We start from the raw sequence: 70553 nt of genomic DNA on the forward strand, positions 1-70553 counted from the left end.
TGGCAGACCAGTGGCACTGCAAATTCAAACATGAGAACTAATCAATAGCATCAGCATTAAACTGTACTAAAGGGCCCTGGCTGTAAATGGCAAAGGAAGACATTATTGTGCACATGAAAAACATGCAAAGCAACAGTTACATTTATTTTGTAAATAAATTACCTATCTAAATGTAATGTAACTATAGTTATACTCCCCAACTCTCTGGACCTCATATAGCAAAATTTCTGACTATAACACAATATATAGTGAAATGGTAACTTCTGAAACAATTTGGAGGGATGGCTAAAAATAATTAGAGAACCAGAAAAGAGCAACACAATAAACAGAAGTGAGCATAAATATGGGGGCATGAAATATAACTGACATGCAACAAAAGGTGATCACACCTTTTTAGTCATTGTGGCATGCCATTATCTTGTGAGATAATAAATTCACAGTTTTCTTTGCCTAATTAACTTTCAAAACAAACAAATGTTTGAACCCGCTGGTCGGTGACATCAGCCTACTACAACCAATCCAGGAGCTTCTGCAGATACTTTTTTTGGTAATCCTCTTTCCTAATAGGAGCTGACTGATCAGCACCACACTGTGCGTTCTATGCTAAGAATAGTTACGTTGACACAAGCCACATTAACCAGGCTTACAGTGACCGAGGAACCCTTGTTCAGATTTTCTGCTCACTATTTTCTTTGTAGAAGTAGTAATATGTGGTGTTTTTTGAGGTAGACCTATTTGGGATACACTTTTACGCGCTAAACTTGAGAGTGGATATCAATATAGAGGGTTGAGGGTTTAGTGTTTGGCTTTTCATTCTCCCCTTAACTTTTCTTCACGGTCAACGCCGCCGTTATGTTCTCAATCTTGTACGGATTTTTATGTTTTTGTTTGCTGGGCTGTGGGCCACTAGCGAGCGGCCAGCCGGACGATGGAAAGCGTTATATCTGCCGGGCAATACCCCTCAGCGGCGATGCCAGTTGCCCTGTGACATTATTACCGGAGCTCAACGCTGGGAGCCAGGAAGAGGAGCTCAGAAATACTGTCATGCAGCTACGAGAGACAATTTTACAGCAGAAAGAAAATATTTCCAAACAGCAGGGCACCATCAACGAGCTAACCACCAAGCTTTCCCTCTGCGCCTCAGCCACCGACGATAAGAAGTATGACAAGGGTTCCTGGGGTAAAGAAAAGCAAAATACCATGGGGGATGTTCCCAGAGATCCAAATGACAGCATCGACAGTCTTGGAAAAACCATGCAAGGGCTCAAGGACCGGTTGGAGAACCTTGAGGTAAATCAGCACCAATTGCGCAAAGCCATGTGCCATGCATAAAAGCAGTTTTATTCTCAGTAGAGATATACAGGATTACAACACATTGTCAACTCAATGGTTAGCAGCAGACTACCTCTAAGAATCACTAGAGTATGTTTCATGGAGATCAAACAGTGGTGTATGTGGCATAGAGATTATATACGTGACATGTGTATTATGCTGGTCCAACCAACTACTTTAAACCGCATGAACAATGTGTTCCTCACTATCTTAAAATGACAATATGCAAAGTGTCAGTGACTGATTGTTTATTTCTAGCCTCTCCTGCATTGTAATTGCATGAGAGGCAACATGCTTGGGCTTGTTTATTGCCATAGCTAATTCTGAAAATAAGATCATCAAATAACAGGATAACAGAACTGACCAAAAACCTCAACAGTAAACCGACAACTCAAATTTCTCCCAAAGAAATTCCTATCCTGAAACAATATTAAACAGGCAGTGATACAGAAGCAGTGATGCAGCATCACAGTTCTCAAGGGGATCATTGTCCCTGATTATCTCTGTGCACTCCTTGCTCACGCTGTCCTGTCCATCCTCCCTTAGCAACAGCAGACACGGGCCAACATTTCTGGAGCCGCGTTCCCTACTGAGCTCCGCAACCTGCTGCAGCGCCGGCTTGGGGAGCTGGAGAAACAGCTCCTGAAGAAAGTCAGCAACCTGGAGGAGGAGAAGACCATGCTGTCCAATGCCACAGCCGCCTACAGGCTGAAGACTGAGAGCACGCTGAACGCCCTGGTGGAGAGGATCAGTGAGCTGGAGAAAGGTAAAGCAGCCTGAGGGAAACACTGTGTCACTCAGCAGCTGCAACACTGTCAAATTCACACCATCATAACTGAGAGAGAGGATTAGGTCAACTCACCTTGAATTGGAGAAATGTATGAGGTTAGATTTCAACCAGCACATGTGGAGAGGAAAATGGTAGCCTATATGGTGTTGCACAGAAAGAAAACACACAAGTAAAAAGCATGCAACCTACTATGTACTACACTAATGGAGAGGGGCAGAAGAAGGCTCTCAGGGGAATAAAAGAATGAATCAGTGACGGTGAAATAGGGGCGACAGACATGAATGTCTTTTACAATGAAGCGAGCTTTGTTGAAGTCAAACATAAAGGGAGGTGATGCTATTATTTCCGTGCTTTCATCTCCAGACAGTGATTAGCTTGTTTATAGGACACCTCTCACCTCTCGTGCCCTGTCCCTTTGTCTTCTCCCTCCCCCCACCCCCCTCTCGCTCTCTCCACCTGTCTCATTACAGGGGGAGGAGACTTCAAGTCCCCAGAGCAGTTCAAGCTTTCCCTCCCCCAACGGACCAACTACCTGTACGGCCGTTTCACCAAGACACTGCCAGAGATGTACGCCTTCACACTCTGCATGTGGATCAAGTCCAGCGCCAGTCCTGGCATAGGGACGCCCTTCTCTTATGGTGTACCAGGCCAAGCGAATGAGATTGTGCTGATCGAATGGGGCAATAACCCAATAGAGCTGCTCATCAACGACAAGGCAAGTATTTTATGGTTTCTGAAATCTACTAAACGTTTATGGTTATATCATAATATGACAACAAAATGAAATTACCAAAATGTTGATCTACCTACCCTCATGTCAGTGGAAGCTCCAACTAAATATATTCCTTCTGTATGGGTCCAAAAGCCAAGTTAACATTTCGTAAACTGTCTTTTACTACAGCTTGCAAAGTTTTCATTCAACAACCGTACTACACACATGCATTTATGAAATCAAACCATAACTAAGAACATTGCATTTTGACAACAGGTAGCCCAGCTGCCTTTGGAGGTACGTGATGGAAGGTGGCACCACATCTGCATCTCATGGACGACACGGGACGGCCAATGGGAGGCCTACCAAGATGGAGAGAAGCTGGGAACTGGCGACAGCCTGGCAGCTTGGCATCCCATCAAACCCGGCGGAGTCATCATCCTGGGACAGGAGCAGGTAAGGAAGTGAAGTACTCCTTTGTGTTTGGCACATTCCTATATCTGTAGATTTAGTCATTAATGTAGCTCTTTTGTCATGATGAAAGAAAACAGCCACTTACATGGAAACATATTCCAATGGCTTTGTGTTCACACTATCACAAGGCCAACACTTGAAAGTGTAATGTCGAGTAGTTCTACTAATAAGTAGTGTTATTTATGGAGCATCTTTACAGACTGCAGATGGAAGAATATCAATCAGACCTGAAGCAGCAGTAATAACATGGTGGCAGGTTATCATGACAAAACAGTTAAGACAAGAGTAAATCTGCCACCGTCCACAGTCTTCATCCAGACCAACCCGTGTATTATTAAAAAAGCCAGAACGGAGGAATAAGTCAGTCTGTTTTGTGGAAATCAAGTCAGCAGTGTTTGAAGACTGTTATTTTCTATTTTCTAGCTACTGACATGACTGACAGCAAAGTATGAAAATCAGCATTCAGCAAATTCAAATACAATTTAAGAGCTTATAAATTGTGTTTTTAGCCATGCTAGTGGCATGGCTCTAGGAATGGCAATGTCAGCCTGTGGGTTGACATTTGTGGTTTTAAGTTAAATGCCTAAACAACTATTGTATGGATGAACTTTGGTCCAGACATTCATGTCCCCCTCAGGATGAACTGTAATCACTTTGGTGATCCTCTGCTGTAGCTCTCATCATTTGGTCAACATTTGTTCTTCACCAAATTCCTGAAAACTGAGACAGTCACATCAGCCTCAGCTGTATTTGGGTTTCAAATGTTAGCATGCTACACACTAAACTAAGATGGGGAACATGGGAAACGTGACGCCAGCATCAGCATATCCTTGTCTGCATGTTGAGATGCTAGCATGGCTGAACACACTTAGTCGTGTTAGCAAAGTAAAAGCTAAATTGGGGGCAAGGTTTAATGACTAGTTCATCTATACTCCCACAGACTGTTTCCTCCAACTCAGAAAGATAATTACCTTTCATTATATTGTGGTCGATGCTGTTTGAATTTACATCCTGCTGTTTATGGCCCTTACAGGACGTGATGGGCGGCCGCTTTGATGCCGGACAGGCTTTCGTGGGCGAGCTGAGTCAGGTGAACATTTGGGACCGCATTCTGAAGCCGGTCGAGGTCCAGTCTATGGCTAACTGCAGTTCTTATATCCCCGGGAATGTGATCTCCTGGCTAGCAAGCAATGTTGAAGTGTTCGGGAGGGGAGCATTCAAGCGGCCCTTGGAGATGTGTCAGGAGCGACTGCCCAACGCTTAAACCTCGTCTGTCTGCCTCTCTTTAGATTAGCTGGTGTTTCCATCCATTCAGCATTTTTTTATTGTCTGCTCTTACCATTGGGCAGTTTATGGACTTTAATTTTATACATTGGTGTGTAACAATTGTGTTTTATCTGCTATGCACAGAAAGATATTTCAGATGTGTGACCCAGGTGGGATCTCTCAAAATTGAATGTGTGCACTCACGTGATAGATCTGTACCTGTGACCCACAATAGTTAAATTTGTTATGTGCAGGCCGAACACTATCATTGACTGGTGGATGTTTCATTTCTCGTGGCAATCAGAGAGCCACGTACCAACATTTCTGTCTTTCCCATTATTAAGGTACTTCAGTCTGTCACACCCACCTCCATGGTAAAAGGTCCCCTCAGACATTGATGCTAAGACATAGAATACCCCATTCCCACACACTCTTCCCTCCACACTCAAAAACTTTGAAAAAATGAAATAATTAGGAAAAATCCACTCAAGCCACAGGCACACACGTGTACTGCTACTACTGCAAACACACTGAGGTGCAGACATAGCTGACAGTTTGGCACTGACATGTGAGTTGGTGTTGCGTGCTGTGTGGGAGTGAGTAGCAGGAAAGATTAAAGGTCTGGCTACTGTTATGTCTGTTCCGTAACCAGGGAATGGGCTTAGAGCCAACATCAGTCAAACCTCTGATCTTCAAATGCTGGGTCATTTTTAAGAGGAATGTAACTGGAGAAGTGACACTTTATCTGTTACGTGGTATTTTCTGGTAGTGAGAGCATGGACTTATACTTCTGTTGATTTAGTTTTCCAGCTTACGCAGTAGTTAGTGAAAACGGCACCCTGTTGGAAAGCTTTATTCTTGGCATGAATAACTGATACCAGTGATACTAGTGACTCTATCACAGTGCTTTTTTTCCATGCCTTTTTCACTTGAACAAAACCTGTTTAGATGGTGAATCATATTGAAAATATATTCATAGCTTCAGTGTTGTGAAATATTTTTACTTGTGATTTGTAATATTGTTGCAGTGTATTGTCTAACCGAGCATTCAACAGAAGGTTAAAACTATCAGAACTTTCAAGAATATATTTTGAATGTTTTTGTTAGTTTGTTGTTCTATACGCAGTGTAATTTCCCATTATTTAGTGTCTCTGTCCAGAAAAGTTTAATATTTTTCATGTAAGCTCATGTTTAAGGCATTGTGCATCTTGTCTTGTGGCCTTCTTATGGAGACTTAAGTGCCAATAAATGTTTCCTAAGTGTATCCTAAATTATTTACTTTGCCAACAAATGAAAATGTGAAAATAAAGGAAAATCACTGCAATATGAATTTACAAATGTCTGTGTTTTGTCTGTCAGCCATTATATTACAGGTTTCCTGCTAATCAGTATATATTTCACATAATCCATTTTACATATGTTTTGTATTTAAGAGCCCTGTGAAACACATTCGAGCCATCAGATTAGTGAACCTATGGAAGTCTTTGTTTAAGCATATGGCAGATCTACAATCTTTTAAAATCGCCTTGTCTCTTGTTAGCGGTATCTGTCTAGCTGCAAGGTGAAATGGGTGACAGGAGCATTTAATTAAACAGGCTGAGATGGCTTAGGTCAAGCATCAACAGGTGTCCTGGGTGGCATTAGCAACACTTAACAGATGAGAAAGGCCCAAAGGTCGGATGTGGCGTCATAAGCACACTCCCTCAAACAAAGGAGCTCCTTCTATGTAGGGATAAAAATACATGTTTTTCATCATGTTTTACATCAAGTATATGCTTCAATAAACTCCAGACTAATGAAAGGTTCGCCAGCTCTTTAAACACAAGATGAGCTGCTGAACCTGAGATAAACTGAACAATCAATTAAAGAAAATGTGCAAGAAAGATTTTATAGACCGTTTCTATGAATATGAAACGCACCTATTTGATATTTTGACTAATAAAAGCTAAAGAAATGGTGACACTGGCCTAAAAAAACATTATGCTGTATGGGTTTCTGAGACAGGAATTGGATATTGTTGTTGCAGCCTTCACATTATGATCTTTGGTGAAGTCATCTGATTAATTTGTATAATTCACACAGGCTGTTTTTCAGGTGGCCTTGTCTCAGAATTTATGCCGCTTGAATGTTCATATCAATGTGAGGCCCTTCTTTGTTCCTTTTTTACACAACATGTAATTTTTCGGTCACACAGGATGCTCTTTATGTTATAGCCTTTTATCTGGGCTGAAAAGGGGAAAAAAGCAACAACATAAAAGTCTCCATCCGGCTATTCAGAGCTGAATTAAATCAATAATGGTCATGGAAATGGAAAAGAAGATGTCCAAGGCTGGTTTATTTCTGTTCATACTTTATTAGCTTGTGTTTTAGGTCTGATTTTAGAAAGCTGGATAAAAAGATAAAACCCAGGTTGGTTGGTAAATAGTTGGTTGGTTAGTTGATCTATCAAAAATGACACATGAAACATAAAGAAGAGTTATAATGAAGACTAACAAGCAAATTACCTTGAACCTAAAACAGCACGCAAACACAAAAACTGTATGACAGAGTCAGTGTTTACAACAGTAGGGTGCAATTTTCTTCATTTTGAAAAGGTGTGTTTGGCGAAGGGGTGGTTCTAGGGGTGGCAATATCGGTCCAACTCCACTTTGGTCAATAATAACTTACTCGTAATGTGGAAGGGGTTGCTCATAGAGAATTACCACCAAACTCTGCAGCTCCTCTCAGCTCCACATTTTAACATTTACTGCCCTTTTTATTTAATTAATTTGGTTTTCTGCCCAGCAACTTTACTGTTTTGGTCCACGTCCACACACTATATGTTTGGCCGTTTCAGGTAGCTATTTTCTGCAAAAGAGCCCTAAAACTCATTGTACACTACCTGCTCTGCACCAAACAGCAGACAGACAAGAAAGTTTGCAACTTTTTCAAGGTTGAGCTTCTGAAGGAAGTATTCTTTTTAGCACCTGCAGCACCCCACAGTGCCTCAGACAGCTGGCATTCATCAGGAGACACACAATTAATAATGTTGTGACACCTCTAACAGAGGACAAGCTGTCATTAAACACCATAAATGGCATAAAGATAATCTGCAGTTGGAAAAGATTCAAGGGCCACCATGAGTTTTATAAATACCTACAAACTCACTCTTTACTGTACTTTGTGTTTAGTGCCAATTAGCAAATGTTAGCATGCTACTGTGCTGATTAGCAAATGTTACCATGCTTCTGTGGTAAATTAACACAGTCAATGTGGTAAAAATTACACTTGCTAAATATTCAGCATGTTAGCATTGTGATATTAGCATTTATCTCTCACTGCTGTGCCCAAATACAGCTTCACAGAGCTGCTTACATGGCTGTAGGCTCTCACATCATGTACCAAATCCATAATACATAGTGATTCTAAGCAGGACCAGTATGTGGTGGGTTCACCCTGGAAAAGTGGCAAATTAAAGTCTCTTCAAAGCAGAAAATGTGCGTATGAAATACCTTCGATTTGTCTGTTAATGTACACTATTCTCCCACAACACAATGCACAAAGGAAAGGGAGGAGAGTCCCACAGCTGCAAATAATTAAATAAATAAATAGTGGGTGAAACAGCTCCAAAGAAATCTTGGAAAACAAAAAAATAAGTATTACATTTTAGTAAAAACATTTTGCTCTGTCTTTGTGGAATTTAATTGGCGGTACCTTTTCAAATTAGCAGGTTGATTAACATCTGACATTGCTCATATTGTATGATTTGTAACATTTATATCATCATCGGTTGGTAAAATAATTGTAAACTATGTTGATATATTTGTATACTAATTGCTTAAATTAAATTTAGCACTGCAAGAAAAAGGTTTATTTAAATGACGTGTTTTATTCTTTTTTTGGGGGGAAATCAGAGCAAAGCAAGGTTCACATTTGTCAATCAATGTGATAAAAACACAAATAAATGAGTAGTCTCATCCCATTCACAGCATGCTCAATAGAACTCTCATTGTTTAAACATGACCTGCCCTTGTATTAATTTATTATGAGTTCATCTGAATGTCAGCCTGAGCTCTGTGACCCATTAAGTGATCATCATTATCTAGTTGATGGAAAATCCAGAAGGCACTTGACTTACTAGCTTACTGAACATTAGTGACTAAAGCGTTAATTAACACAGCTAAGACCATAGTCCTAAATAAATACAGGCACTGCTGCTTTTTCAACTTGATCATTCACAGATTTAGCTACATACATAGGGGTATGCAAGATGACATTGTTATTACTTCTATAACACCATAATTGTGCTTTTTCTTCTGCCTAGCTGTACATGTAGCCACAGTATGCTGGAACACAGATGCTTAAGAGAAGTACTGAGTCTCATACTGCAAAAGGAGAGGCTCTTTCTCTCCTCTCTCCATGTTGGTGAAGTTAAAAAGAATCATGCCTTGACCTTCAGGGTCTTGGTTCTTCAGGAATACAGTGTTACTGGAAGCAGCAATCTGCACAAACCACATATGTAAGTACAAAGGTCAGAAATTTCTTTCTTTCAAGTGGCTTTCAGATTGAATATGTTTCAAAAACTATGAAGGATGAGTGTCAGTCCAGTGACACCTTATGTTGGCATTTCTGGGAGTTTCTGACACACACTTGTTTGTTTGGTGTAATTTATTTTTGGGCACAGACAGCCTCCTTGTGGTCACCAAATGCATTTAAATGCACTTAAGGGGGGTTTGAATTATATTCTATAGAGCTAATGAAAAAAAACATACATCTGTGATTATTTACTGCTAAACATGATAAGGCACGTCACTTTTGCAATCACTTCACCAAAACTTTTCCCAACTGCACATGGCCTGGATTGAACCCAGTTTGGAATAGTTTCCCACCACATTCATTTTCTGTTTCATGTCTTTCATTAAGCTCTTAGTCACCACTTCTTACCCCTACAAACCGTTGATAATAAAGTTATACTGAAACATAAAGAATATTTTTCATTTGCAAAAGAAAGTTTTGCAAATTATGTAAGTAGTCACTGTAAGGTGTTGCAACACGTTCAGTTCTGTAGCCTACCTGTGATCTGTTGTGATGGCGAGGGCGGCAGGCGAAGACTATGATGAATGTGAAGGTTGCTACGAGAACGGCTGCACATGACAGGATGAAGAACATGTGGGTGTTATCTGCAATTAACACAGGAAAAAGTACGTCACTTGTGAGTGTGGTCCTTTTAGAATCAAAGTGAAACAATATTTTAACAATATCTCATTTCATATAGTTCCTTTTGTTTCTTAATTTGATGTATTTTAATTTGAAACTGAATATTTCAACAACTATTTAGTGAATTGAATGTTCTGAGTTAAGGAGACAATCATGTTCACTAGTTAAATGCCCAGATTATTCATACTGATATCAGAATGTATAAGATAATAACACTTTGTTTTGTTGTCTTACATGTAAGGTATAACATGTGTCATATAAATAACCATGTTAAAGTCTTATTTAGTATCTGGGTTACATGAAGAAATAAACAGTCTTTGATCTGTGATTTGATCCAGCTGCTGCTCCGCATATAAGCCACACAGTAGAAGCTCTGTTGAAAGAATCTGAAGCTGAAATTCAGATCATAGTTGGGAGGTAAGAGCAGAACAGTGTAGCATTACAAATTTCTAGTATGTAACTAAACCACACTGTGACACTGTCTATTGAAATACCCTTAATAGCAATAGAGGATAAAGCTTTACCATAGTTTACCTGCTAGTAAGAATCTGACACTAAAAGCTGGTTATAATGAGTTTTAGTTGCATCACAGCAACAGCGACTCAGTTGAGCAGCACAGCAGTCATGTGCTGAGCAGTCAGTCCACTTTTTCATTTTCACTGCTCCCTCTGTGTCTGTGGAACTAACGCAACTAAAGGGCGCATGCTACATTTTATCTGAAAACACCTCATGACACGACACAGCTTCTCTTAGTTTCAAGAATCTTTTTGATTGTCGACAACTTGAAAATACAAAATAATTTGTAATGTTGCACTAAATCATACATGTGAATCAAGAGAGTTATGTTTCATTTTAATTTATTCAGATTTCACCAAAACTGAGTCTACAGATTAAAATATGTGGAGGGCCAAGAGAGCCTTGTAAATGACCATAAAGTTGCTACTGTTTTCATATTTAGTTGGAGAGTAAAAAAAGAGATAATCACAGAGTTAACAAATGAATGATTACATCTATTATATAGATATATATATATATAAAACCTATTTAAGCATTATTTGGTAAGGGTTCATTGGATGATAACAAAATAGATTAAGATTTTACAAATAAACCAACAAATTGCTCAATTGAAAAGGCACACAAAAGTTAAATAATCAATAGACTTAAAACAAATTGACATACAATTTGGATCTCAATTGGTTTCCTAATTACTTCTCCATTTGTGTCCTTTAATGACTTTTGATTTTTTTTGATAAATCACCAATTTATGAGTCACATTTAAAGCTTTTGCAAGGTTCTCTAGGACATCCAAATAGGCTGTGTAAAAAGACATTGCATTGCAGGCCCCCTCTCCAGACAGGCCTTTAGGTTGTCCTACAGCAGTGTTGGAAGCAGCAGACAGATCACCTCCCCTGTTCAGTAAGACTTTGACTCTCTCTTTTCATTGAAACCATCCATTATCTTGGTACATTTTGATCCTCAAAACACTGAATACACTGCTGAATGCTCAACTCCTCTGTGTTAGTTATTGGGAGGGAGTTTGGTTTCAACAGAGTAAAGCTTTCACAGCAAATGCCCAGTACTCACCACTACTCAGTAGACATGATGAAGCCTCTCGGATGGGAGGTGAAACATCTTAAACTATTTGTAAACAAATACAGTCCAGCATAGTAAAGTGGATGAATGAGAAGTCTACACAAACAGCCTCGGAAGCCCCGCAAAACTGGAGTTACAAGGTTTTCACAACACTAATACGCTATTAAGCACCACTCAGTCAGCAATCCTCTACCTGTTTCTTTTCTTGCCCACCTCTGTGTGTGTGTGTGTGTGTGTGTCTGTGTGGCCACTCACTGCTTCTCTTGACGTAGAGGCTGAAGGAGCTCTGCAGCTTGCTGATGTCATTGCGAACGCTGATGTCCAAGCAGTGGACGCCAGCTGAGGTGAAGGTGAGGTTCAGTTGCAGAGTGTTTTCTTGCAGCATGGTCAGTGTGCAGCCCCCTGTCATGTCCTGCACACAGTTGGGCAGGAAACGCCAGCACACCCACATGGGAGGACTAAAGACACACACACACGTTTTACCTGCTTTGGTCAAACACATTTAATAAAAGTCTTAAACATGAAAGATAACATTATTTTGCATACTGATAATTTATCATTTTTAACTTGCATTGATCAAATATGTCACGTTTAATTGGGAATAAAAAAAATAAAAAAACAAAATGCAGCTTACCTTCCATCGACGTGAAAAGCCAAAGTGGTGTTCTGAGACACCTCATAATCTGACGGCCCCTTCAGCTCGATGTTTTTAATGGCATCTACAAATGAATTTCAGTTGATAGTCATTTCATCACTTTCTATGATTAGTTTAGGCACAAGTTCACTTGGAAAAATATAGCATGTACTTTTACAGAAAAACCATTTTGAGAGTTAATTTAGTACTGAGAATCTAATAAAAGTTACGTGAGTTCATTTCACAAATCAAATGTAATATTTTAATATTTTATTTTAGATTTTCTTTGTTCCTTGTTCCATTGACATTTTGTAAAACTGCATTTGGAAACTCTGACATTACCTTACTTCATCATCTGATAATTTTTATGTGTTTCAAGAAAATAAAGATATAAGAATATATACACACATTTTTGTGTAGCTGTGGATATATTATAAAATAACAATAGTTTTCATGTAACTGCAGCTAGTTGCTCTTGTATTAATGTCAAACCACAAACCTAGCACTTTGACATCCATGGAGTAGACGTCAGTGAGTAGAGGTGTATATTTGGTCACATTCACTCCCACTTTCAGTCGCAGTGTGTAGTTCCCTGATTCTGAGTAATGATAGCGGACAACCGGCTCAGTCCCTTGGATCACCTCTCTGCATCAGAAATCAAAAGAAGTGTGAAAGATGAAGAAAATTACCCCAAACCTTCATTTATGTTGAAAAAAAATGGAAAAATCCTCGTACCCGTTCCCTAAGTCCCAAGTATAAGTGAACTTTGCCTGGCTGAAATTCTTTTGTGGGTCGAAGAGTTCAAACATGGTCTCAGTGGGAACATCTGAAGCCAGTTCTCCTGTGTCCCTCACATAGGTGGCATTTCCCTCCATCTGATAGAAAACCAACTTCCCAGCAATATTTTCTGTTTAAAACAAAGGATATACTTTGTTACAATGTCTGTGAGAAAAGTATAAATGAGAAATGCTGGATGACCTACCCAAATCTGTCAAAGGGTCTGTGGTCTCTGCTACACCCAGGGCGACCAGAAGTAGGGGCATCAAGATCCTAATCACATTTCTGTAAGTGTACATCCCACAGTTTAAAAGAGGAATAAAGAAATCTTAAATGTCTTAAATATAATAGATGTTAGATTTACCTGTCCATATCTGCTGGTCTTCTCACAGGAGCTGATGGGAGGACCTCAAATAGAAATAAAGTTAGAGTGATTGGACATGGGGAGGAAAGGAGGTGATGCGGCTCCTTCTGACTGGCTGTTAGATTCAGAGCGTGCTTATTAGAGCTGTAAAGGCTTGAAATTGTCACCTTGCGTTTCAATCATGTGGCTCTGGAACAACAACCAGCTTGGCCTGGGTCACATTCCTGTCTGTGACGTGGGACATCTAACACGTGGCAAGTTTTTTCAGTGCTTTTTCTCTGAAAACAGAAATAACAATGACAGTGGAGGTATATTGATATTGATGAGACTTTGCTACAGGAGATATCCACATGGTGGTGCTAACAACTCAAGAATTACCCAAAAAGCGGGTTATTCAAAGTTACTGGTAACTAGTCTAGGACTATTCTTTAATATGTTCAGATTAAGTTGTCAAAAGTTGCAATGGCAGGCTGCAAAGATAAACATGCATGATAGAAATAATATTTACATTTCCTGTTGGCATTTGTTCAGATCTGATTGTAAAAGTCAGCATAATCTCGCCCTTATTCTCTCTTACATTCACAGTAAAAGAAAATTAAAAAATAAACATGAATAAAGACTGTGTAAATATTCACATTATGGATCACAGAGGGCAGGGACATTACATTGCAAAGTGGGCAACTGCTCCAGGATCCTAGACAAGCAGTGGCCCCCGAATGTTTGTGAATGTGCACCACTAAATGACACTATCAACTGAACTGACAAGAATCACACATTATCGTTTATCTTTGAGGCCTTATTAGGGCCCTCTGTGGAGATACACCCAACTGACGTGCCTGATCGGGAATGCTGCTGCTACTTACCTTAGTAACCGGATCGGCATGACATGACTGATCCACATTAAATGTTAGTTTCTTTGTTAGTTTCATGATAAAATTCATTGATTCCTGCTATCATTCAGTCATGGTGGGCTGCTGACTCATTTTTTTTTGTGTCACAGCAAAGTCTGGCCTCTTAACAGTGATTCCACTTCCACACACAGAGAAACTAATTTTGAACTGCGAAAAAGGAGAGCTGGTATCTGATTGGTTCTCTGTGATGGTGTTTAACATGAGATGAGGTATCAGAATCAGAAGGTATCAGTTAAGTGTAGTAACTACTAGTTGCCTTGCAGGGCCCCCAACCCGGGTTAATCCATCCATTAGGCTACACAATATAAATGATGAAACTCGTTAACTAGGCAATTTGAATACGAGTGAAAAAAACTTTACATTGAGAAGTAGCCTAGCAGCTTTACCCCAATCGTGATATGTTACCTTTAAGTCCAAAAACTGGCTGGTGCTGCTGATAATGCTCCAATAGCTTTTTATTTGATGGGCTGTATCGACCCCATCAGCCCACAGACAATAATGGTTTACAAGAAAAGCCAGTCCATTTTGCCAAAATTCACTTTTCCTTCCCTTTTCCAGTTTTTAATACCATGCGACTTTTTGCTTAGCCACGTAACATTTTAATATCAGTTAGTATAAAAACAACCTTTCACATGAGAAAACAGGTGGCCCATTCAGGTGTGTAGGCCTCAGGTAATGTACAATTTTTAAGTTTCTTGCACTTTACTTGATAGTTTCCATATTATGATGCTCTGTATTCTGCTGAGCGAAATATTTCACTATACAGTGTTTGACAGCCACAGTTAATCCTACTTTACAGATGAAGCCTTTACACAGGCTACAAAACAAATTAGGGGTTAAATTGATATTGTGCAATGTTCTTGAATAAACAATTAAACAACAGTACTTTAAGTGATTAGAACTGGCTCCATTTCGACAAGCTACATATTTTAAATTGCGTTATAATGAATAATCGTATATGCCAGAATATAAAAAGGTGATGGGGAGCATTCTGCATAATGACTATTTTTACCTTTGAATAAGGCCTACTGCGTTTTTTAAGTACTTATAGCTTTACTTTCAATGCAAGACTTAAATATACTTCTGAATGTACAGTATTACCGTACAAACATTTGGACAATGACGCCCTCTCTAGGCCAATCGGAGCATTTTTATCTTTTACCTTTTTAATTTATTTATTTATTTATTTTACAGTTGTCTCTTAACACCAGGATAGTGGCAAAGTGCGTCATGACTTTTAGTGGGGGGGGGGGGGGGGTTATAACACACACATGTAGAGTCACTATATCTCATAACTTTTTACTGCACCGCAGCAGAACTTCAATTCTGAACACCTCTCGTGACGTCACGGCGCCCTCCCTCGCGCTTCCTCGCCCTCCCCATCAGCCCTAAACGCACAGGGACGTCACTCGGTGTCCCAGTCAGTCAGTGAGGGAGTCCGCCGCAGGCTGCTGAGCATCTCCCTGCCCACATGCACGGAGCGAGAGTGCAGACAAGCAGCAGGAAAAGCTGTGGGATTTATTATTCGGCGTGGGTGAACACCTGGATTACGAAACCTCGTTTTTATTTTTCTTATTAGTTTTTTATTTTATTGACTTCTGGGCTTGAGGAACAACCTGCCATCATGTTTCGGGGGCCAGATGATGTGAGCAAGCTCACTGAAAGTACATACAAGGTAAGTGAAAGCAAATAAGAAAATAATTGATGGCAATACAATAGTTGGAGAGAGTTGTGGTGTCGCTGTGATTTGCTTTATTCATTGGGACTTTATCACGCTTTATGGGAGCCTTTATATTAAAAGGACCCATTATTTTCCTCTCACTCTGTTAAAAAACACCCATAAACTTTGTTGTTTACATGGGAAGCAACTTATTTCTGTACTCTAATAACAGCTTGTAAAGTCCAACACAAAGTCAACTGAGGGACACACCCTGTTATCAAATTATTAGAAGATGCATAAATCACAGCCAACCTCGATGCAGTACGATACCTCTCCTACTTCTGACATGTGATGAGAGAGAAGAACATTTCCCCCGTAAATCTAGCTACTTGCTATAGCTTGTCAATTGATTTAAAGTGATTTATACTAATGCCCTCACATTCATAAGAAGGTGAGTGTGTGTTTGGGTGTGGAAGCCTGTTTTTCTGTCTCTGAAGCAGTCTTCAAAATAAAAACTTTAGTGTGGAGGTTAAAAGGTTGTTTGGGGGTTTAAGGTTACAATTTTATAGTAGAATTGTGGTTAAGTTATTTTTTCGGTGGAAGGTCCTTCCTGGTTTGTGTGTGTGACAGAGAGAGAGAGAGTCCTACCTGTAGTTTAGTGCCACAGTTTCAGCTGGGAGAGAGAGAGAGAGAAAGGAAAACAAGGAACCTGTTTCCCCTTTTTCCTCTTGACTGCTCTGTTCTTTTCTTAATTTAAAAGTCATACCCGCCCCTACATTGTTCTATTGAGGGCGTGCCAGGGGAATAGAGACGGGGAGGTGAACGGCACTTGATTGTTGAGGCATTTCAATAGTGAGAGAGAGGGCGAGGGGTAGGGATGGGAGAGTGATGAGGTTCATGCCACAAATAGCTGCGACTTTGTGTGGGACTTCGCTCTTTTGAGGGAGTTGTAAAGCATACGTGAGGGGTCAAGTTAAAGATTGAAAGTTTTATTGTTCTCACATGGTGATATTTTTAGAGCAAAAGCAAACACTGGAACTTGTTTTCATGTATGTTTTTTTCCCTTCCACCCACTCCCATAAAAATAGCCTCATGAGGTTTTTTACTGAGCAAGCCTTTCATAAAAAAATAAAATTGAAATGTTTGTGAGTAAGAGACTTACAAAACGGTGTGAAATATAATTACACCCAGGATGCGATCTGTTGTGCTTGCGGTTTTTCGCCATAACCTTTGATCTCTGCTCTTTGTCCCAGATTGTGATGGATCAGCTCAACCCAGGCCTGAGGAACCTGGTCAACCTTGGGAAGAACTATGAGAAGTCAGTCACAGGTAAACAGCTTTCACCTTCACACAGATCAAAAGTAGGATGGCACCTGATGCTTTATAAGTGGTAATGTGAGACTTTGAACTTGGCGTCCGTGTACCACAGGGTTTTTGTTTCACCAGAACACAACGTGATCCAGCAAAGTTCCTCTTTTCACAGCCAGTAACTAGATGATGTTTGTCTCCCCACGCAGCGATGACGCTTGCAGGAAAGGCCTATTTTGATGCTGTCTCGAAGGTCGGCGAGAATGCGATGGTGTCTCCAGTCTCCAGAGAGCTTGGTGAGTTTCATGCGAGTCCAGGTAGCTTCTACCTACAGCGAGTGAAATCTCAAGGGGGTCTGCCGGATATCACTTTCCATCCAGTGTCTGTGGTAAAGCTAGAACTTGAAAAAGATAATGATTCGTCACCTTCACTTCTGTTGAAATGCACTTAAAGGAATTGAAGGATGGCCGAGTGCCAAGGCAGGAAAACAGAGGGTAGGACCCAGAAGCATGCACTTCAGCCACAGATACATTTAAAAATGTATTAACTCAAATACTCAGGCTTACATGCAATCATTTGGAGTACAAAAACAGGCTGAGTTCCAACACCAAAAGGTATAAGCCAAAACAAGGTGAACACAAAGACAGACAGGGCACACTCCAAACATATGATGTGGATGCAACAAAGACTGAACAGAAATGAGGGCTTAAATACTGACGCAGAACAACACACACCAGGCAGGCTAATCAAGCACAGGTGAGACACATCAGGGCAATCAGGGCAGACACAGACAAGAAGCAGGGCCAGGGAAAAGAGACTGATAATTACTAAACAAAACAGGAGAGACACTAAACATGAAACAAATACAAAAACCATTTTCCAGGACAACAAACTAATACAGAAATCATAAATCATCAACCAGAAAACCAAAATCACAACATGCCCAATCAATAACAAAAAAGGAAATAATAATACTGAAACCCAAACCATGACAGACCCATAACAGGAATAGTCTGACATTTTGGGAAATACACGTTTTCACTTTCTTAGAGTTATATCAGAAGATCGATACTATTCCTATATCTGTACGGTAAATATGAAGCTAGGGTTAGCAGCTGGTTAGCTTAGCTTAGCTTAGCACAAAGAGTGCAGCTAGACTGGCTCTCTCCAAAGTTAACAAAATCCACCTACCATCCCTTCTAAAGCTCACCAAATTAACACGTAACATTTTGTGGTTTTACATGGGTTATATGCTTGACTATTTCTTGGCCGGGAGCAGTGACTTGCTGAATGTTACCTGGGAGTCTCACGGAGACAACAAGACTTATGAAAGACACTGATACCAACCAAGAAAAAAAACCCTGTAAAACCACAACGTGCCGTTTTGCACAAATTAAATAAACGTGATATAACCCCTTGTTTCACCCAAACATCTTGTTGAAAAATGTACACTGGACACCATCTACATGCTGTTTCTGTGCAACTGCATCATAGTGACACTTTTTGCCTGCATGCAACCATCATCCCTAATGCGAGTCAATTATGCAAACATCTGGAAATAACATTGATTAAACCCTTGTGGCACAGTAGCAGCAGAAATTCATTATTGTCTGCTGCGATGGAAGTGCTTCTTTTCCTTTGTGTCTTCTTCGAGGCAGCCGTCAAGCCTGTACAGGTTGTTTTTCATCCATCCTGTGACTCATCTCCAATTATTCTATTAGTGCTAAAATTTAGTGCTGCCCTACTTTGTCCAGGGACCCTAATTCTGCGCTATTACCATTCATCAAGTAGTTTTTTTTGGTATTCTGTTGCGTCACTCCTTAATGGTGGGGTTTATAAATTGGCCTCATGTAAGCTCAGGTTGATGTGACAGGCAGGCAATCAGTAGGGCAGTAAAAATGGAAAGATAACTCTCTGTCATTTAGTCTACAGTGAATATTACTTCCATTTACATCATCATATACATCTTTGAAAAATAGCTGTGTCTCTCTTCAGATGGCATTTGCATTACTTTCAGTCATAAACAAAACTTGACAACACTGGATGAGGTGATTTTCACAGAGCTATCACTGCATGATAGAGACATGATTACGTGTCTTTCACGTTTGGGGGAAATCTAAATAAAGAAACAAGGAAGTTAGCAAAACAAGCAAGTGTCGGTATCTGAAAATGAAACCATGAAGAATACATTTTATTATAGTAAATCGACAGCCTTGAAAAAAAATCCAGATTCCCGCATATCGCCTCTCCTGTCAGTCAGAAAGATTTTATGCCTTTACTTGTCCATTCTAAAACTTATAATAATAATACATTTTATTTGTAATGCACTTTAAATTTAAAACCAATCTCAAAGTGCTACAGGTAAGAGCATAAAAACAAGGTAAAAACATCAATATATATATGTAATATAAAATATATAACAACATTATAGTGCAAGGTTAATTTAAAACTCATAAGTTCTGCTAAAAAGAAATGTTTTAAGTTCTTTTTTAAAAGTCTCAGTAGTTTGAGGTATATCTGATACAATAAAACCTACTGATCATGCTTTGACATGTTGATACACAGGTTACCTTTCTTACTATGCATTATCTCTGTAGATTCTGCAATTCTGTATTTCAAAATTAAGATATTATTTTTATCAGACTAGCAGGGAGCAGTGAAACATTTATATAACTTATTGGAGATCTCCATTCCCTGCTGTTACGCAATGTTAATCAAGTTTGTCGGGCTGCACCTGTCAGTTAACAATTCCAGTATTTCATTACGTCATCAAATAATGTGTTCATGTTACACCACAAATGCCACACTAGATGCTCCGCCATCTTTACTTTTGAACATTTGAAAAGCTTTAACATTGATTGCTGCATTTCCAAAATGAAGCCTTTCTGGATTAAGACAAAGGTACACGTATGTCACTACATTTGAAGTTGTTGCAATCTGCAAACAAAGGGAGTCAGAGATGTGACCCCAATCATAAGAATCCATCCCAACATTAAAATGGCTTTGAGTAAAAATCGCACGTCTTGAACTCCCAGCTTGGCAGTCGTTCGTTGACGGTGTGGAATAGACGACAACGAGACAGTGTGAATTCTCTCACACACTGCAGCGAGCGGAGTAGCAAACACGCTGTACAAACAGACAGACAGAAGAGACTGTCTTCCCACCACCGATCCTCCTCATCCCCCTGTTCCTCCATCTGCCTCACCAAACCCATCGCCAGTCTTTACTGTCTGTATGTGGAGGCCAGGCAATATAGTGCAATGTAACAAAACAAAAGACATAAGACAGAGTCAAACAATGGTGTAAATACAACAGGATTTACGGCTTCTTATTATTACCTCTTCACTCCATCTCTGACAGTAGGATATTTGATGTAGGCACATAATTGAGCATAACTTCCCTGAATGACAGACCAAATATATTACTGTGTTGTTATGACTAGCGCTCCATTCAGACGCTGCCTGTGAGGATTTTTTTTTCTCTGAAGTGAGAGATTGTTTTATTCTTTATTCAGGTTTGGCATAAAAAGCATTTGCGTCACAGTGGTTGGCAGGTATTTGCAGAAAGTTACCTGAGGTTTTTACTTCATACCGCACTGCTGGACTACAATTTGTCCACATTTTCTCTTTCAGACTGATGCTATAATGGATGTAAAAGCGTACTTGTAATAAGGAAAGACATTTAGTCAAATGTCACAATTGCCTGAAGGAAAACTAAGAGTATGCATGAGTGAAAGCCTTTAACTTTATCACCTGTGTCTCTCAGCTCTCATCTCCTTTTTCTTGACTTAAATAAAACCCAACCCAACACGTCATAGGAAAAATTGTCTCTTTATCTGCTAGTTACTTGCAGAATTTCTGATAAAAGCCTCAAATATTGCACCAAATATTTGAGAATTTTATGTAACTTTTGAAAAAAGAAATGAAGCAATCTTCCTCTTAACAATTAAATGTTGTATTGATAAGCAATAAAAACACCTTCAATACATTCATGGAGTTTACTGCTAAATTTTCTCTGGTTTAATCAGTAGCTAATGTTAGCTAATATTAGCTAACACTCGCTCTTAGTTAGGTCGCCCAATGATGTGTGTGAAGCAACTGTCTCCAGAGCATCTGAGAAAATTTAAGAAAATGTAATGTGCCATTAGTTTTAGAGGCCACATATCACCGTATATCACTGTGTATATTTAAAAGTTATAGTTTTAAGGGGTGTACAATTAGAAACTTCCTGTGCATTAGCGCATGGCAGGACTCCACAAGGAGTTGCCACTCTACTCTGAAAAGAAGCAGCTATTGGAGGGACTGAAAATGTTACAGGAGAAAAAATAGAACGATCCCCCACCCCTTCCACCTTTTCTCTGCGCTGTTTGTCACACCTCAGTCGAAATAGTTTTTTGAAATATTAAAGTACAGTCAGCATGAGAAAAATGGTAATGTCAGCCAGAGCAATTTCTTTCCCCCCAGAGAATGAGGATTCAGAGTGTTTCTTGCAGATAGCTTCTGTAACAGGTTTTGGCTTTTGAGAAGAGCCATAAACGGTTCCCAAAAGTCAGTGATGGTCCACCTCCCTTAATTTTTCTCCCTGCTTTATATGTTGTTTCTTAGAACAGCTGGAGCTGTCCTGGCTCAAGAAACTTGTAGTCAAACCCTGAAACCCGCTAACCATCACTTCTTCTAAATTATTAACAGGTTATATCTTGGTTGTTTCATCTCTTTTATTTTTGTGCTCTTATCAGCTATACTGCTCCTTATGGAAGTATGGGCAATTGCTGAGGACAATTACCTGAGCCATATGGCATAAATGTACCTGGGCCACTAAAATATCAGGGTCAGTCACACAGACAAAAATGTTTTTCCAAACCAGGCATAGACTGTTGAAAACAAGCGAAACAGAGGAGGGTGGAGGTTGTTTTCAAGGAGTCCACTCATTGTTCAGTCAGTTATGACTCGCATTCCACAGCTCTCTAATGATCCCAGACCTCAAACACCCTTGTCCTGCATCCACCATTAAACTAAAGCCTCTCTTAATAGACTGGGAGTTTCCTCCAAGGGATCTCTAAAGAGACCAGAGACTCACTTACTGCTCAATAAACCGTGATGTTGGAGCATGTAAAATACTGTCACACTTAAGTCCTTGCGCAAAAATACCAGAGTCATTTGACCCCTCTTTTGCTTGCTCAACAAGAAGTAATTTATTGCCTGTTATAGATTTCAACCAGTATTTAGTGGAAATCATTGTCACTGTCTATCAACCCTTGAGTCCAACTATTTCCTCTTCACACAAAGAAGATATGAAGTTTGCCTTGAGTTTGTTGTGTTAAGGAAATAGAAGTTTATTGTTGATGCTTGGGGCTGCAGTTGGTTTTATGTGTTCTAGTAATAAATTATTAGTTATGTGCTGTGTGTAATGGCAGGTCATCATTCTATATTAAGGAAGTTGTCACATCTATTGAGCTGCAGCAAACACAGTAGACATGCTGAATGACAGTAAGCTCAACAATAATATTAATAATATATTGCTTTTGATCATCATTAGTATATACAATATTCAAGGTGGCAAATTTGATAGGTAATGGTAGTGCTGTCCAAAGTGCTCTAAGGACATAAACTCTTCTGGGCATAGGTATTTTAGTATTTGAATTAAGTGTATGCAGTAGGGATGAAGTGATAGAAAAATAGTCAATAGTAGTGATAAAATATCAAATCAGATATCCTCTGGCTCCTGACTAATTGGCCATATATCATTCTAAATATGATTGTGGACTTTTGGTTGAATTAAAAAAGACATTTGAAGATGTCACCTTGGGCTCTTGGACTAGGTGATTATTCAATTAATAAAAAATAATTTTGGGGCAATTGTGCCTGTCAAAATCATGTCCACAAAAAGTGCAGAGGTGTCTGATGTTTTCAAATATAAATAAAGCCTGTCAGTGGCAAAAAGAGGCACTTTTTGTGGGTGTCATTTTGATGGGCGCAGTTGCCCCAAAGGGATACGTTTCAGCAACTGCAGCCAAATCTTTTTGTACCTACTAGTCATTTCAACACCCAAACATGTGAAAATAGGGTTTAAAAAGTATCCTTTAATTAGTCAGTCTATATCTTTCAATCATATCTCATGATCTTTTTTTTTCTTAGATTTTTGTCCGTGTTGAATTAAGTCTCAGTTTATTGCTGAAAGTAAAAGCAGCAAAACAGTCTTACATCAAGATTGATTTATTAGTTGACCTGGAGTTTTCTATCATATCATGATGGTCTGTGCAGGGGTTGTTTTGTTTGTGGTTGGTTATTTTGTACAATGACTTCTGCCAAGGCCTTCTAAGTCCTAAGAGTTGTAAGATGTGGTTGGTTTGGTACAACTAGGTGAAAATCATAAAAAATGCAGTTGTGAAGTTTTTATGATGATAGTGATAGTCTTCAGATGACGTTCACATCTCAACAGTGGATTTGATCACAATGACATCATCATGATGATCAACAGGAAGGTAATAGCTGTTCTATGGCAACCTCTGAACAGTATCTCTCCCCACCTGCACTAAAATGTGTATAATTGAGATACCATTCGATCCTGAGTCACATAGGAGGTGGCTGGATTTCATCACACACACACACACACACACACACACACACACACACACTGGAAGCCTGCGTGGACAAGCCTAGTGAGACATCTCAGTGATGAAGCATTGCTACAAGACAATGACCAACGACCACTGCCGAGCTCAGTGCCAACTCAGATGTTGCTTGCACTTGGTTACAGTAGTAAGCCCAATAGGGGAAGAATTGCCAGGTAGATAAGGTTGTGAAATAGAGGCGTACCAGAAAAAAGGTGCAAATAGGTCAGCTGCCAGTGTTTGCCCTGCCAATGTCATATTGTACAGCTCCCACCAAATACACCACAACAAGCAGGGGTTGTGTTGGCACAGGGCACTCCCAGCTCATAAATGGCATCACCTGTTGAGAATGTCAAAGGCGTTGCTCTGCGTCCTATCAGCAGTCTCATAAAACAGATATTTGATACAGGTATTGCAAAGAACCCATACAAATGCATTACCAACTTAGTTATTAGAAAACCAAAGGAAATCTCTTTTAAATTGTCATTTTAAAGCTCAGACTACCAAACAACATGCGTTGGATGAGAGAATAGGCAAAGTGTTCATAATAATGAATCAGTGAGTTGTGGATGGTGTTGTTTTCCCTGGGGATCTTTTATCAACCAACCTGCATGGAAATCCATATGAACATGCCATTGTATATTTGAAATCATTGAGGTGAGATTAGATTATCTTGGTACTAAAAATCCTCATTAGAGAACAAATCGACAGCAACAGAGATGGGAGATAAGACAAACTGAGAAAAGGCTGCCCTGTGATGTAGTTAAGGTGATGACCACATCACCTATAGATGCTAAAAACTTTGTGGCGCCAGTCCTTTTCCATAATCCTTTATTCACACGTTAGCTAGAGAGAATCCATTTTTACTTTTACTTTTACACCTTAGCTCTCACACCTTATTTCCATGGAGAGAAAGCCTACAAGCATGAGAGCTCTGACTACTTTACAACAATGTACTCTCAACTCCAATTTAGTTGTTCATGTGACATATTCATGATTCACCATACAGCCTATATATACCAAGCTGTGATAACTTTCTGTAGCATTTGCTTTCACACCTTGTTAACCCCAAAGGTGAAACCTGCAGGTGTACAACGGCCTCTTTGAATCCCCGCTCGGTCTTTCTCAGCCTCCCCCTTCCACCACTCTGTTGTTGGGGCAGTACAAACAGCCCCTGAGCTCAGCGCCACCCCTCCCCGTTGCAGCACAAAGGTAGGCATTTACCAGTACGTTCTGGTGACCTTCAGAGGGCAATGTTGTTGTAGCTGGACGCTGCCTGCAGCTCTGTATCAGTGGGTCATTACGTTTGTTTGCTCTGAGTGGAGGCGTGCAAGGAGGAATGTCAGGCGTTAGGTCAAATGTGTATGAGTGTTTCGGTGGAGTGTGCTGACATGGGTGACTTTTAGAGACTTTCAAATAAAAAATCACACAGTGAGCATGACACCTGTGCTTTCTTTGCTTTCTCCTGAAGGTGTTGAAACTCTTGCAGGCTGTTCGCTTTTGCACTTTTTCCCCCACATTGACACTATCACATGTCCAGATATGATGTCCCGTACAGTTTTTCCAGGTTTCACCAGAACACTGTGTCCTATAGTAAACCATGTGTCTAGATTATACCCCATTGTGATAGACGTAGCACTATAAACTGCTTAGCTACAATTGTCCACTTCTGTTTACACTATTGACTCACTCCCATTGTGTCATGTCATACGCTGCTGTATCTACGCTGTAGCCTGTCTTTGAATGGAGACTGTTCTGTATCTGGCTGCACAATACCAGAATGTTTCAATGAGATTACTTATTGACAGCTGTTTAAATATTGAAATGAGATAAGTCATCTGTAAAATATGGGCTTTAAAGATATATGCAAGACTTGATGAAACAGCTTACGTTTATACACGTATGTGTGTTTATTATAAGTGTATTATTATAATTATAAGTGTTTATTGTTGATGGTTCTTTTTCACAAAGGATCATAAATTACATCTGCCCTTGCCTTTGGATGTTTGGTTTGTAGTTTCCAAATATCACCTATCTTCCTTTAAAAGAGAAGTTCAACATTTTCAGAAATGCGCAATACCAATCTCGTGTCTGTACGATAAAAATATGAAGCTACAGCCAGCAGCTAGTTAGCTTAGCATAGCACAAAGACAGGAAACGGCTAAGCTAAGTAAACAAAGCCACATACTAGCAGCACCCTATAACATTCACTAATTAACACATTATATCTGTTCAAAAACATGTATTTTACTGTTTCTCCACTTTCTGTTGTTTTTTCTCAGCAAGAAAGCGAATAATTGTTTTCCCAAAATGTCAAAGTATTAGTTTCATCTCCTCTTGACCCTGGTCAGAATACAAAACCACATTCAAAACAAGTTTCTCTTTCTTTGTAATGATCTCTGTAATAAGTCAAGTTTTTCACAATGTCTTCTTAGGTGTGGTTCTGATGGAGATTGCAGAGGCCCACGGGAAAGTCTATAATGAACTGGAAGAGAACGTAAGTAGCCTTAAAGTACGTCTGGTGATATTCTGTATTTTTCTTACTGCAAATAAATCCTATAAAAACAACAAAACAGCAAGGAATAGATCCTACAAACAAGTTTATCCTGTGTAGCCAAAGCCTGATATACTGTTTATTCTTCCTCTGAGTCATCGACCTTCGTGTCAAAAACACTTAAATGAGGCACTCTTGTATGGGTGGCACATGCCTTCACTTTCAATGAACCTGGGCACTGTGGGATATCTTGAGTCTATCCCAGATGCAACGTCCTGCTGCCAGAAATACTCAACGCACCATACTGACACTGTAAATACTACAGTGCACAGCTTTTTTTGGAAAATGTTTAATATTATTTGTGACCTGTTTTTAAAGATGTACGTCTTCAGTAGGAGTGGCTAATTCAGTACTGAATTGTCTTGGGGCTAACATTGTCCACAGACATAGTATGGACTTCAGAAAGGCAGACTAACACATTGTAGGTTGTGGTCTTTACATGGGATTTGTTGATAATACAAAAAACATCGAATATGGCCAGCCTGGATTTTAAATAGACACCCTGTCTTCTCTCTCTAAAGCCCACAGCTCTTAGTTGTTCCCTTCATCTGTCTGGTTTGTTTCCTTTTGTAAAGTCACATTGTTATGAAAAGTGCTATATAAATAAATTTTATTCTACAATTTATTATTCAGCTTTGCTCTATTCTTTCTGGTGCTGAATCAGAAGAATGAAGGCAAGCATAATGAGAAGAGAAGAACATAATGGATCTGAAAGATGAAAAGAGACAAGAGTCCTTCCTGTGCTGCAATTGTGTCATTAAAATGATTTTGTGCTCACCTGTTAAGTCTGTAGAAGTAAAAAAAAAAAAATTGCCATTCCTAGTTGTGGTCTGTGGCCACCAACAAGTCTGTCTTCACAGAATAGACAGAGATTTGTTACCCTGTCCTTTCTGGACACGTACACCTCTGCAACCTTTTGAGCTCATTCTTTTCATTTTAGAGTTTCTAAAAGTGTTGTAACAAAAGGTGAAAGCATGATACACAAGAGTGGAAAAGCCACTGAGTCACAGAGTCTGCTGCCTCTGGGTGGAATGCTTCAGATACCTGCTAACAAGAAGTAAATTGAAGTCAAGTGTCTCCAGTTTAAATACAGCAACAACTAACACACAGCACTCAGTCTGATGTAAGAAATAAGCACAAGCCGTTTCCTTGTGACTTTCCTAGACTGATTGTAATTTCTCTACGAGTGGGAGACGTTGTAAATCTTTAACCTTAACAGGCTAATAAACCATCCCTGGTGGGTGAAATCTCACTCTACTCTTATCGTAATGTTGCCACAGAGCAATGTGACTGAACCGTACGTTGCGTTTAGGACAGTGTACATTCAAGATGATGTGTGTTGCAATGAATTTGAGGTGTGTGTTTTCTCTTTTACTGCAGTTCAAGAGGTTCCACAGAGATGTTATTATAGAGCTGGAGAAGAAGACAGAGATGGATGTCAAATACATGAATGTAAGTGTAATCAAGCGTTCTACCAATTTATCCTCCTGCTTGTAAGAGTTATGATACAAACAGATTTCATGAACACAAAACTTAAATTAGCTAGTTAGACTCTTAAAATCTGGTTATTACAGTAGACTTTGCATATTTATTTTTTTATTTTAGAGAGATATTTCAGCTCCCTGCATCTGAGGAATGTTATTGTAATGAAAACTGCTCATCAGTCCCTTCCTTCACTTCTCTCGTGCCTCTCTTGGCACCTCCTCTAGGCCACCTTCAAGCGCTATCAGTCAGAACACAAGCTGAAGCAGGACTCACTGGAGCGCTCTCAGGCAGACCTGAAGAAGCTCAGGAGGAAAAGCCAAGGAAAGCACTCATCCAAGTATGAGATCAAAGAGAACGAGGTGAGACTGAAACCAAACTGACCACAACCTTTCCATCCCTTCAAAACACAACATGTCTTATTCTTTGCGTGGCTTTTTGAAGCATGGTGCTTGCCTGATGCCCGTGAAAGGGACGTGACAAATGTGTCACTAGTTCTCATGATAATCACATACCAGTGCAAAGGAGGAATGGGGGTGGTGTGGAGCATGTGGTTTTCATGTAAGATGAGGGCGCTTTATAGGAATCAAATTCCAGGTTTGTTTGTATTTCAGTATTACATAAGGGCATGGCACCAATTTATGACATTTAAGACACTAAACACTAAAAAAAATACTGAAACCGTCACAGGTGCCACCACCTGTACCAGTAAAATGAGATCATTATACCTTGGCTCACTGCGCTCAGCTACAGATGGAATATTGTGTTTTTATTGAAGGCGCACACACCCAAATAAGCAAAAACAATTTATGACTGTTTGACACATGTATGCAGGCACACACATGCAGTTTCACACTAGGCTGTATTGGATGCAGTAAATGGGATTAATATTTACCAAATGGTTACCTCAGGGTTTGATTCCTGGAAACCAATAATGTAAAGTCAGACGTTACAGATCGACTTGTATTTCCAGTGTAACTAGATGGTTATATTATCCAAGGACATACAGTTTGGAAGTTGCAATAAGCATGTTAGAGCATGGTAGGGCTGCAACACAGAGGTAAATCCAGTTCTCCTAAATGGAGACATCAGTGTAGTAGTGTTACATGCATGCACACTTCTATGCCCACAGAGGATGAGATTGAAACTTAAGAGCAACGTCCATGGACTTTTACAAGCAGATGTGTACAAACAGCAGCGTGGTCTAATCTGTCGCATCTCAAAAAACAAGCGTCACTGAGCGAACACACACGTACTTTGAAGTTTTAATAGTCAGTGTTGACATTGTGTGTGGTGACCCTGAGTTTATTGACTGAAGTGTGTTCCACATTGTCGGGTGCTTATGTCCTTCTGTCCAGTACCAACAAGCAGTCCTAACACCTCAGACAGCAATTGTAAATCAGTGTGGTGAGATGAAGGAGGGACTGCAAACCCTGACTAATAACTCCTTTCTGCCTCTCGTTTTTAATCCATCAGCTGTTTTTAATGGCCTCACTTTGATGACGGATGGTGCACAAGCCTGGCTTGTTTTCGAGAGAATCATTAAACAAAACAAAACAAAACAAAACAAAAGCTGCGATTGGAAAGTCATGTTTGCAGGTTATAAAAGCGGGATGTTTAGACCCACACTGTTTCTTTTTTTCTCTGCTGCTTAAAATCAGAATCAGCCCCCTGTTTATCCTTGAATGGCACCTTTTGAAAGACACTCGCACAATAAGTCATCTTATCTGGGTGGAGTTTAATAGCCTGAGTCTCAGTTTGAGCTCAGAGCCAGGGCCCTTTTCATTATCTGATAAAAATGACACCGGTGGACTACAAGGGAGACAAGGCTATAAATGCCCAGCTTTCTCATGTGTAGCGCTGCTAGTGATGAGCTGGATCCTGTGCGTCTGCTCTCCCACCTCTAGCTGAGGGTCTGGGCGATTGTTTGCTGTGAAAACGCGAAATGAAGAGCCTTGATTCAGCGTCTGACAGGCTACCGCAGAGAGAGAGAGAGACAGAGAAAATGAGATCAGACAGTCGAGAAGGGTCTTCGACAGAGCCCTTAGAGACAGGCTGCTTTACTGTCACCATGACAACCTGGGGAAAACAGGAGAGATGGTGGGAGTGGGTGCAGAATAAAACGAGTGGTGGGGTTGAGAAGTCATTTTAAAGAGTTTGATATGCCTCATGTCGGGTCCAGTCGCCCATTTACTCTGCTTGACAGGCAGAATTGCTCTCAGCCTCTCTGTGGGGTAGGTGTGTCTTTCAGCACACTGATTTGGATTCCTGCTGCGCTAAAGTAGATCCCCGAGCAGCCAGGGACCCAAATAAAGTTGTTGCTAAGTGCAGAGACTTTGATTAGAAAGCTCATTAGAGCCTCGGTTTGTGAATTGGACCTGAGCACACAAACCTTAAGTTGTGGCCACCAAGTTAGTGTTCACCCCTGTGGCACAGCCTGTGCTGCAGAGCTGGACGTGCAGGCAACAGCGAGATGAACATATAGTCAAAAAAGAAAAACAAACAAGTGGGGGTGTTAGTAACTGCACACTCAGTCCCTAAAAATATGATCAAGGATGTTTTATTAACACTGATAAGAGTAACGCTTCATCGGGGTTATGAAAAGTTACCATGGGCTCACCAAAGTTCTTACAGTGAATATTTGAGGACATAAGTGTGTGTTAAATAGTGAAGGCACAGTAAAGTGTGTACTTATAGAGTTCATCAATGCAAATGTGACTAAAAACAATATACAAAAAAGAGCAACATAAGCGAGAAATAAATTAATACAATGAATGAATAAAGAACATTTTAAATAATAATTATTCAAAATATGATGGTAGAAGATAAATATAAATTCAATTAAATGATAACATTAATTAATTAAAAAAAGAAAAATGATAATTTGAAAATAAAAGGAATTGGAAATGGGAAAATATAATTTTATTTTGGGTTTAGATTTATTTGTAATATTTTTCAATATTTCATTTATGATCTTTCTATTTTATTATTTATTTTTCCTTTATTGTATTTTATATCAATTAATATTTTTATTTCTTTTTATTGTTTTCATCATCATCATTTATCATTTCTGTTTGTTTTATATTTCCTTTTATAATTTATTTATTTATACTTTTCTATTTATATATATATATTATTTTATTGTTATTATCTTTTTTGCTATTATTCATTTAATTTATTTAGGCCCATTCAACCTTTTTCATATGCCTGATGAAGCACTGAGCGAAACACTTTGCACCTCGCTGTCATTTTATGTGCCCTTTGTGCTCTGGATTGTCTCAACAACATAAAATACTACAATCTATCACTCATTTTATTGCTCATTTAAAACCTACTTATTATTGACTGCTTATTAATCTCGTACCATGACCTCCTTGCTGTGCTATGACCCTGTCTGCAGTGTATGCAGACCATCTCGTCACGTCAGATGGACATGCAGAAGTTCATCGCTGACGGGTGCAGAGAGGCCTTACTGGAAGAAAAGAGACGCTTCTGTTTCCTGGCGGACAAACACTGCATGTTCTCCTATCAAATCATCAACTTCCATGAGAAAGTAAGCGCAGACAGAGAGGTACTCCTGCACAGTCAGAACCCTCCTTTATAGACCGTTTAACACCTGCGCTCTTTCTTTCTGTGGCGTTTCCAGTCTAAAGAGATCCTGGCCATGAGGCTCCCCAGCTGGCAGGAAAAGTGCAGTGACATCACTAAGGTGCCCGACACGGTGACAACCATGATAGACGTGCTCTCTACCACTCCAGAACAATCACCGCTGGTTGAACGCTACAACAGGGTGAGTATTAGATTCATTCATGCTGATTTGTATTAAACCAGAAACAAACATGACATCACAATAACACACATGCTCTGTGGGAGGAAGCTGCATGATATGAATTTATTATGAGCTTTATTCATTTATCTATTACTTGTTGCTTTTCATCAGTAACTTCTCATCTCACTGTAAGATGCCTTAGATAAAAACTGCAGATAAAAGCTTTACAAATTGTACACAAGTAGAACAAATCATGTAGTAAATACTGGCCCTGGAGTGTTTTATGTTGTCTTGTTGCTTGTTGTTTATCTTGTAAAGGGGCTGATATTTGTTCAAGGCTGTTGTGTATGAAAAGGCTTGTTATCATTATCTGGCTTTCAGCCATGGGAGATCCTGTATGTTCTCTTGTTGTTCTTTGAAAATCCACCGAATGTGATTATTATAGCTATTTATTCTTGCATTGGAGAGACACAATAAGCTTCAATCACTTTAATGGCTGATACGGACTATACCCTGGTCTTTCAGACAAAATGCTTGTTATAATTTTAAACTCATTTTGTCATCTGCTAATCATACCAATCATTCTCCATCTCATCAGAACAACATGGAGTCATCGGTGCCTCCTCCAGCACCACCGCTAAAGGCACAGATCAGTCCGCTACCCAACATGTTCAACCCAGAGCCCAGGTCTCCGCTCACCTCCTCCTCAGACCACAACTCAGGTATGGATGGCTTCTCTGAAACACATGCATATAATAATATCAATAACATAAATATAATATGACTGTGGCAAAGACCTTTGATTTTAACTTTAGACAAATGACTGACTAATAGTTTAATTTTTGTGATCCTCCACTGCCTCCAGACCAGGGAAGTCTTGGAGAGGGCAGTCTGTCCCGGTCAACATCCCAGTCGTCCGGCCTCAACGTGGGCAGGAGGCCCCGAGTTATAACCATTTTCCCCCACACGGTGGGCAACAACGACACACTCCTCAGCTTCAACGAAGGAGACATCATCAGCCTGCTCATCCAAGAAGAGAAGGACGGCTGGCTGTATGGAGAGCTGGAGAGGACACAGCAGTATGATTTTAACGATTTTCATATTCAGGGATGTGTTGATGGATACATGGCACCAACATTAGTTTACCTAACCTGTTTAATTCATTGAGGTTTTTGGTATGTTTAGGTGGGTCTTTGCCTCATGATGAGTCATGGTTTATCCATCTTTTTATTCACCTCAGCATCTCTGGTTTTAAAGTATATGTATGCCACTTCTGAACTGTTCTTATTGTCAACAAATCCCATGATATCCCACTGAGCAGCGAGCCAACTCACAAGTATAGCCTGTAGAGACAAAGTCAGACTAAAAGTTTATTTGTCTGTGCCACAATGCCATTATTGTCCAAAAACATTAAGCCACACTGTTGCACTGGGTGACGTGTCTTCATTACCATTTAAAAAAATATATTTTCTTGGTTGACAATAACAATAATAAAAAAGTATGACCATGTTATCCTTTAACCTTTAGATCTGTATTGAATATATAGGGTTTCTAAGTCTTATAAAACTTTAAAAATATTAAGAATATTAACTTCTATTGTGAAATCCCTCCCTCACATACTTGATTTAAATGCTAAATACAATCTAAATACAACTTTTGGAACACCCACAAAAGGGAAGTGCACTTTTATTCCGATATATACGCAGCAGCACTGACACACAGGTGTTTTTCACATAACTCAGTTGAACACCGAGTATGTCAGGTATGTTCAGCGTGACAGTCATAAAGCTCTCTCTCTCTCTCTCTCAATTTCAACACCATACGCACATGAAAAAATTCAGGTGCACGCACACACACAAGTGACATCTCTGGTCTTTTATATTTAACTCAACAATAAACACGTTTAATTTTTCTTCACACACGTGATGATGAGTGAATGAAATGAATATGTCAACTAAAAAAAGCAGCGGAGGTGAAATCACACTTTTGTGCAGCAGCTGTGACTCCATGTCACCTCCAGACTGCAGAGGGGGGAAAAATGCCCACAAGCTTATTTTTCCCTGCTTAATATTCTCGTATGCAAACACACATAGCACCTGTTAGCTTTGTGTGTCTTGTTTGCTCAAATAATGAGATTGGAAATTGTTTATGTATGACAAGTTATATTTGTATATGTTGCTACAGCGGCATAAATCCATAAAGTAGCCTCTGATTTGCCTGTGTAATTACAGTCATCTTCAGCTCCTTGCTGGATCAATTAGGACTCATAATGCAGGCGAAAGCAAGTACGGAGCGTTTACAGACCTCCTGACGACTATTTTTTCATTCCCACTTTGTAACAAATTGACGCAAGCCTTATCTGCCCCGTGTGTGTGTGTGTGTGTGTGTGTGTGTGTGTGTGTGTGTGTGTGTGTGTGTGTCATTAAGAGGCCTAAAGTGGTTTTAATGTAGTCAGTGGTGGTTTGTCAAGAAGAAGACATGTTGGGATAAATAACATTACATTCTGTTTCTTAGCAACAAATCCAGTGCACTGGTCTGATAAGCCATATTTTTCTCTCGGCGTGACTTGGAGACAACGTCTGAGTCTTAGTGAACAAAATCTGTCTGTCTGTCATATATTCTATCTCTGAAATGTGCGTCTGATTTCTGTGTGTGTCTATAGTCTGTGTACTTTAAGTCACAAGCCCTCCAAACACACATCTGCTTGCATTTTCTTGTATGCACACAGAATGGCGAAAGTCAGTGTTGATTTTCCTGCTCTGAATCTTTTACATGACTAACTATGAAATTAATTCCACCAGCTGAACATATATAAGTGGCATTGATTTTTAGACAGATTGTTATATTAGCATGCAACCCACCTAGGCTGACAGCAGCTTCATAATTAGTGTGCAGACGTGAGAGTGGTATCAATGGTCTCTTCTAACTCTGGGTAAGCAATGTAATGTTTAATTGTAGCTAATAGTGTATCTATACATGAACCCCAGGAAGATGAACAACTAATAGGTATCCAAATAATTCATAAATGAAAATGTAGTATGCCTGTTGTTATGACATTTCTGATATATTGGTATGTTTGTCTCTTTTATTAGGCGGGGCTGGTTTCCCTCATCTTACTGCAGACCTTACACTGAGCCAATTATATCAAATAGGTAAAACAACATTACAACATATGAGAAGTGAATCAATGATTTGTTTTGCAGCTGACGTTCAATAGCTGAACCTTTATTTCAAATGCCTTAGCAGCAATCTGGGCACACCGGTGCGTCGTCTGAGTGTGGCCAGTCTGCCAGAGCAAGAGGAGGAGGAGCCGGTGTTGCTGCCGCCACCAGACTACAGCGACTACACCCCCACAAGCCCACAGATCCCCTCAATGCCTTCGCCAAATATCAGGGTCAGTATCAGCTCCTGACTAAGCATACCATGTGTCGTCTATTGCATTTATTAATCAGTACAGGATCTTTTTTTTTTCAATTTGATAAAAAACCTAAAACTTCTTAACATAGATTTAATGTTGGGGGTTTTGTCCAGTAACATGCTGACATGCTTTTTTTTATCATTCTGCATGAGATGCTTCCCTGTTGGTGGTTGTGGCTATAAAGAGCTGTTCTATTGATGTGGCTAACTTGACATTATTTACTCCTTTAATCCATCATTAAACATCTTACAACTTTAAAATGAGGATGCTATTTTTTAAGTACTGTACTAAAAAATTAAACAAACATGCTGGTTATTTACAAACCTGCGTTATCAAGTAAGTTATTTTGAAAACAGAATGGTCTCCCATTATATTATAAGAACAAACAATAAACAAGCCGAACACTACAGAAGCACCCCCAAACGAAGCACCAAAGGTAGCACTAAATGAAAGACGGACTTAGCAATAAGCTAGCAAACTTATTCCAGCATTTAGTAGCTAATTAACCAGATAATTCTTTCAGGAGTTGTTGGAAACCAAAAACAGCGCTAAAAGAAGAGTGAAATATTGGAATTACATTCAGCAGGTTGCTAGAATATTACTCCAAATGAATGTTAATGTTGCTTTACTTCTGCTGGAAATGTAAATAGGCAACCTTTTGCTAGCAAGTTGGCCATATCAACTTACAAGCTGAGAATATGTCTTGTGTTTTGTGACAAATCTTTATATAACTGTGAAAAACCTTTATACTACTACTACTAGCTAATACAAATGTATGCTAATACTATGAAGAAAATGGGTAAAGTAACCATTAAAGATGCATTGTGTCATTATGAAAGATTTTGAAGGTAGCTCTTTACCTCAGGAATAAGTTGTCTGACCAGTTTAAATCCAACTAGGCAGAAACTCTCCTTTCTTTTAACAGCCATGTGCCTTAGGCCATGCACTTATGCTCTGGTTGCGACTGTGGTTGTGCTAGATAGCCATGCCATGTTTAAATGTCTAAATCAACGAGTGCAGGAAGGTCTAAATGTTCCTGATAGGATATCTGTATCGCCTTGCTTGAGTCATCAGTGACTCCATGGCCAAACCACAAAATGCCATTGCGCATATCATACATTTAGCCTGATTAATAATGTCTTATCAGCATCTCCTTGCTGCATAGTCATCGCCTCCACGCCCTTAAAACGTACACAGCCAGAAACACACCTCAATTCCTCTAAACAGTTGAGTAAATATACTATATTTATCCAGACAATTATTTCCCAAAAGGATGTGTACGCCTTAAAGATGTTATGTTTGCATTTTACTGGAGCCTCTTTGTAATTTTGCAACTGATGCAGAATTAAGTAATGTATCAAGACAAAGAGGAAAAGCGACCAGAGATTGGCTGGCTCAAAACATTTTTTTTTAAAACATCTTAACAGTGCTCCCAGCCAGGTTTTCCAGGTTTGGAGAGATTGGAGGGAAATGAGAGTTACAGAGGGAGACACAAAGGACAGGAGGGACACAGTTTTGTTTTGTGCCTGCAATGTGTCAGCTGATTGATAATGACCTAAAAGTTGTCCAGCGAGCAGACAAGCCCAGGCACACTTCTTTGTCCCTTATCATCACCTTCCTCACTGTTCTGTCTGTACTTATGGTCTGTACTCAGAGTCCTTTGTATCTGCTGCCTCAGGGTTTTATCATGTAATAAACCACAGTGAGGGATATACCTTCCCAACAGGAGGAATCCCAGTGCTTTACTCATCATCATATTCTTATAACATATTGTATTATTCTTTTAAAAACCTTGCCCAGCTGGGACAAAAAAACTTAATACGACTTACAAAAAGTCCTTGACGATTTTTTTCAGAGGCTGGAAGGCTGACTGTGCTCTTTAGGATTGTTAATGTGACTGTGGGGAGAAGGTAAACCATGTCACCATTGCTCTGGGAACTTGTTCCCTGAGTTGAGCCTTTTAGGCATTCAAATCTCCTGCACTGGAGACGCTAAATTTAGTTTTTCAGTTTCAGTGATTGGCTCAAGTTATGTAATTATGTGACTTGCTGTCAACACTGTTCAACTGTATTTATTGTTTTTTAATTCAGTTAAAAAAATGTAATTATGATTGTTTGCTGTGAAAACAGCACTAATCTTGATGTAAGTGTTTAGAGTGGTTTGAAGAAAGACTTTCTCTTTTAATGTCTCTGCATTACATTTACACATTTCTCAGTAATGTTTTGAGCTCTTTAGAGACAGAAAATCAACATTCTCATGCTGAAATGTTATGTTTATGATTAAACATCAGGGATTGTTGAGGGCAGTACACGATCTAGGCGAAGCTACTTGTTGAAAGGCTGATATCAGGGAGTAAATGTCTCTGTGGCTGGATGTTCGGTGACTTCTGGATATTGTCTGCTCTCTAATGGAAGAGCAGGGAAATGCATGTTTTTCTGCAGTTAGTGAATGAATGCGATGACAGCCATTCATATAGGCTTGAAGACAGAGGTCAATTATAAAGATTTGCATCTGAAAAATAGAATAAACTACAATATCAAGTTATCTCTTTATCAGCTCTTGTCTGCACGCTCAATAAATTGATGATAACTCTCAGTTGAAACACATGTTCTTATCTGCCCTGGAATGAAAATAACGTAAAACTACAAACTCATGCGTTCCTCTGACATATTTAACTGCTTTCTTTACAGCTTTTTATTTGCAGATCATTTGCTACTGTAAGGCAAGGGAAGTTTGTTTGTATTGCACATTTCAACAGCAAGGCAATTCAAGTGTTTTACATAAAAGCAGCATAAGGCAACATAAAAAGACATTTAATTACAAGAGAGTTAAATTGAAAATAGGAGAGTAAAAGTTACAGTGCAGTGTAAATTCAATCAAATTTGATTTAATAAAAGTCAGCGGCAAAAAGAAAAATCATCGTTCATTTAAAAGAACTGAGAGTTGCAGCTGACCTGCAGTTTTCATTTGTTTGCTTTTACAGCAGCCCTCAGGGAACATAGCTCTGGTGTTTATGTTCCTCAGCTTTATCATCACCACGCACACTTGGCTCTATGGAGGCCATAAGAGAAAAAGGGGAGTGTGTCACTCGCCAGCCTTTCTAGATTGTCTAGATTCCAGACTTTGTGAGGTCTGAGGTTGTAGCTCATGTATGTGTCAAATCTGAGCCGATAAGGAACAAGAGGGAGGGACAGCCGTACATGAGAAATCTTATCAAACCGGTCGGGCAACACTGACTTTCCTCACAGCTGGAGGGAGGATGTGGATTTGTGGTCTCTCTGGTGGTGTGTTGTTGAATGTTTGTTATTTCTCTTTGTCCCTGGATCTTTATGCGTGTTTTTTCCTCTGTGTTTTTTGACAACAGGAGTCTTTAGTCAATGGGACTGCAAAGGCTCCCTTTCTAGGGTGAGTGACTTACCACAACTAACAAAAACTCAGATTTTTGTGAGTAATTAAAGATTGTTTGATGATGTTATATGAGCTTTATGATTTTTTTCCCATTTGCTTCCTGCAGAGGAGGGAATCCGTTCGCCACAGTTAAGCTGAGACCAACTGTTACGAATGACAGATCAGCGCCAGTCATCTAACACAGAAGAGGAGGATTTTCATCGCTGTCATGCCTTCAGGGGACTCGTGCAACATGGGGCCCCTGTGACACAGTGAATATCACCCCAACCTGACATCTCACCAGCCTGCATGCTAGTCTCTCAGTACCAGTCTGCTCTATTAAAGCGATCCATTGTTTCTCGGCACAAGTGTGTTTTACAGTGCCAGTGTGTGTTTTACATTAGCCACAACAGGGAAACATTTCATAATCAACACGAGGAGAAGCAGGAATTCTAAAAACATTTTGTAGTAAAGTAAGTGTTAAAGTAAAAAGTCACCCCAAATTGTGACTTTGTCTAGTCTCTGAATGTTGTGTCAAATTGACAAATACATTTGCATGCATTTCCTGTGGCTGCTTCACAATAAAAGCCGCCCCATGTTTCAGCAACAATGACAGCAGGAAATGTTTGCTTTGCATTTGTATTACGCTAATACAGCCCTGAAGACAGTGTGTGCACAAAATTGCACTGGATTACTTGCATACATTGTTTCCTCTGAATCCATCGTGCAATGGCGGACTCCGCCACTACCAATAAAAACTACAAAATAAATTACTCTAGTAGTAAAAACGGGGTTTGATTTCATGGAAAGCTAAAGGATTATAACTTTAAACATTCTTCAAACATATTTCTGCCACAATCCAAGTGTTTTGTCGACAAACAAACAAGAGGGGGACAGTGTCATAAGGTCTTTTCAGGCCTTTTTGTGCTGCAGTCACTTCAGTGTTTGAATACAGAATGAAGAGATCCAGATTTAAATGATAGACCAGCACCAGGGCTGTCTTCCTGACTTGCCAAAAATAGATTGTTATTTCTTTTTTTATTAATTATTTTTGTCTGTCTTTTTTTAAAGAGGCATTGTGATATACAACGGTTGTGAGAATGAAGGGAGAGTGACGAGTTGGGAAAAGGGTTTGTCATTTGAGTGACGGCAAAACAGTATGTCACTGTTTAAAATGAGAAGGCTATTTATATACAGTAAGTTTCTATGAGATATTTAAATGAAATATGTATAGAGAAGTCCATTATGTGAAGGTGTCCCTTTGAATATGATAGCCACTGCTCTCATGATCCAATACTGATTTTAATTTGACTGCTGATATGTATTTTAAATGGGCAAAATGACCTTTTGATGAAGGGAATATTTTTCACTCTGATGGTTTCACTGTTTATTGTAGATTCTGTGTCCAATGCACAGTTTATGCATCATAATAATGTACCTTACTAGTAGACATTTGCATTGTGTGAATAAAATGGGAAAGATACTACCTGTTTTGTAAGGAAAATTACTTTTTGCCTTGTACTTGCTTCACAGAATGTACATGTAAATGAGGAAATGTTTCATAGTCCAGGTTATTGATCCTCACAGAACCACTGATGTTAAGCGTAAAAGTGAACCCATCATATTGACCTACTTATTGCCTCATGCTTTCTTCATAGTACCTTGCCACTGTTGACCAATGTTTTTCCTCAATAAAACAAAGTAAAGTAAAAGTCTGCATAATTAATGTTGAGTTGCGTTTTGTGTTTCCTTCCGTACTAAGTTCTATGTCCTTGAATTCGGTTAAAAAACAGTGTTTTGGCAGATTAGCAGAGAAAAATAATAAGGTGGAGCTTTTTACCTCCTGGGAGCAGGGAATTGTCGGCTTAAGATGACAGAAAACATCCTGTTGATATTGCAAATTTGAACCAAAAAAACACAGTTTCTGAGGGGAAAACCCACATACTAACAAAAATGATTTCCTGCTCAACCTACCTTGTATGAAATGAAGTTAAATTATATTTATTGAATTTAACTTAAGAAATAATATTAGTTAATTAATTAATATTGACATGGATAGTTATTGAGAAAAAATGTAGCTTGTAATAATAATAATAATAACTTTGATTTATATAGTGCCTTTCACAAACCCAAGGATGCTTAACAAACAAACAAACAAAAAAAGGGGGGAGCTAAGAGGTGAGAGGTGTGAAGCCAGGGGAGATTAAAGCCCATAGGCCTCAGTGAAGTGGTGTTTTAAAGGTTATTATAGAGGAGGCAGAGCAGATGGCAAGAGGAAGCTTGTTCCAGGGTGATGGTGCACCGACACAGAAGGCTCTGTCACCAAATGTCCGGAGCCTGGAATTAGCGACAGCTAGCAGGTCTGGAGATGTTCTTAAGATGGTAAAAGTACTTGAGGGGATGCAGAGATTGAGCAGCCATCCACATCCAGTGTGATGTCACCAACCTATTTGAGAAGTGACTGTGGGGCAAACACCATGAGTTCTGTTTTGTCTTTGTTGAGTTTGAGAAGGTTACTGTCCATCCAGTTCTTGATCTCTTTCAGGCAGTTGATAAGCGGCACTGGTGGAAGGGGAGTAGATGACTTAGTGCTGATGTCATCAGCGTAGCAGTGGAAGAGGAGTCCATGTTTCCGGATCATCATCCCAAGAGGCAGCAGGTAGATATTGAATAGTAGCGGGCCAAGCACCAATCCATGAGGCACGCCGTGTGAGACTGGTGCCAATTCAGAGCAGATGCATTGTTGCCAGTTGGTGAGATAAGATTGAAACCAGGAATACACAGTACCAGTGAGACCAATGAGTTCGGAGAGGTGAGTGAGAAGAATGGAGTGGGAAACTGTATCGAAGGCTGCAAGCTTGTTACACAATATATTTGACATAATAATTTAATAAATCTAATTTAACGTTTGTCCTTTCATGAACAGACTGTTGAAGATAGGAATCACAGTTTCCTGTTTAAAACAGCACAGTTGTTTTTGGAAATAAATTCTTGAAAAAGTTGAAAACACACACATGGTCTGTTGTTCACCTTCTGAGTTAGAACCTGTAGAGGATATAGAGTACAGTGGCTATGTTTTGTCAAAATACATAAAATAAACACTCAATTTGCGGCACAAAGATGAACTGCTATTATGCTGAATGCATATTTGTGTAGGCCTATTCTTTTACTGGATGTGGACATTAAAAATCACCTACTTGCTACTAGTTTCGGGAGCTCTGTTGTTAGCTTTGTTGCATTCTAAGAATGCATCATATTTTATAAACTGATCATACGTTTTGTTTGTAAAGATCAAAGTAGCTATACAAAAGTTGTCAGATAAATGTGGTGGAGTAAAAAGAACAGTATTTCCCTAATGTAGTGGAGTAGGCTATAAAATCATGTAAATTGAAAAATACTCAGGGAAAGTACAAGTACCTAATAACGGCACATAAATACAGTTGGCCTGCCTGAGTGAATGTAAACTTTCCACTGCTGAACATAAGTCTATTCTTGTTTTATTTTATTTTTTACTATACTTATTCTTAGTAACAGTAAAGTTTAAAATCATAAGGGGAAAATAAAGTAAAAATGAATAAATAAATGATTAAATAACTAAAATAAATTTTTTTAAAAAACAGTGAATGGATCTATTTCAACTCCTGACTGGGGTCAAGTTAAATGATAAAACTGACATCAGTGCATTAAGAAGTACGCAGCTCCTAGATTTAATGAAGTCTCTTCTCATTTGGGGTCATTGAAGTTTTGGAAGTCGTCACGTCTCTGAAACATGAGCCAGCAGCGTCCCCTGCTGGGCGTCAAAGCCACGAACACCCGCTGCCGAGGAAACGGCCAATGGGAATAACTGCAGCACTTCCTGTTTCACGTTGGAGAGAAATCATGATGTAAATGTCAGAGGGTACCCGGACACATAATGATTTAGACAGCAGTTCATTCATTTCCACTTGCTGAATGAACAGATGTGACCAGCCTGCGCCGCCGCTGCTGCACGGTTTATGAGAGGAAGCTCGAGGTTTGAACTGTTAATTTGCTATTTCTAGAGGGCTTAGCCTGTAAACCTGCACCAAAAGCAAGCAGAGTTAAAGCCCGAAGCTGTTTGTAGTGTGCACTGTACGTTTGTTTGTTGCAATACAGCTTACATGTCACTCTCCTGTCATTCACACCTGCAGTAAGTTATACCCATTAAGGCTATTTTTGTAGCTCGTGTCGCTGGCACAGTGCTAACGTTACCATGCAGCTGCAGACCTTGTTGTTGTCATACAGTAACAAACGTCACGCATAAACAAATGTTTGACCGTAGCGTCGTTGTGACGGTTCTTCCGAGGTGTATGTAGGCGTGTAAAATCTAATTTGTTTTTATTATTATCATAGGCAATATGAGCTGAATGTAAGTGGCAGAGGATACGCCTATTTTTTTAGCAGCACCATCCCCTGCCGCTTTGCCGCTGTTACGCTGTTGTTGTTTTAGCCGGCTTTTAGCAACCTTTGCATTGTTTACTGTATTTACGGTCATTTCACATTTGCCATAAACGCTTAAATGTTGTGATGCCCTTGTCCAAGATGTAGAATATGGGTCAGCAAGGTGGAGCAAGCGTGGTGTAAACAGTGAGCATGGATCAGTGCCACCTCAACACATGACCCGACTAATGTGTAGGCCTGTAGTTGTGATCTAAGGGGCGTTTTTAGCATTGATGGAGATGTTTATCCCTGTTGCGCTTTATACCCAAGTTATATGCAAACTCACAGATACAATAAACATATTGTGCTGTGTGTATGTGTATCATTTTAAAGTTGCTGAACAAAAAACCATGTAGCCTTTTTTTCACAGAAGACATTTGGGCATGTCACGGTAGAAGGAGAAGCACGTGTGTACATTATGAAATTAAGGATAACTGAATTTCCCTAAGCTGCTTCGGTTTTAGAGTCCTGGCATTGCTGATGCTGGCTTACTGGGACACTTGAATAAAACAGAGCCATCATTAATGGTACAAGGTACAAAGGAGATGTATTTGTCCATTTGCAACACAGGGTTGTATAATGAGATAATGTAGTTATTTCATGCTACTCACAAAAACAAGTGTTATATACAGTAGATGGCTGGATAAATAACAAGTCATAAAGTCAATAGAACTGTTTTACATGGCGAAATGCTGTGGGTGAATTTAGGAGGCTCACAGCCTGAGGGAAGACAGCAGCATGGCGGGCAGAGCGAACAGGCTTAGGCTAGGTGGGAATTGTCTAGTGATAGATTAATCAGGCTGATATCTGACATTTTGAGATGATCTGCATCGGCTGATGCACACTCTGAAATCTACTGCATAAACCAATGTATTTTTCTATTTCATTAATTAATGAATCTCCCAAGCTTTTAATGTGTTCTTTTCCTCCTTCACCAATGTTACTTTGTTTGTCATTTATATATGTCATTTCCAACCCCGCAGACTCACCTTTGGATTCATTATAACAAACAGTAACATGATAAAATGATTCACATGACATCTTAAATAATTTCATTTGACATACTAATAATGCAGCAATAAATAATAGTGGAAGATGTGGATATCATCTTCAGAGATATACTGGGACAAATGGATACAGATAATATTCATTGTCATTGTAGGGGGGAAAAACCATTTGGAACTGTAAAGCCACACTATCTAAATTCACCCACTGCCTTCCTTCTGTCCCGCAGGTTCCCGGTGCAACCATGCCCGTCTCCTTGCTATGGGCGGTGGATGTGTACGGGCGGGTCTACAGCCTGTCCACGGCGGGGCAACAGTGGGAGCAGTGCCGTGATGCCCAGATGGAGTTCAAGCGAGTGACGGCAGCTCAGCAGTGCTGCTGGGGCATCGCCTGTGACAGCAACATCTATGTGAATGTCCACGCTTCTGACCTGCCGGTCCGCTACCAGGAGGAGACCTACGAGAATCAAGTGGGTCTCTTCAATGCTTCTAGTTATATTGTTTTTAAAGAAGATGGTTATTTGAGTCACGGTTGAAAGTACTGAAAGAAAGGGAGCCATAGTATTTTTATAGTTTAAAAGGCTTTCATATTCTTCAAAATCTTTATTTCCTGCAAGTTAAGTAAAAATGAAACTGTGGAGTTCCCCTTGGACTAGTGTTATGTGTGACTGAGTGACTGAAAGAGTAAGTGCAACATCCTCACACAGCAGTGTCCCACTTCCTCTGTAGCCAGCTCCAGCATGCTGTCTGCTGTGTACCTGAACAAGCAAATTAGACCAGTTTTTAAGAAAAATACCAGACACAGTGAAACTATACTGTATGGGTAACTAAAAATGTTAGATTGAATGATTGCCAACTTTTTTAGACCATCACGTTCTTGTCACACAGCTGCATCAGGTTATGTGCATTAGGTCAGTACCTTGTAGTGGCTGTTCTTGTGACTTCCTCTTCAGGGTTCATCTCAATGAAAGTGCTGTTTGACAGAAAACAGGTTACTTCTACTTTTTTCTGTCATCTTGACCCTGTGTGTGCTCTAAAATGCCATCTCTCTGTCTGCCAGCGGTGGAATCCTGTGGATGGTTTCTCCGAGCGTTTGTTGCCCAGTGACCGCTGGCAGTGGAGTGATATTACGGGTCTGCAACACCAACCTCTGGACAACTACCGGCTGCCCTCCAGCAGCTGGGAGTGGGAGGGCGACTGGTACGCAGATGAAAACTATGAGGGAGAGCCCACAGAGAAGGGGGTGAGTGTCCAGTTATTGTTTAGCTCGCTCTACTTCAGCATCAGTTTTTGTCTTCTTTTTTTTTTTATTCCTTCTTTGTTTTAAATTTTGAGGTGTTTGTATCTGCAGGGATGGACCTATGCCATTGACTTTCCCGCAACCTACACCAAAGACAAGAAGTGGAACTCCTGTGTCCGTCGCAGGCGATGGCTCCGCTACAGGAGGTACAAAGCCATGGACACCTGGGCTAAGGTGGGTGTTTTACTGTGTGTGTGTGTGTGTGTGTGTGTATGTATAAAGCTTTCAGTTTGTTCATCTGCATCTCTCTTCCTGTGTGTGCTGACAGATCCCTCCTCAGCAGACACCTCTGCCAGATCCCTTCAGCGACATCAGCTGTGGAGGCTGGGAGATCAGTGAGGAGCCCAGAGGCCGGCTGTCACTGTGGGCTGTGTCCCTGCAAGGCAAGGTACAGCTCACACATACATGCATACAACACACCCTAGCCTTAGTTATCCATGGCAATGTACTATACAACTCTTTATTAGCTTGTAATTTGCACAAATTAAATCAGTGACGGTGTGGAAAAACAGTAACTTTAACTTTCTGCTCATGCATACTGTGACACATTTTCTGCTATTTGCCACTGTAAAAGAGCAGTAAACATCAATCAATGATGTATATACAGTTATACAGCATAATTAATAGAGGCAAAACAACTATGTAAGCATATCTTGCAATTTGTACTACTAAACCTTTACTATCATGCAGCTCATAAAACCTGCCCTACTTTGTAAAATAGAACTTTTATTAACTGTGTCTAATGCAATTAATTGTTTAATATGTAAGATACTAAGGATATGATTCTGTGTCTATTGTTTTTTGACCTTGTTAGTGCCCATAGCAAGATCACACACTCAGTCTTGTCACATCAGATAAAAATGATGTAAATGTAAAAAAATGTATTTGCATTTCTTCATGCGAGTAGTTTTTGTTTTCCTCACTTACTGTCCTGCTGTCACTCTTGATTGTCGTATCCTCTCCGTCTAGGTGTGGTTCAGAGAGGGAATCTGTCACCACAATCCCGAGGGCTCTTTGTGGGAGGAGGTGCCTGTCCCCGGGGAAGTGGTCCAGATCAGCTGTGGTCCGGCAGATCTGATCTGGGCAGTGCTGTGGGAGGGGCAGCTCATTGTCAGAGAGGGCATCGTCCGAGACTGCCCCAAAGGTACGCCAGCTCACTGGTGGGAGAAGGATGTGGATCATATGTGATCATGTTTATTGTCTGTCTTAGAGACATGAGTATGAATATTTTCTGCATGTCAGGTACTTCCTGGGCAGAGGTGGATTCTCCCAGTCCTGATGTGGGAGCCGCACATGTAGCCGTGGGAATCAACGTTGTTTGGGCTTTGACCAAGGACAACAAAGTAAGAGAATTCTGTAATGAACATTATAAAAAGACACATTGCATGATTTGAAAAACTTTTACTTAGTACTTTTTTGAACATTTCTATTACCATTATCCAATACTTAAATTTATATTTTTCCTACATATTATACATTCCAATATTTTACATACCTTTACATAACTGTGCGTGTATATAGATTCACTCACCTATGCAGTTCCAATGAAGCACCTTGCAATATCAATACAAGACGCTATACAGTATCTGCTAGACTTGCACTAACCATGTACTGAATACAAGGTTCAAGGTTGTTTATTAGTCATAATATAGCACAAGGCTGCATAACAAAATGAAATGTGTAGTTCCTCTGTGCCACACACACACACACACACACACCCCCACCCACCCACCATAAGTAAGTGTAGGCCTATATTAAAATATGGTAAGAAATAAAATAAGACAATGCAGTTATTTATATACATATATAGGCTACATACGCGTAAACACCTCAAACATTCCGCGGTGCAATTTTTGAATTTGCATCCGGGGCGAATGTAAACAGCAACAGCCAGATGTTAACAGAGTCTGTCCTGACTGTATTTTAGCAACGAGCATCATCAGTGTTAAACACACTTTCCCTCATCTTGCCGGAGTCTTACGCTGTCAGCTCGGTACATGGACCACCTGCTGAGTGCTTGCTGCAGGGTGTTGATTTCACCAAGCTGCTTGGCAATTTCCCCGTAGCCCTTTCCAGCCTTGTGGAGGTGGACAATTTTGTCTCTAGTGTCTTTGGACAGCTCTTTGGTCTTGGCCATGTTAGTAGTTGGATTCTTACTGATTGTATGGGGTGGACAGGTGTCTTTATGCAGCTAACGACCTCAAACAGGTGCATCTAATTTAGGATAATAAATGGAGTGGAGGTGGACATTTTGAAGGCAGACTAACAGGTCTTTGAGAGTCAGAATTCTAGTTGATAGACAGGTGTTCAAATACTTATTTGCAGCTGTATCATACAAATAAATAGTTAAAAAATCATACATTGTGATTTCTGGATATTTTTTTTTTTTTAGATTATGTCTCTCACAGTGGACATGCACCTACGATGACAATTTCAGACCCCTCCATGATTTCTGAGTGGGAGAACTTGCAAAATAGCAGGGTGTTCAAATACTTATTTTCCTCACTGTAGATTATGGTCTGAGTTTTTGGTTTTAGTTCGGTTTCTAGTCAAGATTTCAGTTATTTATGTTTTCATTATTCTGTTTTCTTATTTATGTTTTTGATCTTCATGTGTGATATGACTGCTGTAATGCTGCAATTTCCTGTTGGGATTTATAAAGTACTAAACTGTGTATCTGTCTACTCAAAATTGAACTTTTAAAAGAAAAGTTGATTAATACACCAACATTTCAATTTCTCCATCCTACAGGTTATAGATAAAGGAAAATATCCTTAATGCAGTAGTCAAAAATATTCTGTAGCTAATAATGTTTAACTATTGTTGACTGTCAGAATTTATTCATTTCAAGGACACAAATATGCCAAACAGGAAAACTGCATTAGATAAAAAGGAACAGACTACTCTGGGAAACTGGTGTTAACCACAGTGTTCAAGCAGGTGTGTGTTATGCTAAAGAGCGTTTTCTCCCCACTCTCCTGCTTTGCTAGGTGTGGTTCAGACGCGGCGTGAATTCCCACAACCCCTGTGGCTCCGGCTGGATCAACATGGTGGGAGAAATGATCATGATCAATGTAGGACTCAACGACCAGGTGAGTTCCAGGAACACATTAGGTGCCTTCATCTGCTGGTTATTTTGGTATTACCTCTAGTCAACCTGTTGCCGTTGTGTGTAGGTGTTTGCTATCAGCAGTGAGGATCGGGCGGTGTACTTTCGTCAAGGTGTGACCTCTAGTGAACTGAGTGGGAAAACATGGAAGGCCATCAGTGTCCCCCGAGATGGAGACCGATCCCACTCCAGTGCCAGCACAAACAGCCTGCAGAGGTGGAGAGGGCTCATTGGATACACACATATATATATATATATATATATATATATATTTGCTTGGGAAACCATAACGAATTCAGTTCTTCTTTCGTTCCCTTCATTTCACAGTGCTGGATGCTTCTTCTCTGGTGAGGTGCGTGCTCAGTCAGCAGTGAGTGATGTGGAATTAGACACAGAGAAAGGATCAACAGATGAAGCCAGCTGCCTCATCACCTCCACCTCCCCAGAGTCCTTTGTTGATGGCCCCACAGACCACTCTGACCGACCAACTGAGACCCCCAAACCCCGCATCCCCAAAGTCACCAGTGACAGCTTCATCTCTGAACTCGTCTCTGACAGAGAACCAGGAAAGACCTCAAGAGAGAGCGGATCTGCCGTTCCAGCGGTTCTGGAGGAGGAAAACATCTCAGAAGAAGAAGTCAAAGCCCCCTGTGCTGGTGTAAATATTTTCCCCAGCCAGTCTGGAGGTCCTCCTGACCTCCAGTGGAGTAACGTGGATCTGATAGAGGCGAAGGGCCAGCAGACTGGAGCAGTGCTGGACACAGCTGACACCTGCAGCTTGTCGTCAGTGGCCACATACACTCTGGCCATGGAGGACCTGTATGGAGCAGATGAGCACCCATTGTGGGCGTGGGTCAGTGGAGGAGGCTGCTCTGTGGACAGTCACTCCCAGCTCAACTGGTTCACCTGTTCTTCGAACACATGTGAGTTAAACTAAATAGCTATCTGGTATTTCAGCTTAACATTGGGTCACTACTTCAAAGAATGTAGGCCATTCTGGAGGTAAAAGAGAGCTCCAACAACTACAACCCATATATAAAGTGGCATGAAATAATTATTAAATTGCATCTGAGTCCCAGAACAAACAATAGAGTGAATATTCATGTGACATCTTGGCTCCAAAAGCAGGATTAAACCTTTGGTGCAGTTAAGGTGAGAACTCATTTTGTTTCCTTTTATTTTTTCAGTTTTTCATTTTTGCTTTCTGTCCTTCCCAGCTTTGGTTCAGTCAGTCCAGTCCATGAGTCTGTCTGTCACCCCAGCTCAGACAGCAGCCTGGCGGAAACAAATCTTTGAGCAGCTCAGTGAGCGGACCAAAAGAGAGATGGATAATTTCAGGCATTATGAACAAGCCATAGAACAGGTAAATGCAGTATACGGAAACAGCAGAAGCCTTTGTACTTGATCTTCAGGATATACCTTTCTACTTATTTCAGTCTGGGTTTTTATCTGTTTTATCTCCCTCTTGTATTTATCATTAATGAATTCACTCGTCTGCCTGAACATATACCTACAATGCAGTCTGTGTGGGTGAAGAAGGGAACCATGCAGTGGTGGAGAGACTGGAAGCCACACAAGTGGATAGATGTTCAGTTTGCTCTGGAGCAGTTCTCAGGACCAGAGGGCAACAAGGATGGCATCCTTTTCATCTATTACAATTTTTATGAGGAGAAGAAGGTGAGGTGTGTCTGTGTGTGAGAGAGTGTGTGTGTGTGTGTGTGTGTCTGTGTGTGAGAGAGTGTGTGTGTGTGTGTCTGTGTGTGAGAGAGTGTGTGTGTGTCTGTGTTCAGGTTGATACTGTGTGGATTACACGTGTCAATCCAATTTGTGCCTTCTTGAGGGAAGTGGTTGTGATAAACCCGTGTCACAGTCAGATTATCACAATATTCTCTTTCATTCAAATGAATCAGTACTGTTATAATATAATCCTTATTTGTAGAGCACTTTTCAAAAACAAGTTACAAAGTGCTTAGACAATAATACCCAAGAGACAATAATACAAAAAACAATACAAGACAAAAGCATGAAAACATTGAAAAGACTAAAATACAGATAAATATAAAATTAGTAAAATACAATAAAATAAAAGGGATAAAATAAAGTCAAATAAGATCGGGAAAGGCTCTCTTATAAAAGTGTGTTTTAAGAAGGGACTTCACAGAGTTCACTGACTCAGCTGACCTGATTTCCTCGGGCAGGCTGTTCCAGAGCCTCGGGGCCCTGACAGCAAACGCTCTGTCCCCTTTAGTTTTCAGTCGAGACTCTGGAACAGACAACAGACCTCTGCCCGAGGATCTCAAGGTACATGCTGGTGTGTATGGGACTAAAAGGTCAGAAATATAACAAGGCGAGAGGCCATGAAGAGCTTTAAAAGTGATCAATAGAATTTTAAAGTCAATTCTAAAACATACTGGGAGCCAGTGTAATGAAGCTAAAATAGGAGTAATGTGGTCATATTTCTTTGTTCTGGTTAAAAGCCTGGCAGCTGAGTTCTGGACAGTCTGGAGTCGATCAATAGATTTTTGGGTTAAACAGGTGAAAAGGCTGTTGCAATAATCCAGGCGTGATGAGATAAAGGCGTGTAAAATGGTCTTGGTGTCCTTAAAAGTTAACATAGATCGAATTTTAGCTATATTTCTAAGTTGATAAAAACATGATTGAACAAGCTTTGTGGTGTGCTGCTCGAAATTTAAATTACTATCAAACCAAACACCAAGGTTCTTTGCCACAGGCTTAATGTGATTTACTAGGGAACCATCTGCTGAGACCCGATGACCAGGATTTCTGTTTTGTCTGAGTTCAGCTGGAGGAAATTATTTGACATCCATTTTTTAACTTCACAAAGGCAGTTGTTAAGTGAACTCAGTATTCCAGGGTCTGTGGATCTGACGGGCAAGTATATTTGTGTGTCATCAGCATAAATATGAAAAGAAATACCATGTTTATGGATAATATGTCCAAGGGGAAGCAGATACAAGGAAAACAAAATGGGTCCTAAGACCGACCCCAGAGGCACACCATATTTAACTGGACAGAACGAGGAGACATAGTTGTTTACAGACACTTACAGAAAACTTCCTATTTGACAGGTAGGATGAAAACCATTCTAGGGCAGTACCAGAGATCCCCACCCAGTGCCTCAGTCTGTCTAACATGATGTTGTGATCAATGGTGTCAAAAGCAGCGCTAAGGTCCAGGAGTACCAGGACTGAGCACATGCCTTCATCAGCAGACATTAAAAGGTCATTAGTGACTTTAAGCAGGGCAGTCTCAGTGCTGTGGTACTTCCTAAAACCAGACTGAAACTTTTCAAATATTTTGTTATTTTCCAGTGCAGTGAGCAGCTGTTTGGACACAATTCTTTCTAGAATCTTTGCAATAAAAGGCAGTTTTGAAATTGGTCTAAAATTATGTGGGAGGGAGGGATCTAAACCAGGTTTCTTTAAAAGTGGGTTCACGCAAGCCGTTTTAAAATAATCAGGGACACAACCAGTAGATAGGGAGCTGTTGAAAACAGAGATCAAATGGGGCCCAACAGAATCTATTACTTTCAGTAAAAACTTTGTAGGTATTACATCAAGTGGGCTGGAGGACACTCTCATTTGTGTTACTGTTTTCAAAAGCTCAGACAAGTCGATGGGATAAAACTGGTTAAAACTCTCTTGTTGCTGGTGAGGAACCTCTGAGTAAGAGGCCGCGGGGGTAATAGAGGCTCTGATTGACACCACCTTATTGGTAAAATAAGATAAAAACAATTCACAGTCATCATTACTTCCAGCTGAGGCACAAGGAGGGGTTGGGTTTACCAGCTGATCCACAGTCTTAAACAGAAACCTGGGATTGTGTTTATGTGTAGTAATGAGTTCAGAAAAATAGTGTGTTCTCGCATCCTTAACCATGTTATTGTAGTTAATTAATAAATTCTTCAGACTGAGGTAATGGAGACTGGATTTTTTCCATCTGCGCTCTGCTTTCCTGCATTCCCTTTTTAGGCTGCGAATGCTGTCATTTATCCAGGGTTGCTTACTAGCTTTAGACGTAGGCCTAACCTTTAGAGGAGCAGTAATATTTAGTGACAACAAGCAGATATGATTGAAGTGATCGACCAGATTGTTGGTGTTGGAATTAGACAGGTGTTGGCTTTGGCTCTGAAAGAATGCGCAAAACTTTGAAACACTTTGTTCATTAAAGAAGCGAGAACACATGGAGCTTGGTGAGGCGGCATGAGTAACAGGCGAATCGCAGCTAAAAACAATACATCTGTGGTCAGATATGGTCATGTCCACAAAGTCCACAGAGGAAATGCTGACACCCAGGGTAAAAACCAAGTCCAGTGTATGACCGCGGTTATGTGTTTGCCCTTTGACATGTTGTTTGAAGTTAAAAGAAGTGGCCATATTTAAAAAGTCAGTTGCATTAACATTGTTGGGGTCATCAACATGAATATTAAAATCGCCACAAAGAACAATTCTGTCATAATTTAAAACCAGAGTAGATAAAAATTCAGGAAGTTCTGATAAAAATCCTCCAGGCGGTTTTGGGGGGCGATAAATTATGTGAGAACTTCAAAGGAGTTAAATTCATCACAGCGTACTTGATGACATTTTAAATTTTTCCTATACACGCTCACTAGCCCACCACCACGACCACTGACCCTCGGTTGACTAAAACAATCATATTGAGGCGGACACAGTTCAGCTAGTTGTTCTTCCTCTATGGCACTCACTACTACTTCTTCTTTCTTCCACTATTTACCTTCTCCTATCTTTTTTATCTACTACGACTCTTCTGTCACTTTCTCCAGTACCTGCATGCCTTCGTCAACGAGATCACCATCCTGGTTCCAGTGCTAAATGACTCCAAACATACTTTTGCCATTTACACTCCCGAGCGGACTAAACAGAGGTGGCCAATCAGATTGGCAGCAGCCACAGAGCAAGATATGCATGATTGGGTATGTACCAACCAACTGGGACTATCTGAAGACATCTCTAATGTACTGAAATAACCCTAGATTTATAAATGCATACCAATCTTCTAGATGTTCTAGAAGTCTTCATTATATGCACACACATTTCTACCACATTTCTTTCTGTCTGATTACTTCTCATTGGTCTCTCCCTCGCTTTCAAATCCAATCTGTCTGCCTTTACCACCCCTGTCTCAAGCTGGCATTGTTGAGTTTGTCATGCTGCGACTCCAGGGAGATCCAGGGTCCTCCATCCAAACAGGCCATCTGGTCCATCACCTGTAAAGGGGACATCTTTGTCAGTGAGCCCTCTCCTGGTCTGGAGGCCATGCCTTACCCCACACCATGTGACCAGATGTAAGAATAACCATCACTCACTTTAAAGTTCTGGTAGATGAGGATGTAAATAATTGTTTTTCTTTTATAATATGTGGCATGCTGTCTTTTTCCCTTAGACTTTATGAAGCTTCTTTTTTTCCTTTTGCACAGGTTCTGGCGGCAGGTTGGAGGTCACCTACGCGTGGTGGAGTGTAACAGTGTTGGCATAGTGTGGGGGATCGGCTACGACCACACTGCCTGGGTCTATACAGGCGGCTATGGAGGAGGCTTCTCCCAGGGAATGGCCAGCAGCACAGATAACATTTACACACAAGTGGATATCAAGAGTGTTTACATATATGAGAACCAGAGGTGGAACCCTGTCACCGGCTACACCAACAGGTAGAGTTCTCACTCCAGGCAACGCTGAGGGCAGTTTGTACTTTCACCGCTGGCATCTATAAATACATCTGTCTAGTTTATGTCAGTAAAATCTGTTGTTGAACTATTTGATTTCTTTGGTAGAAAAGTGCATCGTCTCACACACAAACAGAAATGTCCAGGCTGTGTGATATGTCGAGTGTCTACATAGACCCCAGGGAGTCTTGAAATTGGATTTTCACATTTAAGAACTGCTGTGAAATTGCAGTGACTACACATTTCTGTTTTTACTGTTTATACTTAACATCTCATGAAACTAATATGTGACAAATACTGTAAAATGCCACTCTCTAAGTCTACCTGTCACTGCTAATTGATGAGACTCCCAAGTTTTTCAAATTAAATTTTTTTGCTCCATACATCTAAACCTTTACCTTAAGATTGGCAAAGAAACACAAGCATTACTCCTACAGCTGAAGTACGTGTTGTTGTTGTTGTTGAAAGTTTGATTTTGAAGTGTAAAGTCATGACTCAATGAAAGTGTTTTGTTGATTTTAGAGGGCTACCTACAGACCGCTACATGTGGAGCGATGCTTCAGGACTGCATGAGTGCACAAAAACAAATATGAAACCTCCCTCCCCTCAGTGGACGTGGGTAAGTAAAGCTACACACACACACACACACACACACACACACACACACACACACACACACACACACACACACACACACACACACACACACACACACACACACACACACAGGGAAATTGCCTGGGGTGATTTGAAACCAGTACTGGGGTGCACCATCACCATCCTTCCATTCTGACTACTGGTTTGGAAACTATAAATATTTGGTCTTGAATTATCACGGGCAAGGTGTGTACCCAAAAACACAGATGTGTTGACATGGTTTCAATTCCCATATTGGCTGTTTTCAGGTGTCTGATTGGGCTGTCGACTACAGTGTCTCTGGGGGGACCGATAGAGAAGGCTGGCAATATGCAGCTGATTTTCCAGCGTAAGTTTCATTTACCATTCCTCAAACTCACCTACTGTCTCAGTTGGTTCAGACTATGCTGCCCTCATAGTTATGACCTTCATTTATTTATTTTTTCCTATTATTCTTCCTTCCTCTTCCCCATCTCTCCATGCAGGTCATATCATGGCTATAAAACGATGAAGGACTTTGTGCGTCGCAGACGATGGGCCAGGTACTATAAAAACCAACACTGGCATATTGCTGTCTCCAATATATTTGTTCAGCAGGTACACAGTGCTCTGACAGTGCACTTGACATTTGCAGTTTTTGTTTGTGTAAGGTTTTTTTGAGTCAGCACAGACAGAGCAGACACAAAATCTGATCTTTAGTCCATGTGGGGGGAAAAAAAGTTTTCAGACCTTGCAGACTGTGGGATAATATATGGCTAACATATAGGTTTTATTCAGGTACAGATAACAGTAGTCCTGGGACATATGTATTTTGTCATATTGGTTTGTCAGTGGAGGTGGGTTTTCTGGCAGATTAGCTAATTAATTTTAGTTTGAGTTATTCAGATTAGAATGATGATGATTTGGCATGAGTCCTTCAGCCCAAACCTGCTAAAGTGCAGCTTATTGAAAGCTAGATCTTGACCAAGATGTTTTATGAACCCCACACATGAACAAACTTTTCTATAGAAATGGCTCGCCTTTTAAATTTATATGGAAAGAGTGTTGATATAATTCTGACTTTAAATGAGAACATGCAGGTTATTGAGAAATCACTATGATCTGTTGGTAATATAATAATATTATAATATAATAATAATATACAACAAAATAAAGGTTTGTAAATGATCAACAGCAGAACTCACTATTTTCAAAATATGCTTGTTATTATCAGTCTCATGCACGTCCATTGGGAACTCCCGGCAATCATGCACCGAACATCACTCATAGTCTGACCACATTGACTGGGAATATTTAATCTTTAAACGTGATGAAAGTGTGGAGCACAATGTAGAACACAATAACACCAGTAAGTATGAAGGAACACACATTCAATGAGACTTAAGTCCATGAATCGTGCCCCAGTGCATTCTCAAAACACCTACTTGTACTACTACTACTACTATGTAACTGCACTCACATTGGTCAGCACTCAGCCAGTCATATGAATGCTGCTGATGGTTTCAAGTCTTTGGTTGAATAAACAGTATTATGTTAGACTGATATAAGCGGGTTAGCCTGAATTAGTTGGTTCTTTTGACGCACCTCCCACTCCATCAGAATCTTTAGCTGCAGGTATTGCAGTGCTTCAGTGAGCATTGTGGTTTTCCTCCTTCACAGGAAGTGTAAATTGACCACCACAGGACCATGGCAAGAAATTCCGCCTATAGCACTGAGTGATGTGACCATCCTGCCGTGTGCAGCTCAGAGCAGCATGGACGTGGTTCCTCTGTGGGCAATCAGCAACAAGGGAGACGTGCTCTGCAGACTGGGAGTCACCTCACTGACGCCTGCTGTGAGTCAAGTTTACTGTATGCATGCAGGTTAAAAACAATTTAGTGAGTCACCCACAAACATTCACAGCCATTTGCCTGTTTGCATTGCAACAGTTCAGGACGGCGTGTAGACTTCTTTCCTCATCTTTAGCCCTCATGGAGGCTTTTCTGAAAGTTATCATTCATGACTTTGATACAAAAATGCAGGAGAACATCATGCTTAATTCCTTTTGATAAATAGTTAAACATGGACAATGCTACTTCTGATACTTACAGTGTAGTCACAAAAAAGAAAAATCTTGCCACTTGCTGTAACATCATCTTGTTGGTCTCTCAGGGATCCTCATGGCTCCACGTGGGAACTGACCAGCCTTTCAAGTCCATATCCATCGGGGCTACCAGCCAGGTTTGGGCCATCGCCAGGGACGGTTCAGCCTTTTACAGGGGATCTGTCTCTTCACAGAGCCCAGCAGGTTAGTGGGAGAAACTGTGATATTTTGCGTGGTTGAACAGAGGATATCATTTGTGCCACAGTCACATTTGAATCAAAAACATTAACATTTACTTAAAAATTTGTAGGGATCGGGAAACAAAACTTGGCAGCCTCTGGTGCTGTAAATGATTTTCACTTAGAGAGTGCTATGTGTTTGTTTCTCCCTCTGCAGGAGACTGTTGGTACCACATCCCCTCCCCATCCAAACAGAAGCTGAAGCAGGTGTCTGTTGGGAGGACATCAGTCTACACAGTAGATGAAAATAGTAAAACGATTGCATTTGTATTCACAGCGTACATTTATGCAAACATTGATTTTAATAACCAGATACCTGATGTATCTGTTATCTCTGTTTCGTGGTAGACAAATTCTGATCATGTATCTGATGTGGCTACTTCCTGTCCAGGTAACCTGTGGTACCGGCAGGGTGTAACCCCTAGCTACCCTCAGGGCTCGTCCTGGGAACACATTTCTAATAATGTACGCAAGGTCTCCGTAGGACCCCTGGACCAGGTCAGTACCAAGATATCAGGACTGCATAATGGAACTTACTTTTATTATTTGTAGCTTCTATGAAAGTATACAACATTAATGAATGATCCAAATATATTTCTTGAAATTTATATATTTCGAGATGAATGTGTTGTCATATGAATCCTCCAAAATCCTCATAAGAAATAACATCTTGAGATTATAAACAATCCTTGCATGTGTTCGGTGGTTGATTTTTGATTTGTTCTTGTGTAGGTGTGGATCATAGCAGACAAGGTGCAGGGCAGCCACAGTCTGAGCTGTGGAACAGTATGCCATCGAATCGGAGTCCAACCTATGGAGCCTAAAGGACAGTTGTATGACTACGGCATTGGGGTAAGGCACTAAAGAAACTAAACTGTATGAAAATGTTAGCACAGTATCTGCAAGTCTTGGAAAAACCTTTAAAAAGCATTGAATTCAGTGTCTTCAAAAAAAGGTCTTAAATGGTCTTACAGTTAAGTTGCTTGCAAAAGGCTCTCAGGAGCAATTACACTAAAAGTGGGATAGTTTTGACGGTGGATTGTGCTGTCAGGAAGCTGTCCTGTTTTTGTGCTTGAAGCTGGATAGTAAATAGGTTTACTTGTAACAAACATAAGTGCCTGTCTTTTAGGGTGGATGGGACCACATCACAGTGAGAGGGAACTCCATGGAGCCACCCCGCGTCCGTCTTCCCTCTCTAACAGACCCGTCCGCCCCTGCCCCCCGAAGCCCCCTGCCCATCAGGAACACGGAGGTCAACAGCAATGCTGTGGGACACACTTAAACACGTACACCTTTGTAGTAAATTTCTGTTTAAAAACATTTTTCACACTGTAGTAGCAGAAATGACAATTCAACTCCAGACTCTAGAGGGCGGCCTTTAGTCCACATCACTGCCCTCACTGTGACAAAAAGTTGTGATTTATGGACATTCAGAACAATCTTCAGTGTCTCCTGAATTTTGTTAATTTTACTAAGCATTCATCTCCTCAGTACGGGCATTTCTGTCTCATTCTTTTGTTATTGTTGTTTGTCTTTGTCACTGACACTGGACTTGATGGTCCTAATGCATTTAGTTTTATTTATTTATTAGGATGTGTTGTTTCTGTTGGTACCACATGTAAGATGAAGGTAAAAGGGTGATTATTTATTTTTTTTTAAAGATAAGGGAAAAATATGAGTGTACTTAAATTACAGCTGCAGATCTTTTATTTTGTTCAAAATAAAAATGACATTTCATCTTTGTCTGCAGGTAACAGGTTCAACACATGTTCCAGCAGAGGGAAGCCATATTACTCTGGGAAAGCTCTTGCTAATGTGACACACCGCTGTAAAATGTTATTTCATAGACTGCAGAACAACATAGATGCAGCATCCCCCGTTGGTTTCTAATTTCTTAGGTTTCTGAAAGGTCATCGTGAAGCTTTCATTTGGTTTTATTGCATGTAACAACCCTGCCAATTGTTTGGAGACGTTTAGCAGCTGTAACAAGACCTGCACTGGCTTTATTTACCTGTGGTGGTTGCTGCTTGCCTTGTACAAACAGTTGAGCGGTGTTTTTATAAAGGTTTTAATGTTCTGTTATTGTCATGGAGTATGTGCAATGGATAGTGTTGTAAATTAGGGGAAAATGTGGATTACTTGTAAAAGTCTTGTGGTTGAAATGCTAAAACTTGACCTTCCTCTTTCTCAGGAGAATGTTTGCATTAGCATGACGTCTACTTCCTTTTGAACGATGGTTGTAGAATGACTGAGCAGTGAGAAAAAAACTAAAAAACACTATATTTTTGTTATAAATTTGTAAGATAATAGTATTATACAACAAGAATAGTGGTAATATATTAAGGTGGACTAGTGTCTGTGTTTGTCAAAGATCAATTTAAATAGTTTTCCATTATTAAATATTCATTACCCCCACACACTGATGAATTACATCCGTTCAGGCATTTATTTATGTTAACAGCTGCCTAAATTCCCCCATATCATAATGTACTGTCTAAATATGATGCAGCAATTTGTAAATGTTATAAGTGTACAGAGATCTGACATTATTATCTGTGAATAACATACTGTAGCGTGCACCACATCAGTGCTGTTGACATTGTGGAGTACATTTCTCAAATGTTGTGTATTGTCAAAAATAACAGTCCTTGTCAATAAATAAATGTTTATTGATAATAACTCCTCAAATAGTTTATCTTCTCCTGTTTTTTTTGTCCTGCCTGGAGACACAAAAAGTCAAATAACAGACACTTTTAAACTTCATCTGGGCCTTCCAGCTATGGGTGCACAACCTGTATGAAGAAACGTGAATTGTGCTCTCAAATTGGTAGTAGATTGTCCTTGTGAGCAAATAAGCAAACACACTTAGCTTCAGCTTATAGCTTCAACATTTCAACATTTAGCCCTGCAGCTTGCCTTTGGTCTCTGGGTGTGACAGTTATGACTAGCGGCTACGCTAAGCAGGTTTCTCAACAGAAAACAGAAGATGATCACAAGATAACACAGAAGTTCCTGCTCCGGCTCAAACTGTAGAAGATGAGAAATAAGAGACATAATGGTGAAAGATTAGCCCTTCCTTTCTGAGCACAATAACAAATTAGTCTTTTTACTCTTCATGACCATGATCCATCTGGTTGTCACTTTCCAGTCTGCAGTCTTTCTGTCTGCTAAGTGAATGGTCCTCAAATCACTCCATTTTTTGCATGAAGGGCAAGTTCTAGAGAGCCCAGCTCTTGCTATGGTCAAGAATGGGTTTACTGTCAGAGAACTATAAGCTGGATCCGGTCCTTCTGACACAGATCCCAGAGCAGTGCGCCTGTAAGAACTGGATATCATTTGAGATTTAGCCCTAAAAAGTCTACACCCCCCTCTGCCTTGGATACAGCCTCCTGGTGGCTCTCCTGGTCTCCAAACCACCGTGCAGCCACGGTTAGCTGCGCTGGCTGAGGCTGTGCACGTGGGTGAGGTACTGTGTGAGATCGTCCTCCCCCTCCTCCTCCAGGTGCTGTTGGTAGCACTGAAGCAGCTTGGCAGCGCTGGCCTCTGAGGGGACCCCACCAGCAGGCAGGCAAGCCCCTGACATGTCCAGGATGATGGTGGTTAAGGACTTGATGTAATTCTTTGCAAGGGTCAGTGTCTCAATCTTGGACAGCTTCTTGTCAGTGTTGATGTGGGGGATGGCCTCGCGCAGTGCTTGGAAGGCATTGTTGAGTTTGTGCATGCGCTGGCGTTCCCGCTCGTTGCTCTCTAGTCGCCGGATGCTGCGTTCCTTGTTGCTGGAGCCACGTTGCCTGCGCCGTCGGCCTCCACCCACTCCTCCTTGACGCTTGCCATCCCCGGCCCTCAGCGACCCCCTCCAGGAGCCACCGATACGGACCGAGGCCTCTGAGCCTTCCTGCTCACTGGAGCCGGGTTCTGGTTCTGTATCCGGTTCCAGCTCTGGCTCAGGGTCAGACCAGGTCCGCCTGGATGGTTTCAGAGCCTTCCCTTTGGACTTCATCCTGCTGCCTTCTTTACCCCTCTCTCTCTGACAGTGTAGATCTCACAGCTTCAACAGGCCTGGTGAAAAGAGAGGAATATTTGAGAGAGGAAGAAAAAGCAGAACTTTTCTGAGTTATAGAAAAGTGGCACTTTAACATAAATTCAAAGTATTTTTATGCAGTCTTTTCCAAGACAGCCAGTAACCCGCAATTACTGAATAAGCCTCTCTCCAATTCAAACAGGCTTGCATCCTGTTGTATCTAATCAGCCTGATGCAGTGTGAAAACTCCACGATGTTGTCCTGTTAATCTACTCCTCTCTTATCCTCCCGGTCCTGCGATAATGCCCATGTCAAGGTTACACTTACAAAAACACAGAGACCAGCCAGCAGCACTCCGCTAATTCACCTCCAATGCTTTTCACCCTGTTTTAACCAGTAGATGTTCACTGGATGAATTAACTCACTGTCTGCCATCATGTTGAAATTTGCTGTAACTTTAGTTGTGGATTTACCACAGTGGTTTCAAAGGAATGGGAATTTCTTTAAACTGTATTTTCAAGTATGCTAATGTTAGGATAATAACATAAAGCTGTTTTACATAAATTAATGACAACTCCACGGGTATTTCTCATCACCATCCTTTTCTCCTTCCCTCTGTATTTTCCTAACACAACCATAATCACCCCAACGGCAGTGTTGTAACTGATATGAGATAAACAGGCAAAATTCAGCTTAAGTTAATTCACTGCAGCAAATGATACACTTTTACCTCGAAAGTCAGTGAAAGAGGACGACACGATTAAAAAAAAGCCTTACCTTTGATATTAAACTCACTTTTCTTCTCCTGAGTGTTTACCACAGAAAACTCGCCCGGGTGCAGCCGTCATTCAAAGCATAAAGTGAAAAGAGCAGAGAGCAGCGGATACACACACGCACGCAGACAACTGTCACATGTGCGCTACCTGTAGCTGACTGATGTACACGTAGCGCTGCTCAGCCAATCATAGAGCAGGCTCACTCCCTCCAGGGCACAACAGGCTGCTGCACAATGTCACAACCAACACCACAAAAACGGTGTGGTTTTAGGGATTACTGCTGTGTTCTTGCTGGGTTTGTGCAAAAATGGTTGGCTGCATGCATTAGAAAAGAAAGGAATTTAATGAAAGATTTTACCATATTATTTGATAGTCTCGTGGAACCACATTTCAGATCATTCTTTAGATTAAATAAAAGTAGCAACACTGCACTATAAAAAGTAAAATCAGGACAAGTAAGCATCTGCAACATAATCTATACAAAATATTAACCCAGTACTTATTATGTGAAATTGCTCAATTCTTGTCATTACTGCTGATGCTTTAAGCAGTCGGCTACTTTAATGTTGTAGTTGGTTGAGGTGGAGCTGCTTAATATATAATGTTTGGTAGTTTAATATGTATCAATGCATTGTTTTTTAAAAACTGATCAATTGTTTTGTGTAACTGTACAGCTATTAAATAAATGTACTGATGTAAAATGTACAATACTTTCCACAGAAGTGGAATGGAAAGTAACATACAATGCATGACAATGCAAGTTTGGGATTAAAAATAATGTCAGGGAGTGATATAGATGGTGGATTGCATAGCTGGTATCACTGCAATATTTAAACAATGTAAAGAGCAACATTGGCCCTATCTGTAATATGATTAAAAATGTCTTTCCATGTCCAAAATAAAATTTCAGTCAAAGTGTAAATGTGCCATTGTGCCACTCTACTACATACTGCTCCACCACAACATGTCCCAAGTGAAGTATAGTATTTTATTCTTCACTGTTCCTGAGCTGAATATAGATATTTCATATATATAACTATATTTATATTAGTTTGACCTCTTGTAAGGAGTATAATAAGATAGTTACCAGAGTCAGACACATTGCATTTTCGTTCCTCGTCCTCCTTTAACTCCAAGCAGTTAACATAATTTCCATTGTGGCTTATCACCTTCCGCTGCTTCATTTGAATACAGTCCTCCAGGCTACACTTGAATGTCTCATTTAAACTTTGTCACATTAGGCCTATTTACTTTTTACCAGACAAACTGTTTTAACCTTTTTGCGTTTTCCGTGACAGCGTAATTTAGACCACTGGATGCTGTCAAGCTATTTAAACTGAAACAAAGATACCAAACAAACAAGGACAGAACAAACATAATTAACCTTTTTGAATAATCACCATCACACCCCTTTAACACTCGTATGTGTGATCTGCAGTAATTCCACCTTGTCTATTTGACCAGAGGGCCCAAACACAACTGTTGGCAGTTGGCATTATTGCCCTTTCCTACTGTGATAGATAGGTCAGTAGAGATAGGGTGGTGTCATGACAGTGAGTAAAACTGACTGATTATAGTTAAATCATGTGTCACAGCATGTTTTATGGTAATCAGAAACACCACACAGTCTCTTGAAACATTTCTAAACTCTCTAAGTCTTTTATGTTTTCCATATCTTAAACTACCAAAAGATACAAAGAATATGAAATATATTTAAAAATCCAACTGTTTATATATTAATTTCTTACAATTAAGACACGATTAAATGGAATTCTTATAAGTTCAGTTCTCTAAAGTACTAACTCAGAAAAAGTAGCTGTTTTAGGCTTCTAGTTCTGCTCTCTGTATGTATCATTTTGTTTTTTATGTGTTGATAATCTGGCTTTATAATCTGTTATATATCATATATATACCAACTAACAGGATTTCTTCTTAAATGTTTCAGAAATGCATCTAAGTACAGTATTTGAAACAACAAAGGTTTTAATGCTAATGGCAACACAGGAACACAGTAGAGCTTGTTCTTCCTATGAATGTTTACATCGCTTTTACAATGAATTCTAAAGTTGTAATTTTCATAACTAAACTAAAAGGCCTTCCTTAAATGTCTTTTAGTGTAGCCATGTTGAGACACTCCGGAAAAGCCACAAGCAAGCTAGCAGCTAGAAAGCTCAGCTTAACAAGAAAATGTAGCATCAGTGAGGGAAAATGTATTTAATTATAAATTAATATTTTTGTTAGTTCAGTTTCTGCCAGAATAGAGAGCTTTCCTTTTTAATGCAACAAATTTGAAGCTACGTGGTACGTTAGCTTAAAGGAAAACCTGTGATAGCAAAAAACTATTTTACATTAAAAAATGCTCAGGCAATAATAAAAACAAACTTTGTGGCAGCTTACAGGTAAAAATACACATTTTATGAATAAAGTCAAAGAACATATTAGCAACTTTAACACTGAATGTCAGGAATGTATAATAATAAACAATAATGTACAGGTGTGAAGCTCCCAGCTATAGTGGCAAGCAATTTTAGCTTTTGGTGTCCTTGAACAGCTTGTGTGTGTGTGTGTGTGTGTGTGTGTGTGTGTGCATGCGCGCGCGTGTGTGTCCTGCCAGGTTTCCTTTCCTCCTCAGGTACACTGTATCTAATCAACCAAACCTCGCTGATGCTGGCTTTGTGGAAACATTATCTATTACTTTTAGTTTGTTCAGTTTCTGCCTCCATTGGCCCTAAGGCTTACACTGTTTATTTAGTCGCAGCCGCTGATAAATTCTGAGCTGAATACACTTCAGTAATGAGGCAAGCAAACAGGGCCTCTACAAGCATGTTCTGTTTGTGCAAAACAAACTACATAAACAACATAATACTCCTTGTTTTACAAGATTAACCTGGGATTTCAGACACAGATGACAATTTATTAAATGAAATTTATTGGAATTAACAACACTTATGTTCCCGTTTCACAGCTGAGGTCAAAGGACACAACCTGGCACAAAAAAAGGAGCTTAGCCAGCCAGTGACCGTGTCATACCAACAACTGTGAAAGCTGAATGCACTGTCACTCAGTGCTGCGTGGCTGTGATGTCACAAACGCCAGGTGCTTCGAATCTATTTGGAGCAGAGAGGGGAAAAAAGCCATTAAAATCCCTGACTCATCATAAAACAGGAGGGAGATGAGTTAGAGGTGAGGAGGACGAGATCTGGACGATTAGTCAGTTTTTCCATTAGGCCAAAGGCTGTCTGGCTGAAAGAAAAACAAGTGTGGATGTCACATTAGGCCATGGTGACAATGAGATGGCCTTTGGCTGAAGGCAGACGATTTGATAGAAAGGCTACCACCATAGAAATCAGCACCTACAACTCAATATGTGTGTATGTGTGTGTCACTAACCCTCTCTAATCTCACAGCTCAAGGTCTGACTCAGTGACATGGGTGAGGAAGAGGAACCTTTGGGACAGAAAGAAATGCTCTGGCCTGGGCAGAGCAGTGCAGCTTTGTGTTGTCAGGGAAAGGGTGTAGTGCTGTGATACCGAGTGTCTGACACACTGAAAATGGCAGTTCTTCTCCAAAGCTGAGAAGTCGTCTTCCCACTCCAATCCTGCAGGAAAAACCAACCACACACACAGTTAGTGATAACAAAGTGCCAACAGCCTGGAGCATCTGGGTTTAGCAGGACTAAACAAATTGTTTATTGCCACACCCCGATCTTGTTATATTGTAAGCCACATTTAGTGTCAAAATATTACCTTATTTATCACTAAGTTACAAAATGCAACACCATCACACGTTTTTTTTAACAAATATAATCCTTCAATCCGAAATGTCTTTCTTTTTAAATGGTAACTCCTGATGGATAATCCCTCCTGACATCATGTTGCAACATGCTGCTTCACCAAGAAATATACACTCCAGTAAAATTCCTGCATTGAAAATGTTACTTTAAAAGTATTTTAAGGAAAATGTATACTAGTATATACTCTTTAACCACACAGGTGTACTCGCTTTCAGCAGGTGTTTCTGCCTCTGGAGCTGTTACCACTACCATAATTATTATTTTACATCTCTATGTTGAACTTGTATTGTGCTCCCGTGCAACTCAAACAGATATACTTAGTTATTTTCCACCAGTGCACCATTGTCAGCAGTAACGTTCAGTATGCACAATATGTAGTTAATGGGATAATTGTAAATTAAGAGTACCACTGTCTTCTAATGTGACCTCTGGCAGGTTGCAGGAATAGTTGCTTGACAGAGATGTGTGGGGCCCAGGGTGCAGCTCGAGGGTGGGACTCTCCTAAGAATAATAAGAGTGGACAGTCAGTTGTAATCAAACAGGAAACAAAGGTGTCAAAGCCTCAGATTGGATTGGTAGCACAATCAGTAATTATTCAACCCGCATATGCCCGGTGTGTAACAAAGCCCAAAACCCACCAAGCCACAGGAGGACAGTACCTGATCGAACAGGTAGAGCGTGACATCATCATTAAAGCACACAGTCTTCCTCTTTTTTACATTCTTGTCCCTCCCAGACAATACGCCTGGAGCATTGTAGATTTGACAGGATTTCAGAAGACTTTTAAGGTTGCATGTGTTCAAATTGTGTCTGCTAACAAGCTCATGTTGAATCCCTTTAGAGTTGGTGTTGGGATCGTGGGGCCAGTGGGCAGTGAAGTTTTTCAAATCACTTAGCACATTGTTATCACTGATATGCCAACCAATATCCCCTACAGACGTCCTACAATCCACAGCGTGGCAAGTGTCACCAAAAAGTTGAGGCGGTACGTCGTCATCACAGAAGATGATAAAGCTATTATGCCGATCCGTTGTGACAGTGTCCTGCGGGGTCACAATGTTTAAATTATTTTTGAACAAACTGAAAACGTCCTGCATATTTAAAATAAGTCTCGTCCATGGGGCCATCTTTGAGCACTGTGGGACAAAAGAAGCTAAAGAAGTGAATGCTGAATGATGCATGGGCCCCTCCGGAAGACAGTAATGTCGAGGGGGGATAGAGAAGCGTGGGGCCCATGTTACCAAGCTTGATCTGCAGTCACTGGTCCTCCATAACTTAGGGGCTGCATTTCCTTTTTGATCAAGGATACAGACGCAGGTGATTGGCTGCAGCTCCTCATCAGCCTGAGTCATCTGACCTGAGGACATCAACATCTGGAACTCTTCATCCCTGTGTAAATAATTCACAATGACTCATTGAAACTTTGTTGTATTTAAATTGGTTCTGTTCAACATCACAAGTAAAGTAAGTAGGTTTTTGGCTCACTGAGAGATTATTACTGACATCTTGGATGTGCTAATTTTCTGTTTAACCACTACAAAAGATAATTTGGCTTGTTTACAACCTGTCTGATTGTCAAACCACTTATGTTTTTTACCCCCTCAGACTACACTACAGCGATGTAGATGCGTTCACAGATTATTACCATAAACAATTTACTTTAGTGAGTGCAAAGTTATCAAACCTAATAGAAATGATGGCCAAAAATAGCACCCAAGTTGTATTAAACCAGAATTATGCTATTAGCACTATTGTTATTATAATGTGGCAATGGCCAACTTAAACCGGCTATATTCAATAGTGTTACAATAACAACATATGAAATTACAATTTGAAAAGGGTTTGCTCATAGTGATGAACCTACAGTGAATTATCACCTGAATCAGCTCACAGCATTACTGTTTTGATTCACTCACAGCTCTCATAGAGTCGTTCCGGCCACAACAAACAGCCTTGAGTGAAAATGCCCTAAAAACATTTTGTAGACTACCTGTTCAGCAGATAAACACAGTTAGCAACTAGCTGGTGAACATAATAGAGCATTTAGCAGCTTAAGAGACAGATATTTCCCCTAGAAGTTGGTGGAGACCAAAAACAGAGATAAAGGTGAGTGACTATTGGAAACACAACTAAATGACGATGTTTCCCAATAAATGCTGGATGTGTAAATTAGCAACTGTTTGGTAACAGTTCTTGATATCAAATTAAAATGTGTTGATTTATCAACGTTGTGTTCACAACTTGTTTTTGCTGCTGCTAAGTGGCCAAAAACAGATCAGTTGTTCAGGTTAAAACTTAAGAAAACCTCATGGTAATAGTCTAATACATATGAGACTGCTTGTTTTTTCAAACCTTGTCTGAATCCAACAGCCATGCTGACTGTGTTAGTTGTAGAGGACTAATATTTAGCTTGGTTTGCCCAGCTTGGTTATGACTTACAGTAGGGAAATCTGTAAGTAACAGTTACATCTGAGGAGTGACCAATATAATAGTGACATGAGCTACGACAATTTGTAAATGGCGTATATCAATAGAAATACTGTGTCAATACTCAACAGTGTCAATGTCATATACCACTGAGAATGAGGTATTTAGTATTCAGGCACAAAATGCCTTTTTCAATATAATGCTTATGAGTGTCTGGTCAAAGGGCACTTGGTTGTGGATGGAGTACATTGGTGGTTTGGGGATGGAGCCTGTGTAGGCTGAGTTATTACATGGGCTCCACAATATGAAGCCACCAGTTCACACAATTCAACAAGCATAAAGTTTAACCAAAGATGATGTGTAGGCTTTGTCTAAAGATAATACCCTCTTACACACAATATCATTCCATTTCACTGGACATTTTAAGGAGTCTGCTGCAGTGCACAAAAAGCCCTTGTCTGTTAACAACAGGATGTACTAAAACTGATTTGTCAGCCTTTGTCCATTGGATGAAGCAGTGTACGCACAAGTGCGCGCATGCACAAAAACACATACATTATTTGGCCACTCAATCCTGAGCCTGAATAAATATCGGGGCCCATCCATCCGCGGAGACAAAGACGCAATAGGAAACTTTTACCGCTCTGTAGTAACCAAGCAACCGCTGGATGAGTGACTCAGGAAAGGAAGAGAGGAGCTGACTCACAGCAGCTGTGACGTAAAGGATGTAAAAAGACACACATACACATACCACTGTATGGTCTCAAACGCACAAAAACACCCTTATGCAGTAGGCCATGAAGCCTGTAATCTGCCCTGTTTCAGGTAAATGAATATCTTACTCAACAGGTGGAGGGGCTCAGAAGAAAGACAGATTATAACCTAATTAACTTTTCCAAACAGCCAATACACATCCAGACAACCTCAAGTCCCACCGCCATAAACACAGACAGACCATCAAACACAGGGATGAAAAATTTTAAATCATACCGTTTCTTGATTCCTTTGTCACTGCAGCTCCTTTTAGAAAGCCAATTCAAACCATCCAATGAAATCACCAACATAGCTCCATCCCTGAAGTATTTTAACTCTGTAAAAAGAAAGAAAGCAAACATGGTTATCAACTGATATGCATTGCTGAAAATCTTGCTGCATCATGACGCTGCAGAATGCATTGCAACACACTTAATCTCTCTGCATCTGCCATGCGTGACACCAGCACATTTTTCCTACCTTGCATCCTGCGAGCCCCACTCATTCCCCCGGCTATTAATGCGCGACAGAAACCTCATTGAGGGCACCAAAAGAGACAAGCTAAACGTATGGACAGAGAGAGGAGATAGAGAGATGCACAGAAAAAGACAGGAGGGAGGAGGGGGAATCAGACGGGATAGCGAGTGAATGAAGGATGGGGGGAAATGAAATAAGGGGAGTAGATCAGAGGAGGTGAGAAAGGAGGTGAGGACAAATAAAGGACAAAGAGCTCATATTTACAGTACACTTCCTGGAGGCTGCCAGCCTTTCGGCAGCAGCACAGTGGAAGATGGGGATCAATAACTTATCTGTTTTAATGTAACACAACTGCCTGAATGATTCACAGCAGAGCGGATGTTACAGTAACATACATACACATACCTGTGTGGTTAAAACAGTAAGATTGGCAGCTGTTATGCACTTCACATATTAAACACTTCTTTTGGTGTCAAGGTTGTGGACTCACAATCAGCAATGTTGTATTTGTCTTTTAGGGAGCTTTTATACACAGTTTGGTTTTGATAATAATAATAATAATTTGGTTGTAATATGTTATGTGCATTAACCATTAATGTCTGTGAAGGTTCTCAGTCATCCAGGTCAAAGTTGTCCAAGGAAGGTTAAGGTCAATACGAACTGGACTTGGTTGAAGACACTTAAAGACGTTTCGTCCATCATCCGACAGACTTCTTCAGTTCCGACTGACTGGTAGATCAATTCAGCTATTTTTCCGATGTTTTTCAAGATTATTGATACAGCTGTTTCGTTAGTTCTCCTGTTGTTACGGTTGTTGGAGTCACCCGGCCAAGTCTAACGACCATCTATGGCATCTTCACCTGTGGCCAAAAGAGAAATCTAATTTTACTGAACAAGTTATTTATGTACACAAAGGATGAGTGAGTCGGCACAATGGCATTTCACTGTACTTGTACGTGTGACAATAAACTTGAACTTACTAAGGGTGACGTCCTTCACGGCCCTTGGTGGACCAAGCCGTTCCACTTTGGGAACCACTGATCTCCATCTCCCCATATTTGTTGTCTGGTAAAAACAGACTCTGTCAAGCTGTATGTGCAGGTGATGTTTGAAAAAGTGAATCCTTGAACCTTCTGCGTGTGACTTCCATTGTACTTTTGGGCGAAATGTTTGGGAAGCCTCTCAGTCCATGATTTTGGTGCATGGTCTCACAGTGAACAATAACTCCCTCTAGGGGTTGCAAGCAGAATAGCAAGCAGCTGCAGCCAGTACTGGGGCAAATGAGAGAACTGCAGCAGAGCTCCAACACCATAATGAAATGCTGCTATGTACACATTTAACTACGACTGTTGCTACCAATGATGCAGCTATTACAACTTTTACTAATAGATAAGGAAATATTACTCATACTTTATCATTACTATTTCAATATATATTACTACCATCCCTACTTCTATTGTTCATGATCCTTTACTTCTGCTGCTATTGCTGTTGTACTGTAATGTTATTTATCATCATCACTGTCTCATGTAACTT

The 70553-nt window shown here is 40.2% G+C and overlaps 5 protein-coding genes and 1 long non-coding RNA gene across 16 annotated transcripts in view; 3 read left to right on the top strand and 3 right to left on the bottom strand.

Annotated features, from left to right (window-relative positions):
- Positions 1-591: 591 nt before the first annotated feature.
- On the top strand, positions 592-5904 carry nptx2b (neuronal pentraxin IIb). Its single transcript, XM_038736085.1, has 5 exons — positions 592-1290; positions 1879-2098; positions 2593-2837; positions 3111-3290; positions 4342-5904. Exons 1-5 carry the CDS (start codon positions 853-855, stop codon positions 4570-4572), a joined length of 1314 nt encoding a protein of 437 aa, XP_038592013.1. The 5' UTR covers positions 592-852; the 3' UTR covers positions 4573-5904.
- A 1007-nt stretch (positions 5905-6911) lies between these two features.
- Positions 6912-16966, bottom strand: tmem130 (transmembrane protein 130). 2 transcript variants are annotated; one of them, XM_038736372.1, is made up of 10 exons: positions 16358-16966; positions 13306-13416; positions 13139-13169; positions 12980-13059; positions 12733-12904; positions 12497-12642; positions 11998-12082; positions 11619-11821; positions 9627-9733; positions 6912-9055 (listed from the first exon to the last, which is right to left on the bottom strand). In XM_038736372.1, exons 2-10 carry the CDS (start codon positions 13319-13321, stop codon positions 8915-8917), a joined length of 981 nt encoding a protein of 326 aa, XP_038592300.1. In that variant the 5' UTR covers positions 13322-13416; positions 16358-16966; the 3' UTR covers positions 6912-8914. The 2 variants fall into 2 exon arrangements, with proteins under 2 accessions (XP_038592300.1, XP_038592301.1); XM_038736373.1 differs by having other exon boundaries at positions 13139-13182.
- baiap2l1a (BAR/IMD domain containing adaptor protein 2 like 1a) lies at positions 15448-39969 on the top strand. Of its 3 annotated transcripts, none has more exons than XM_038736369.1 (14): positions 15448-15724; positions 16963-17038; positions 17227-17313; positions 26063-26124; positions 27562-27633; positions 27891-28025; positions 31064-31216; positions 31310-31453; positions 32031-32154; positions 32298-32511; positions 34525-34584; positions 34676-34826; positions 38215-38255; positions 38365-39969. In XM_038736369.1, the coding sequence occupies exons 1-14, from the start codon at positions 15674-15676 to the stop codon at positions 38435-38437; spliced, it is 1443 nt and encodes a 480-aa protein (XP_038592297.1). In that variant the 5' UTR covers positions 15448-15673; the 3' UTR covers positions 38438-39969. The 3 variants fall into 3 exon arrangements, with proteins under 3 accessions (XP_038592297.1, XP_038592298.1, XP_038592299.1); XM_038736370.1 differs by having other exon boundaries at positions 34679-34826; XM_038736371.1 differs by lacking the exons at positions 15448-15724; positions 16963-17038 and adding an exon at positions 24702-24839 and having other exon boundaries at positions 17216-17313.
- A 2119-nt stretch (positions 39970-42088) lies between these two features.
- On the top strand, positions 42089-59455 carry tecpr1a (tectonin beta-propeller repeat containing 1a). Of its 2 annotated transcripts, none has more exons than XM_038736375.1 (25): positions 42089-42249; positions 43930-44169; positions 44760-44942; positions 45051-45173; positions 45268-45387; positions 45969-46143; positions 46242-46342; positions 47990-48091; positions 48176-48324; positions 48436-49031; positions 49326-49471; positions 49630-49785; positions 52913-53062; positions 53277-53434; positions 53567-53797; positions 54335-54431; positions 54718-54797; positions 54934-54990; positions 56108-56282; positions 56600-56735; positions 56928-57020; positions 57162-57268; positions 57503-57622; positions 57900-58056; positions 58521-59455. In XM_038736375.1, exons 2-24 carry the CDS (start codon positions 43945-43947, stop codon positions 58050-58052), a joined length of 3633 nt encoding a protein of 1210 aa, XP_038592303.1. In that variant the 5' UTR covers positions 42089-42249; positions 43930-43944; the 3' UTR covers positions 58053-58056; positions 58521-59455. The 2 variants fall into 2 exon arrangements, with proteins under 2 accessions (XP_038592303.1, XP_038592302.1); XM_038736374.1 differs by having other exon boundaries at positions 57900-58022.
- Positions 46081-47083, bottom strand: LOC119916385. The gene is made up of 3 exons (XR_005447094.1): positions 46981-47083; positions 46246-46353; positions 46081-46156 (listed from the first exon to the last, which is right to left on the bottom strand). It is a non-coding gene; the product is annotated as an uncharacterized LOC119916385 (long non-coding RNA).
- The window catches only part of bhlha15 (basic helix-loop-helix family, member a15), a 17911-nt gene continuing 6776 nt past the window's right edge, over positions 59419-70553 (bottom strand). The window contains exons 1-5 of one of the 7 annotated variants that reach the window (XM_038736382.1): positions 68778-70553; positions 66020-66749; positions 65768-65861; positions 61587-65165; positions 59419-60829 (exon numbers count right to left, since the gene is read on the bottom strand). The exon at positions 68778-70553 is cut by the window's right edge and continues 115 nt beyond it. In XM_038736382.1, coding sequence (XP_038592310.1) covers positions 60201-60770 — 570 coding nt within the window. In that variant the 5' untranslated portion in view covers positions 60771-60829; positions 61587-65165; positions 65768-65861; positions 66020-66749; positions 68778-70553 and the 3' untranslated portion in view covers positions 59419-60200. Of the gene's footprint in view, positions 60830-61568; positions 65166-65767; positions 65862-65998; positions 66750-68777 lie in introns of those variants that run through there. The other 6 variants (XM_038736381.1, XM_038736378.1, XM_038736380.1 and 3 more) reach the window with 6 other exon arrangements.

This window comes from Micropterus salmoides, unplaced genomic scaffold, assembly GCF_014851395.1.
Source record: "Micropterus salmoides isolate LMB-PRFRI ecotype aquatic unplaced genomic scaffold, ASM1485139v1 Ms_hic_scaffold_21, whole genome shotgun sequence".
In the NCBI taxonomy this organism is placed as follows: Eukaryota; Metazoa; Chordata; class Actinopteri; order Centrarchiformes; family Centrarchidae; genus Micropterus; species Micropterus salmoides.

Excerpts from the sequence above, each read along its gene's own strand:
- tmem130 (XM_038736372.1), bottom strand. Across the intron at positions 13,060-13,138 it reads AGACCAGCAGATATGGACAG|AAATGTGATTAGGATCTTGA; the intron begins GTAAATCTAACA and ends GTACACTTACAG. Across the intron at positions 9,734-11,618 it reads CCTCTACGTCAAGAGAAGCA|ATAACACCCACATGTTCTTC; the intron begins GTGAGTGGCCAC and ends TGTTAATTGCAG.
- baiap2l1a (XM_038736369.1), top strand. The coding sequence starts at position 15,674 with ATGTTTCGGGGGCCAGATGATGTGAGCAAGCTCACTGAAAGTACATAC. Across the intron at positions 27,634-27,890 it reads TGGATGTCAAATACATGAAT|GCCACCTTCAAGCGCTATCA; the intron begins GTAAGTGTAATC and ends CACCTCCTCTAG. Across the intron at positions 34,585-34,675 it reads GAGCCAATTATATCAAATAG|CAGCAATCTGGGCACACCGG; the intron begins GTAAAACAACAT and ends CAAATGCCTTAG.
- tecpr1a (XM_038736374.1), top strand. The coding sequence starts at position 43,945 with ATGCCCGTCTCCTTGCTATGGGCGGTGGATGTGTACGGGCGGGTCTAC. Across the intron at positions 49,032-49,325 it reads CACCTGTTCTTCGAACACAT|CTTTGGTTCAGTCAGTCCAG; the intron begins GTGAGTTAAACT and ends TGTCCTTCCCAG. Across the intron at positions 53,798-54,334 it reads GTCACCGGCTACACCAACAG|AGGGCTACCTACAGACCGCT; the intron begins GTAGAGTTCTCA and ends TGTTGATTTTAG.
- nptx2b (XM_038736085.1), top strand. The coding sequence starts at position 853 with ATGTTCTCAATCTTGTACGGATTTTTATGTTTTTGTTTGCTGGGCTGT. Across the intron at positions 2,099-2,592 it reads GATCAGTGAGCTGGAGAAAG|GGGGAGGAGACTTCAAGTCC; the intron begins GTAAAGCAGCCT and ends GTCTCATTACAG. Across the intron at positions 2,838-3,110 it reads AGCTGCTCATCAACGACAAG|GTAGCCCAGCTGCCTTTGGA; the intron begins GCAAGTATTTTA and ends TTTTGACAACAG.